Raw genomic sequence first — 72089 nt, 5'->3', positions numbered from 1 at the left:
ACATGCAGTGACAATGTAGGATAGGTTTCTGAAAAACATCGCTGGGTGGTGCGCATTGTATGGGTGTGTAACATTACATTCACTAGTAGGAGTGAGAAAAACCTCACGGGGTGGTGTGAATCGGAGGGTCTGAATTAGGATAGGCAGTGAGTGGCAATGTAGGATGGAGAAAAGCACCGCAGGGTGGTCAGCATGGGGAGGTCAAGGAACATGCAGTGGCAATGTAGAATGGGTTTCTGAAAAACATCGTGGGGTGGTGCGTATTGTATGGGTTTGTAACATTACATTCACCAGTAGGAGTGAGAAAAACATCACGGGGTGGTGTGAATCGGAGGGTCTGAATTAGGATAGGCAGTGAGTGGCAATGTAGGATGGACAAAAGCACCGCGGGGTGGTCACCATGGGGAGGTCATGGAACATGCAGTGGCAATGTAGGATAGGTTTCTGAAAAACATCGCGGGGTGGTGCGCATTGTATGGGTGTGTAAAATTACATTCACTAGTAGGAGTGAGAAAAACATCACGGGGTTGTGTGAATCGGAGGGTCTGAATTAGGATAGGCAGTGAGTGCAACGTAGGAGGGAGAAAAGGACCGCGGGGTGGTCAGCATGGGGAGGTCAGGGAAAAAGCAGTGGCAATGTAGGATAGGGTTCTGAAAAACATCGCTGGGTGATGCGCATTGTATGGGTGTGTAACATTACATTCACTAGTAGGAGTGAGAAAACATCACGGGGTGGTGTGAATCGGAGGGTCTGAATTAGGATAGGCAGTGAGTGGCAATGTAGGATGGACAAAAGCACCGCGGGGTGGTCACCATGGGGAGGTCAGGGAACATGCAGTGGCAATGTAGGATAGATTTCTGAAAAACATCGCTGGGTGATGCGCATTGTATGGGTGTGTAACATTACATTCACTAGTAGGAGTGAGAAAACATCACGGGGTGGTGTGAATCAGAGGGTTTAAATTAGGATAGGCAGTGAGTGGCAATGTAGGATGTAGAAAAGTACCGCGGGGTGGTCAGCATGGGGAGGTCAGGGAACATGCAGTAGCAATGTAGAATGGGTTTCTGAAAAACATCGTGGGGTGGTGCTCATTGTATGGGTGTGTAACATTACATTCACTAGTAGGAGTGAAAAAACATCACGGGGTGGTGTGAATCGGAGGGTCTGAATTAGGATAGGCAGTGAGTGGCAATGTAGGATGGACAAAAGCACCGCGGGGTGGTCACCATGGGGAGGTCAGGGAACATGCAGTGGCAATGTAGGATAGATTTCTGAAAAACATCGCGGGGTGGTGGGCATTGTATGGGTGTGTAAAATTATATTCACTAGTAGGAGTGAGAAAAATATCACGGGGTGGTGCGCATTGTATGGATGTGTAACATTACATTCACTAGTAGGAGTGAGAAAAACATCACGGGGTGGTGTGAATTGGATGGTCTGAATTAGGATAGGCAGTGAGTTGCAATGTAGGACGGGGAAAAGCACTGCGGACTGGTCAGCATGGGGAAGTGGGGAACATGTAGTGGCAATGTAGGATAGGTTTCTGAAAAACATCGCGGGGTGTGGCACATTGTATGGGTGTGTAACATTACATTCACTAGTAGGAGTGAGAAAAACATCACAGGGTGGTGCACATTGTATGGGTGTGTAACATTACATTCACAAGTAGGAGTGAGAAAAACATCACGGAGTGATGCGAATCAGAGGGTCTGAATTAGGATAGGCAGTGAGTGGCAATGTAGGATGGGGAAAAGCACCGCGGGTTGGTCACCATTGGGAGGTCAGGGAACATGCAGTGGCAATGTAGGATAGGTTTCTGAAAAACATCCGGGGGTGGTGCGCATTGCATGGGTGTGTAACATTACATTCACTAGTAGGAGTGAGAAAAACATCACGGGGTGGTGTGAATCGTAGGGTCTGAATTAGGATAGGCAGTGAGTGGCAATGTAGGATGGAGAAAAACACCGTGGGGTGGTCAGCATGTCGAGGTCAGGGAACATGCAGTGACAATGTAGGATAGGTTTCTGAAAAACATCGCGGGGTGGTGCGCATTGTATGGGTGTGTAACATGACATTCACTACAAGGAGTGAGAAAAACATCACGGGGTGGTGTGAATCGGAGGGTCTGAATTAGGATAGGCAGTGAGTGGCAATGTAGGATGGACAAAAGCACCGCGGGGTGGTCACCATGGGGAGGTCATGGAACATGCAGTGGCAATGTAGGATAGGTTTCTGAAAAACATCGCGGGGTGGTGCGCATTGTATGGGTGTGTAAAATTACATTCACTAGTAGGAGTGAGAAAAACATCACGGGGTTGTGTGAATCGGAGGGTCTGAATTAGGATAGGCAGTGAGTGGCAATCTAGGATGGAGAAAAGCACCGCGGGGTGGTCAGCACGGGGAAGTCAGGGAACATGCAGTGGCAATGTAGGATAGTTTTCTGAAAAACATCGCGGGGTGGTGCGCATTGTATGGGTGTGTAACATGACATTCACTACAAGGAGTGAGAAAAACATCACGGGGTGGTGTGAATCGGAGGATCTGAATTAGGATAGACAGTGAGTGGCAATGTAGGATGGAGAAAAGCTCCGCGGGGTGGTCAGCATGGGGAGGTCAGGGAAAAAGCAGTGGCAATGTATGATAGGGTTCTGAAAAACATCGCGGGGTGGTGCGCATTGTATGGGTGTGTAACATTACATTCACTAGTAGGAGTGATAAAAACATCACGGGGTGGTGTGAATCGGAGGATCTGCATTAGGATAGGCAGTGAGTGGCAATGTAGGATGGAGAAAAGCACCGCGGGGTTGTCAGCATGGGGAGGTCAGGGAACCTGCAGTGGCAATGTAGGATAGGTTTCTGAAAAACAGCGCGGGGTGGTGCGCATTGTATGGGTGTGTAACATTTCATTCACCAGTAGGAGTGAGAAAAACATCACGGGGTGGTGTGAATCGAAGGGTCTGTACTTGGATAGGCAGTGAGTGGAAATGTAGGATGGAGAAAAGCACCGCGGGGTGATCAGCATGGGGAGGTCAGGGAACATGCAGGGGCAATGTAGGATAGGTTTCTGAAAAACATCGTGGGGTGGTGCGCATTGTATGGGTGTGTAACGTTACATTCACTAGTAGGAGTGAGAAAAACATCACGGGGTGGTGTGAATCGGAGGGTCTGAAGTAGGATAGGAAGTGAGTGGCAATGTAGGATGGAGAAAAGCACCGCGGGGTGGTCAGTATGGGGAGGTCAGGGAACATGCAGTGGCAATGTAGGATAGATTTCTGAAAAACATCGCGGGGTCGTGCGCATTGTATGGGTGTGTAAAATTATATTCACTAGTAGGAGTGAGAAAAACATCACGGGGTGGTGCGCATTGTATGGATGTGTAACATTACCTTCACTAGTAGGAGTGAGAAAAACATCACTGGGTGGTGTGAATTGGATGGTCTGAATTGGGATAGGCAGTGAGTTGCAATGTAGGATGGGGAAAAGCACTGCGGGCTGGTCAGCATGGGGAAGTCGGGGAACATGTAGTGGCAATGTAGGATAGGTTTCTGAAAAACATCGCGAGGTGTGGCACATTGTATGGGTGTGTAACATTACATTCACTAGTAGGAGTGAGAAAAACATCACAGGGTGGTGCGCATTGTATGGGTGTGTAACATTACATTCACAAGTAGGAGTGAGAAAAACATCACGGAGTGATGCGAATCAGAGGGTCTGAATTAGGATAGGCAGTGAGTGGCAATGTAGGATGGGGAAAAGCACCGCGGGTTGGTCACCATTGGGAGGTCAGGGAACATGCAGTGGCAATGTAGGATAGGTTTCTGAAAAACATCCGGTGGTGGTGCGCATTGCATGGGTGTGTAACATTACATTCACTAGTAGGAGTGAGAAAAACATCACTGGGTGGTGTGAATCGTAGGGTCTGAATTAGGATAGGCAGTGAGTGGCAATGTAGGATGGAGAAAAGCACCGCGGGGTGGTCACCATGGGGAGGTCAGGGAACATGCAGTGGCAATGTAGAATAGGTTTGTGAAATACATCGTGGGGTGGTGCGCATTGTACGGGTGTGTAACATTACATTCACTAGTAGGAGTGAGAAAAGCTTCACGGGGTGGGGTGAATCGGAGGGTCTGAATTAGGATAGGCATTGCGTGGCAATGTAGGATGGAGAAAAGCACCGCGGGGTGGTCAGCATGTCGAGGTCAGGGAACATGCAGTGACAATGTAGGATAGGTTTCTGAAAAACATCGCGGGGTGGTGCGCATTGTATGGGTGTGTAACATTACATTCACTAGAAGGAGTGAGAAATACATAAAGGGGTGGTGTGAATCGGAGGGTCTGAATTAGGAAAGGCAATGAGTGGCAATGTAGGATGGAGAAATGCACCGCGGGGGGGTCAGCATGGGGAGGTCAGGGAACATGCAGTGGCAATGTAGGATAGGTTTCTGAAAAACATCGCGGGGTGTTGCGCATTGTATGGGTGTGTAACATTACATTCACTAGTAGGAGTGAGAAAAACCTCACGGGGTGGTGTGAATCGGAGGGTCTGAATTAGGATAGGCAGTGAGTGGCAATGTAGGATGGAGAAAAGCACCGCAGGGTGGTCAGCATGGGGAGGTCAGGGAACATGCAGTGGCAATGTAGAATGGGTTTCTGAAAAACATCGTGGGGTGGTGCGCATTGTATGGGTGTGTAACATTACATTCACCAGTAGGAGTGAGAAAAACATCACGGGGTGGTGTGAATCGGAGGGTCTGAATTAGGATAGGCAGTGAGTGGCAATCTAGGATGGAGAAAAGCACCGCGGGGTGGTCAGCACGGGGAAGTCAGGGAACATGCAGTGGCAATGTAGGATAGTTTTCTGAAAAACATCGCGGGGTGGTGCGCATTGTATGGGTGTGTAACATTACATTCACTAGTAGGAGTGAGAAAAACATCACGGGGTGGTGCGCATTGTATGGGTGTGTAACATTACATTCACTAGTAGGAGTGAGAAAAACATCACGGGGTGGTGCGCATTGTATGGGTGTGTAACATTACATTCACTAGTAGGAGTGAGAAAAACATCACAGGGTGGTGTGAATCGGAGGGTCTGAATTAGGATAGGCAGTGAGTGGCAATGTAGGATGGGGAAAAGGACTGGGGGTGGTCAGCATGGGGAGGTCAGGGAACATGCAGTGACAATGTAGGATAGGTTTCTGAAAAACATCGCGGGGTGATGCGCATTGTATGGGTGTGTAACATTACATTCACTAGTAGGAGTGAGAAAAACATCACGGGGTGGTGCGCATTGTATGGGTGTGTAACATTACATTCACTAGTAGGAGTGAGAAAAACATCACAGGGTGGTGTGAATCGGAGGGTCTGAATTAGGATAGGCAGTGAGTGGCAATGTAGGATGGGGAAAAGGACTGCGGGGTGGTCAGCATGGGGAGGTCAGGGAATATGCAGTGGCCATGTAGGATAGGTTTCTGAAAAACATCGCAGGCTAGTGCGCATTGTATGGGTGTGTAACATTACATTCACTAGTAGGAGTGAGAAAAACATCACGGCGTGGTGTGAATCGGAGGGTCTGAATTAGGATAGTCAGTGAGTGGCAATGTAGGATGGAGAAAAGCACCGCGGGGTGGTCAGTATGGGGAGGTCAGGGAACATGCAGTGGCAATGTAGGATAGATTTCTGAAAAACATCGCGGGGTCGTGCGCATTGTATGGGTGTGTAAAATTATATTCACTAGTAGGAGTGAGAAAAACATCACGGGGTGGTGCGCATTGTATGGATGTGTAACATTACATTCACTAGTAGGAGTGAGAAAAACATCACTGGGTGGTGTGAATTGGATGGTCTGAATTGGGATAGGCAGTGAGTTGCAATGTAGGATGGGGAAAAGCACTGCGGGCTGGTCAGCATGGGGAAGTCGGGGAACATGTAGTGGCAATGTAGGATAGGTTTCTGAAAAACATCGCGAGGTGTGGCACATTGTATGGGTGTGTAACATTACATTCACTAGTAGGAGTGAGAAAAACATCACAGGGTGGTGCGCATTGTATGGGTGTGTAACATTACATTCACAAGTAGGAGTGAGAAAAACATCACGGAGTGATGCGAATCAGAGGGTCTGAATTAGGATAGGCAGTGAGTGGCAATGTAGGATGGGGAAAAGCACCGCGGGTTGGTCACCATTGGGAGGTCAGGGAACATGCAGTGGCAATGTAGGATAGGTTTCTGAAAAACATCCGGTGGTGGTGCGCATTGCATGGGTGTGTAACATTACATTCACTAGTAGGAGTGAGAAAAACATCACTGGGTGGTGTGAATCGTAGGGTCTGAATTAGGATAGGCAGTGAGTGGCAATGTAGGATGGAGAAAAGCACCGCGGGGTGGTCACCATGGGGAGGTCAGGGAACATGCAGTGGCAATGTAGAATAGGTTTGTGAAATACATCGTGGGGTGGTGCGCATTGTACGGGTGTGTAACATTACATTCACTAGTAGGAGTGAGAAAAGCTTCACGGGGTGGGGTGAATCGGAGGGTCTGAATTAGGATAGGCATTGCGTGGCAATGTAGGATGGAGAAAAGCACCGCGGGGTGGTCAGCATGTCGAGGTCAGGGAACATGCAGTGACAATGTAGGATAGGTTTCTGAAAAACATCGCGGGGTGGTGCGCATTGTATGGGTGTGTAACATTACATTCACTAGAAGGAGTGAGAAATACATAAAGGGGTGGTGTGAATCGGAGGGTCTGAATTAGGAAAGGCAGTGAGTGGCAATGTAGGATGGAGAAATGCACCGCGGGGGGGTCAGCATGGGGAGGTCAGGGAACATGCAGTGGCAATGTAGGATAGGTTTCTGAAAAACATCGCGGGGTGTGGCACATTGTATGGGTGTGTAACATTACATTCACTAGTAGGAGTGAGAAAAACATCACAGGGTGGTGCACATTGTATGGGTGTGTAACATTACATTCACAAGTAGGAGTGAGAAAAACATCACGGAGTGATGCGAATCAGAGGGTCTGAATTAGGATAGGCAGTGAGTGGCAATGCAGGATGGGGAAAAGCACCGCGGGTTGGTCACCATTGGGAGGTCAGGGAACATGCAGTGGCAATGTAGGATAGGTTTCTGAAAAACATCCGGGGGTGGTGCGCATTGCATGGGTGTGTAACATTACATTCACTAGTAGGAGTGAGAAAAACATCACGGGGTGGTGTGAATCGTAGGGTCTGAATTAGGATAGGCAGTGAGTGGCAATGTAGGATGGAGAAAAACACCGCGGGGTGGTCACCATGGGTAGGTCAGGGAACATGCAGTGGCAATGTAGAATAGGTTTGTGAAATACATCGTGGGGTGGTGCGCATTGTACGGGTGTGTAACATTACATTCACTAGTAGGAGTGAGAAAAGCTTCACGGGTGGTGTGAATCGGAGGGTCTGAATTAGGATAGGCATTGAGTGGCAATGTAGGATGGAGAAAAGCACCGTGGGGTGGTCAGCATGTCGAGGTCAGGGAACATGCAGTGACAATGTAGGATAGGTTTCTGAAAAACATCGCGGGGTGGTGCGCATTGTATGGGTGTGTAACATTACATTCACCAGTAGGAGTGAGAAAAACATCACGGGGTGGTGTGAATCGGAGGGTCTGAATTAGGATAGGCAGTGAGTGGCAATGTAGGATGGACAAAAGCACCGCGGGGTGGTCACCATGGGGAGGTCATGGAACATGCAGTGGCAATGTAGGATAGGTTTCTGAAAAACATCGCGGGGTGGTGCGCATTGTATGGGTGTGTAAAATTACATTCACTAGTAGGAGTGAGAAAAACATCACGGGGTTGTGTGAATCGGAGGGTCTGAATTAGGATAGGCAGTGAGTGGCAATCTAGGATGGAGAAAAGCACCGCGGGGTGGTCAGCACGGGGAAGTCAGGGAACATGCAGTGGCAATGTAGGATAGTTTTCTGAAAAACATCGCGGGGTGGTGCGCATTGTATGGGTGTGTAACATGACATTCACTACAAGGAGTGAGAAAAACATCACGGGGTGGTGTGAATCGGAGGATCTGAATTAGGATAGACAGTGAGTGGCAATGTAGGATGGAGAAAAGCTCCGCGGGGTGGTCAGCATGGGGAGGTCAGGGAAAAAGCAGTGGCAATGTATGATAGGGTTCTGAAAAACATCGCGGGGTGGTGCGCATTGTATGGGTGTGTAACATTACATTCACTAGTAGGAGTGATAAAAACATCACGGGGTGGTGTGAATCGGAGGATCTGCATTAGGATAGGCAGTGAGTGGCAATGTAGGATGGAGAAAAGCACCGCGGGGTTGTCAGCATGGGGAGGTCAGGGAACCTGCAGTGGCAATGTAGGATAGGTTTCTGAAAAACAGCGCGGGGTGGTGCGCATTGTATGGGTGTGTAACATTTCATTCACCAGTAGGAGTGAGAAAAACATCACGGGGTGGTGTGAATCGAAGGGTCTGTACTTGGATAGGCAGTGAGTGGAAATGTAGGATGGAGAAAAGCACCGCGGGGTGATCAGCATGGGGAGGTCAGGGAACATGCAGGGGCAATGTAGGATAGGTTTCTGAAAAACATCGTGGGGTGGTGCGCATTGTATGGGTGTGTAACGTTACATTCACTAGTAGGAGTGAGAAAAACATCACGGGGTGGTGTGAATCGGAGGGTCTGAAGTAGGATAGGAAGTGAGTGGCAATGTAGGATGGAGAAAAGCACCGCGGGGTGGTCAGTATGGGGAGGTCAGGGAACATGCTGTGGCAATGTAGGATAGATTTCTGAAAAACATCGCGGGGTCGTGCGCATTGTATGGGTGTGTAAAATTATATTCACTAGTAGGAGTGAGAAAAACATCACGGGGTGGTGCGCATTGTATGGATGTGTAACATTACATTCACTAGTAGGAGTGAGAAAAACATCACTGGGTGGTGTGAATTGGATGGTCTGAATTGGGATAGGCAGTGAGTTGCAATGTAGGATGGGGAAAAGCACTGCGGGCTGGTCAGCATGGGGAAGTCGGGGAACATGTAGTGGCAATGTAGGATAGGTTTCTGAAAAACATCGCGAGGTGTGGCACATTGTATGGGTGTGTAACATTACATTCACTAGTAGGAGTGAGAAAAACATCACAGGGTGGTGCGCATTGTATGGGTGTGTAACATTACATTCACAAGTAGGAGTGAGAAAAACATCACGGAGTGATGCGAATCAGAGGGTCTGAATTAGGATAGGCAGTGAGTGGCAATGTAGGATGGGGAAAAGCACCGCGGGTTGGTCACCATTGGGAGGTCAGGGAACATGCAGTGGCAATGTAGGATAGGTTTCTGAAAAACATCCGGTGGTGGTGCGCATTGCATGGGTGTGTAACATTACATTCACTAGTAGGAGTGAGAAAAACATCACTGGGTGGTGTGAATCGTAGGGTCTGAATTAGGATAGGCAGTGAGTGGCAATGTAGGATGGAGAAAAGCACCGCGGGGTGGTCACCATGGGGAGGTCAGGGAACATGCAGTGGTAATGTAGAATAGGTTTGTGAAATACATCGTGGGGTGGTGCGCATTGTACGGGTGTGTAACATTACATTCACTAGTAGGAGTGAGAAAAGCTTCACGGGGTGGGGTGAATCGGAGGGTCTGAATTAGGATAGGCATTGCGTGGCAATGTAGGATGGAGAAAAGCACCGCGGGGTGGTCAGCATGTCGAGGTCAGGGAACATGCAGTGACAATGTAGGATAGGTTTCTGAAAAACATCGCGGGGTGGTGCGCATTGTATGGGTGTGTAACATTACATTCACTAGAAGGAGTGAGAAATACATAAAGGGGTGGTGTGAATCGGAGGGTCTGAATTAGGAAAGGCAATGAGTGGCAATGTAGGATGGAGAAAAGCACCGCGGGGTGGTCAGTATGGGGAGGTCAGGGAACATGCAGTGGCAATGTAGGATAGATTTCTGAAAAACATCGCGGGGTCGTGCGCATTGTATGGGTGTGTAAAATTATATTCACTAGTAGGAGTGAGAAAAACATCACGGGGTGGTGCGCATTGTATGGATGTGTAACATTACCTTCACTAGTAGGAGTGAGAAAAACATCACTGGGTGGTGTGAATTGGATGGTCTGAATTGGGATAGGCAGTGAGTTGCAATGTAGGATGGGGAAAAGCACTGCGGGCTGGTCAGCATGGGGAAGTCGGGGAACATGTAGTGGCAATGTAGGATAGGTTTCTGCAAAACATCGCGAGGTGTGGCACATTGTATGGGTGTGTAACATTACATTCACTAGTAGGAGTGAGAAAAACATCACAGGGTGGTGCGCATTGTATGGGTGTGTAACATTACATTCACAAGTAGGAGTGAGAAAAACATCACGGAGTGATGCGAATCAGAGGGTCTGAATTAGGATAGGCAGTGAGTGGCAATGTAGGATGGGGAAAAGCACCGCGGGTTGGTCACCATTGGGAGGTCAGGGAACATGCAGTGGCAATGTAGGATAGGTTTCTGAAAAACATCCGGTGGTGGTGCGCATTGCATGGGTGTGTAACATTACATTCACTAGTAGGAGTGAGAAAAACATCACTGGGTGGTGTGAATCGTAGGGTCTGAATTAGGATAGGCAGTGAGTGGCAATGTAGGATGGAGAAAAGCACCGCGGGGTGGTCACCATGGGGAGGTCAGGGAACATGCAGTGGCAATGTAGAATAGGTTTGTGAAATACATCGTGGGGTGGTGCGCATTGTACGGGTGTGTAACATTACATTCACTAGTAGGAGTGAGAAAAGCTTCACGGGGTGGGGTGAATCGGAGGGTCTGAATTAGGATAGGCATTGCGTGGCAATGTAGGATGGAGAAAAGCACCGCGGGGTGGTCAGCATGTCGAGGTCAGGGAACATGCAGTGACAATGTAGGATAGGTTTCTGAAAAACATCGCGGGGTGGTGCGCATTGTATGGGTGTGTAACATTACATTCACTAGAAGGAGTGAGAAATACATAAAGGGGTGGTGTGAATCGGAGGGTCTGAATTAGGAAAGGCAATGAGTGGCAATGTAGGATGGAGAAATGCACCGCGGGGGGGTCAGCATGGGGAGGTCAGGGAACATGCAGTGGCAATGTAGGATAGGTTTCTGAAAAACATCGCGGGGTGTTGCGCATTGTATGGGTGTGTAACATTACATTCACTAGTAGGAGTGAGAAAAACCTCACGGGGTGGTGTGAATCGGAGGGTCTGAATTAGGATAGGCAGTGAGTGGCAATGTAGGATGGAGAAAAGCACCGCAGGGTGGTCAGCATGGGGAGGTCAGGGAACATGCAGTGGCAATGTAGAATGGGTTTCTGAAAAACATCGTGGGGTGGTGCGCATTGTATGGGTGTGTAACATTACATTCACCAGTAGGAGTGAGAAAAACATCACGGGGTGGTGTGAATCGGAGGGTCTGAATTAGGATAGGCAGTGAGTGGCAATCTAGGATGGAGAAAAGCACCGCGGGGTGGTCAGCACGGGGAAGTCAGGGAACATGCAGTGGCAATGTAGGATAGTTTTCTGAAAAACATCGCGGGGTGGTGCGCATTGTATGGGTGTGTAACATTACATTCACTAGTAGGAGTGAGAAAAACATCACGGGGTGGTGCGCATTGTATGGGTGTGTAACATTACATTCACTAGTAGGAGTGAGAAAAACATCACGGGGTGGTGCGCATTGTATGGGTGTGTAACATTACATTCACTAGTAGGAGTGAGAAAAACATCACAGGGTGGTGTGAATCGGAGGGTCTGAATTAGGATAGGCAGTGAGTGGCAATGTAGGATGGGGAAAAGGACTGGGGGTGGTCAGCATGGGGAGGTCAGGGAACATGCAGTGACAATGTAGGATAGGTTTCTGAAAAACATCGCGGGGTGATGCGCATTGTATGGGTGTGTAACATTACATTCACTAGTAGGAGTGAGAAAAACATCACGGGGTGGTGCGCATTGTATGGGTGTGTAACATTACATTCACTAGTAGGAGTGAGAAAAACATCACAGGGTGGTGTGAATCGGAGGGTCTGAATTAGGATAGGCAGTGAGTGGCAATGTAGGATGGGGAAAAGGACTGCGGGGTGGTCAGCATGGGGAGGTCAGGGAATATGCAGTGGCCATGTAGGATAGGTTTCTGAAAAACATCGCAGGCTAGTGCGCATTGTATGGGTGTGTAACATTACATTCACTAGTAGGAGTGAGAAAAACATCACGGCGTGGTGTGAATCGGAGGGTCTGAATTAGGATAGTCAGTGAGTGGCAATGTAGGATGGAGAAAAGCACCGCGGGGTGGTCAGTATGGGGAGGTCAGGGAACATGCAGTGGCAATGTAGGATAGATTTCTGAAAAACATCGCGGGGTCGTGCGCATTGTATGGGTGTGTAAAATTATATTCACTAGTAGGAGTGAGAAAAACATCACGGGGTGGTGCGCATTGTATGGATGTGTAACATTACATTCACTAGTAGGAGTGAGAAAAACATCACTGGGTGGTGTGAATTGGATGGTCTGAATTGGGATAGGCAGTGAGTTGCAATGTAGGATGGGGAAAAGCACTGCGGGCTGGTCAGCATGGGGAAGTCGGGGAACATGTAGTGGCAATGTAGGATAGGTTTCTGAAAAACATCGCGAGGTGTGGCACATTGTATGGGTGTGTAACATTACATTCACTAGTAGGAGTGAGAAAAACATCACAGGGTGGTGCGCATTGTATGGGTGTGTAACATTACATTCAAAAGTAGGAGTGAGAAAAACATCACGGAGTGATGCGAATCAGAGGGTCTGAATTAGGATAGGCAGTGAGTGGCAATGTAGGATGGGGAAAAGCACCGCGGGTTGGTCACCATTGGGAGGTCAGGGAACATGCAGTGGCAATGTAGGATAGGTTTCTGAAAAACATCCGGTGGTGGTGCGCATTGCATGGGTGTGTAACATTACATTCACTAGTAGGAGTGAGAAAAACATCACTGGGTGGTGTGAATCGTAGGGTCTGAATTAGGATAGGCAGTGAGTGGCAATGTAGGATGGAGAAAAGCACCGCGGGGTGGTCACCATGGGGAGGTCAGGGAACATGCAGTGGCAATGTAGAATAGGTTTGTGAAATACATCGTGGGGTGGTGCGCATTGTACGGGTGTGTAACATTACATTCACTAGTAGGAGTGAGAAAAGCTTCACGGGGTGGGGTGAATCGGAGGGTCTGAATTAGGATAGGCATTGCGTGGCAATGTAGGATGGAGAAAAGCACCGCGGGGTGGTCAGCATGTCGAGGTCAGGGAACATGCAGTGACAATGTAGGATAGGTTTCTGAAAAACATCTCGGGGTGGTGCGCATTGTATGGGTGTGTAACATTACATTCACTAGAAGGAGTGAGAAATACATAAAGGGGTGGTGTGAATCGGAGGGTCTGAATTAGGAAAGGCAGTGAGTGGCAATGTAGGATGGAGAAATGCACCGCGGGGGGGTCAGCATGGGGAGGTCAGGGAACATGCAGTGGCAATGTAGGATAGGTTTCTGAAAAACATCGCGGGGTGTGGCACATTGTATGGGTGTGTAACATTACATTCACTAGTAGGAGTGAGAAAAACATCACAGGGTGGTGCACATTGTATGGGTGTGTAACATTACATTCACAAGTAGGAGTGAGAAAAACATCACGGAGTGATGCGAATCAGAGGGTCTGAATTAGGATAGGCAGTGAGTGGCAATGTAGGATGGGGAAAAGCACCGCGGGTTGGTCACCATTGGGAGGTCAGGGAACATGCAGTGGCAATGTAGGATAGGTTTCTGAAAAACATCCGGGGGTGGTGCGCATTGCATGGGTGTGTAACATTACATTCACTAGTAGGAGTGAGAAAAACATCACGGGGTGGTGTGAATCGTAGGGTCTGAATTAGGATAGGCAGTGAGTGGCAATGTAGGATGGAGAAAAACACCGCGGGGTGGTCACCATGGGGAGGTCAGGGAACATGCAGTGGCAATGTAGAATAGGTTTGTGAAATACATCGTGGGGTGGTGCGCATTGTACGGGTGTGTAACATTACATTCACTAGTAGGAGTGAGAAAAGCTTCACGGGTGGTGTGAATCGGAGGGTCTGAATTAGGATAGGCATTGAGTGGCAATGTAGGATGGAGAAAAGCACCGTGGGGTGGTCAGCATGTCGAGGTCAGGGAACATGCAGTGACAATGTAGGATAGGTTTCTGAAAAACATCGCGGGGTGGTGCGCATTGTATGGGTGTGTAACATTACATTCACCAGTAGGAGTGAGAAAAACATCACGGGGTGGTGTGAATCGGAGGGTCTGAATTAGGATAGGCAGTGAGTGGCAATGTAGGATGGACAAAAGCACCGCGGGGTGGTCACCATGGGGAGGTCATGGAACATGCAGTGGCAATGTAGGATAGGTTTCTGAAAAACATCGCGGGGTGGTGCGCATTGTATGGGTGTGTAAAATTACATTCACTAGTAGGAGTGAGAAAAACATCACGGGGTTGTGTGAATCGGAGGGTCTGAATTAGGATAGGCAGTGAGTGGCAATCTAGGATGGAGAAAAGCACCGCGGGGTGGTCAGCACGGGGAAGTCAGGGAACATGCAGTGGCAATGTAGGATAGTTTTCTGAAAAACATCGCGGGGTGGTGCGCATTGTATGGGTGTGTAACATGACATTCACTACAAGGAGTGAGAAAAACATCACGGGGTGGTGTGAATCGGAGGATCTGAATTAGGATAGACAGTGAGTGGCAATGTAGGATGGAGAAAAGCTCCGCGGGGTGGTCAGCATGGGGAGGTCAGGGAAAAAGCAGTGGCAATGTATGATAGGGTTCTGAAAAACATCGCGGGGTGGTGCGCATTGTATGGGTGTGTAACATTACATTCACTAGTAGGAGTGATAAAAACATCACGGGGTGGTGTGAATCGGAGGATCTGCATTAGGATAGGCAGTGAGTGGCAATGTAGGATGGAGAAAAGCACCGCGGGGTTGTCAGCATGGGGAGGTCAGGGAACCTGCAGTGGCAATGTAGGATAGGTTTCTGAAAAACAGCGCGGGGTGGTGCGCATTGTATGGGTGTGTAACATTTCATTCACCAGTAGGAGTGAGAAAAACATCACGGGGTGGTGTGAATCGAAGGGTCTGTACTTGGATAGGCAGTGAGTGGAAATGTAGGATGGAGAAAAGCACCGCGGGGTGATCAGCATGGGGAGGTCAGGGAACATGCAGGGGCAATGTAGGATAGGTTTCTGAAAAACATCGTGGGGTGGTGCGCATTGTATGGGTGTGTAACGTTACATTCACTAGTAGGAGTGAGAAAAACATCACGGGGTGGTGTGAATCGGAGGGTCTGAAGTAGGATAGGAAGTGAGTGGCAATGTAGGATGGAGAAAAGCACCGCGGGGTGGTCAGTATGGGGAGGTCAGGGAACATGCTGTGGCAATGTAGGATAGATTTCTGAAAAACATCGCGGGGTCGTGCGCATTGTATGGGTGTGTAAAATTATATTCACTAGTAGGAGTGAGAAAAACATCACGGGGTGGTGCGCATTGTATGGATGTGTAACATTACATTCACTAGTAGGAGTGAGAAAAACATCACTGGGTGGTGTGAATTGGATGGTCTGAATTGGGATAGGCAGTGAGTTGCAATGTAGGATGGGGAAAAGCACTGCGGGCTGGTCAGCATGGGGAAGTCGGGGAACATGTAGTGGCAATGTAGGATAGGTTTCTGAAAAACATCGCGAGGTGTGGCACATTGTATGGGTGTGTAACATTACATTCACTAGTAGGAGTGAGAAAAACATCACAGGGTGGTGCGCATTGTATGGGTGTGTAACATTACATTCACAAGTAGGAGTGAGAAAAACATCACGGAGTGATGCGAATCAGAGGGTCTGAATTAGGATAGGCAGTGAGTGGCAATGTAGGATGGGGAAAAGCACCGCGGGTTGGTCACCATTGGGAGGTCAGGGAACATGCAGTGGCAATGTAGGATAGGTTTCTGAAAAACATCCGGTGGTGGTGCGCATTGCATGGGTGTGTAACATTACATTCACTAGTAGGAGTGAGAAAAACATCACTGGGTGGTGTGAATCGTAGGGTCTGAATTAGGATAGGCAGTGAGTGGCAATGTAGGATGGAGAAAAGCACCGCGGGGTGGTCACCATGGGGAGGTCAGGGAACATGCAGTGGTAATGTAGAATAGGTTTGTGAAATACATCGTGGGGTGGTGCGCATTGTACGGGTGTGTAACATTACATTCACTAGTAGGAGTGAGAAAAGCTTCACGGGGTGGGGTGAATCGGAGGGTCTGAATTAGGATAGGCATTGCGTGGCAATGTAGGATGGAGAAAAGCACCGCGGGGTGGTCAGCATGTCGAGGTCAGGGAACATGCAGTGACAATGTAGGATAGGTTTCTGAAAAACATCGCGGGGTGGTGTGCATTGTATGGGTGTGTAACATTACATTCACTAGAAGGAGTGAGAAATACATAAAGGGGTGGTGTGAATCGGAGGGTCTGAATTAGGAAAGGCAATGAGTGGCAATGTAGGATGGAGAAATGCACCGCGGGGGGGTCAGCATGGGGAGGTCAGGGAACATGCAGTGGCAATGTAGGATAGGTTTCTGAAAAACATCGCGGGGTGTTGCGCATTGTATGGGTGTGTAACATTACATTCACTAGTAGGAGTGAGAAAAACCTCACGGGGTGGTGTGAATCGGAGGGTCTGAATTAGGATAGGCAGTGAGTGGCAATGTAGGATGGAGAAAAGCACCGCAGGGTGGTCAGCATGGGGAGGTCAGGGAACATGCAGTGGCAATGTAGAATGGGTTTCTGAAAAACATCGTGGGGTGGTGCGCATTGTATGGGTGTGTAACATTACATTCACCAGTAGGAGTGAGAAAAACATCACGGGGTGGTGTGAATCGGAGGGTCTGAATTAGGATAGGCAGTGAGTGGCAATCTAGGATGGAGAAAAGCACCGCGGGGTGGTCAGCACGGGGAAGTCAGGGAACATGCAGTGGCAATGTAGGATAGTTTTCTGAAAAACATCGCGGGGTGGTGCGCATTGTATGGGTGTGTAACATTACATTCACTAGTAGGAGTGAGAAAAACATCACGGGGTGGTGCGCATTGTATGGGTGTGTAACATTACATTCACTAGTAGGAGTGAGAAAAACATCACGGGGTGGTGCGCATTGTATGGGTGTGTAACATTACATTCACTAGTAGGAGTGAGAAAAACATCACAGGGTGGTGTGAATCGGAGGGTCTGAATTAGGATAGGCAGTGAGTGGCAATGTAGGATGGGGAAAAGGACTGCGGGGTGGTCAGCATGGGGAGGTCAGGGAACATGCAGTGACAATGTAGGATAGGTTTCTGAAAAACATCGCGGGGTGATGCGCATTGTATGGGTGAGTAACATTACATTCACTAGTAGGAGTGAGAAAAACATCACGGGGTGGTGCGCATTGTATGGGTGTGTAACATTACATTCACTAGTAGGAGTGAGAAAAACATCACAGGGTGGTGTGAATCGGAGGGTCTGAATTAGGATAGGCAGTGAGTGGCAATGTAGGATGGGGAAAAGGACTGCGGGGTGGTCAGCATGGGGAGGTCAGGGAATATGCAGTGGCCATGTAGGATAGGTTTCTGAAAAACATCGCAGGCTAGTGCGCATTGTATGGGTGTGTAACATTACATTCACTAGTAAGAGTGAGAAAAACATCACGGCGTGGTGTGAATCGGAGGGTCTGAATTAGGATAGTCAGTGAGTGGCAATGTAGGATGGAGAAAAGCACCGCGGGGTGGTCAGTATGGGGAGGTCAGGGAACATGCAGTGGCAATGTAGGATAGATTTCTGAAAAACATCGCGGGGTCGTGCGCATTGTATGGGTGTGTAAAATTATATTCACTAGTAGGAGTGAGAAAAACATCACGGGGTGGTGCGCATTGTATGGATGTGTAACATTACATTCACTAGTAGGAGTGAGAAAAACATCACTGGGTGGTGTGAATTGGATGGTCTGAATTGGGATAGGCAGTGAGTTGCAATGTAGGATGGGGAAAAGCACTGCGGGCTGGTCAGCATGGGGAAGTCGGGGAACATGTAGTGGCAATGTAGGATAGGTTTCTGAAAAACATCGCGAGGTGTGGCACATTGTATGGGTGTGTAACATTACATTCACTAGTAGGAGTGAGAAAAACATCACAGGGTGGTGCGCATTGTATGGGTGTGTAACATTACATTCACAAGTAGGAGTGAGAAAAACATCACGGAGTGATGCGAATCAGAGGGTCTGAATTAGGATAGGCAGTGAGTGGCAATGTAGGATGGGGAAAAGCACCGCGGGTTGGTCACCATTGGGAGGTCAGGGAACATGCAGTGGCAATGTAGGATAGGTTTCTGAAAAACATCCGGTGGTGGTGCGCATTGCATGGGTGTGTAACAGTACATTCACTAGTAGGAGTGAGAAAAACATCACTGGGTGGTGTGAATCGTAGGGTCTGAATTAGGATAGGCAGTGAGTGGCAATGTAGGATGGAGAAAAGCACCGCGGGGTGGTCACCATGGGGAGGTCAGGGAACATGCAGTGGCAATGTAGAATAGGTTTGTGAAATACATCGTGGGGTGGTGCGCATTGTACGGGTGTGTAACATTACATTCACTAGTAGGAGTGAGAAAAGCTTCACGGGGTGGGGTGAATCGGAGGGTCTGAATTAGGATAGGCATTGCGTGGCAATGTAGGATGGAGAAAAGCACCACGGGGTGGTCAGCATGTCGAGGTCAGGGAACATGCAGTGACAATGTAGGATAGGTTTCTGAAAAACATCGCGGGGTGGTGCGCATTGTATGGGTGTGTAACATTACATTCACTAGAAGGAGTGAGAAATACATAAAGGGGTGGTGTGAATCGGAGGGTCTGAATTAGGAAAGGCAGTGAGTGGCAATGTAGGATGGAGAAATGCACCGCGGGGGGGTCAGCATGGGGAGGTCAGGGAACATGCAGTGGCAATGTAGGATAGGTTTCTGAAAAACATCGCGGGGTGTTGCGCATTGTATGGGTGTGTAACATTACATTCACTAGTAGGAGTGAGAAAAACCTCACGGGGTGGTGTGAATCGGAGGGTCTGAATTAGGATAGGCAGTGAGTGGCAATGTAGGATGGAGAAAAGCACCGCAGGGTGGTCAGCATGGGGAGGTCAGGGAACATGCAGTGGCAATGTAGAATGGGTTTCTGAAAAACATCGTGGGGTGGTGCGCATTGTATGGGTGTGTAATATTACATTCACCAGTAGGAGTGAGAAAAACATCACGGGGTGGTGTGAATCGGAGGGTCTGAATTAGGATAGGCAGTGAGTGGCAATGTAGGATGGACAAAAGCACCGCGGGGTGGTCACCATGGGGAGGTCATGGAACATGCAGTGGCAATATAGGATAGGTTTCTGAAAAACATCGCGGGGTGGTGCGCATTGTATGGGTGTGTAAAATTACATTCACTAGTAGGAGTAAGAAAAACATCACGGGGTGGTGTGAATCGGAGGGTCTGAATTAGGATAGGCAGTGTGTGGCAATCTAGGATGGAGAAAAGCACCGCGGGGTGGTCAGCACGGGGAGGTCAGGGAACATGCAGTGGCAATGTAGGATAGTTTTATGAAAAACATCGCGGGGTGGTGCGCATTGTATGGGTGTGTAACATGACATTCACTACAAGGAGTGAGAAAAACATCACGGGGTGGTGTGAATCGGAGGATCTGAATTAGGATAGACAGTGAGTGGCAATGTAGGATGGAGAAAAGCACCGCGGGGTGGTCAGCATGGGGAGGTCAGGGAACAAGCAGTGGCAATGTAGGATAGGTTTCTGAAATACATCGCGGGGTGATGCGCATTGTATGGGTGTGTAACATTACATTCACTAGTAGGAGTGAGAAAAACATCACGGGGTGGTGCGCATTGTATGGGTGTGTAACATTACATTCACTAGTAGGAGTGAGAAAAACATCACAGGGTGGTGTGAATCGGAGGGTCTGAATTAGGATAGGCAGTGAGTGGCAATGTAGGATGGGGAAAAGGACTGCGGGGTGGTCAGCATGGGGAGGTCAGGGAATATGCAGTGGCCATGTAGGATAGGTTTCTGAAAAACATCGCAGGCTAGTGCGCATTATATGGGTGAGTAACATTACATTCACTAGTAGGAGTGAGAAAAACATCACGGCGTGGTGTGAATCGGAGGGTCTGAATTAGGATAGGCAGTGAGTGGTAATGTAGGATGGACAAAAGCACCGCGGGGTGGGCAGTATGGGGAGGTCAGGGAACATGCAGTGGCAATGTAGGATAGATTTCTGAAAAACATCGCGGGGTGGTGGGCATTGTATGGGTGTGTAAAATTATATTCACTAGTAGGAGTGAAAAAAATATCATGGGGTGGTGCGCATTGTATGGATGTGTAACATTACATTCACTAGTAGGAGTGAGAAAAACATCACGGGGTGGTGTGAATTGGATGGTCTGAATTAGGATAGGCAGTGAGTTGCAATGTAGGACGGGGAAAAGCACTGCGGACTGGTCAGCATGGGGAAGTCGGGGAACATGTAGTGGCAATGTAGGATAGGTTTCTGAAAAACATCGCGGGGTGTTGCACATTGTATGGGTGTGTAACATTACATTCACTAGTAGGAGTGAGAAAAACATCACAGGGTGGTGCACATTGTATGGGTGTGTAACATTACATTCACAAGTAGGAGTGAGAAAAACATCACGGAGTGATGCGAATCAGAGGGTCTGAATTAGGATAGGCAGTGAGTGGCAATGTAGGATGGGGAAAAGCACCGCGGGTTGGTCACCATTGGGAGGTCAGGGAACATGCAGTGGCAATGTAGGATAGGTTTCTGAAAAACATCCGGGGGTGGTGCGCATTGCATGGGTGTGTAACATTACATTCACTAGTAGGAGTGAGAAAAACATCACGGGGTGGTGTGAATCGTAGGGTCTGAATTAGGATAGGCAGTGAGTGGCAATGTAGGATGGAGAAAAACACCGCGGGGTGGTCACCATGGGTAGGTCAGGGAACATGCAGTGGCAATGTAGAATAGGTTTGTGAAATACATCGTGGGGTGGTGCGCATTGTACGGGTGTGTAACATTACATTCACTAGTAGGAGTGAGAAAAGCTTCACGGGGTGGTGTGAATCGGAGGGTCTAAATTAGGATAGGCATTGAGTGGCAAAGTAGGATGGAGAAAAGCACCGCGGGGTGATCAGCATGTCGAGGTCAGGGAACATGCAGTGACAATGTAGGATAGGTTTCTGAAAAACATCGCTGGGTGGTGCGCATTGTATGGGTGTGTAACATTACATTCACTAGTAGGAGTGAGAAAAACCTCACGGGGTGGTGTGAATCGGAGGGTCTGAATTAGGATAGGCAGTGAGTGGCAATGTAGGATGGAGAAAAGCACCGCAGGGTGGTCAGCATGGGGAGGTCAAGGAACATGCAGTGGCAATGTAGAATGGGTTTCTGAAAAACATCGTGGGGTGGTGCGTATTGTATGGGTTTGTAACATTACATTCACCAGTAGGAGTGAGAAAAACATCACGGGGTGGTGTGAATCGGAGGGTCTGAATTAGGATAGGCAGTGAGTGGCAATGTAGGATGGACAAAAGCACCGCGGGGTGGTCACCATGGGGAGGTCATGGAACATGCAGTGGCAATGTAGGATAGGTTTCTGAAAAACATCGCGGGGTGGTGCGCATTGTATGGGTGTGTAAAATTACATTCACTAGTAGGAGTGAGAAAAACATCACGGGGTTGTGTGAATCGGAGGGTCTGAATTAGGATAGGCAGTGAGTGCAACGTAGGAGGGAGAAAAGGACCGCGGGGTGGTCAGCATGGGGAGGTCAGGGAAAAAGCAGTGGCAATGTAGGATAGGGTTCTGAAAAACATCGCTGGGTGATGCGCATTGTATGGGTGTGTAACATTACATTCACTAGTAGGAGTGAGAAAACATCACGGGGTGGTGTGAATCAGAGGGTTTAAATTAGGATAGGCAGTGAGTGGCAATGTAGGATGTAGAAAAATACCGCGGGGTGGTCAGCATGGGGAGGTCAGGGAACATGCAGTAGCAATGTAGAATGGGTTTCTGAAAAACATCGTGGGGTGGTGCTCATTGTATGGGTGTGTAACATTACATTCACTAGTAGGAGTGAAAAAACATCACGGGGTGGTGTGAATCGGAGGGTCTGAATTAGGATAGGCAGTGAGTGGCAATGTAGGATGGACAAAAGCACCGCGGGGTGGTCACCATGGGGAGGTCAGGGAACATGCAGTGGCAATGTAGGATAGATTTCTGAAAAACATCGCGGGGTGGTGGGCATTGTATGGGTGTGTAAAATTATATTCACTAGTAGGAGTGAGAAAAATATCACGGGGTGGTGCGCATTGTATGGATGTGTAACATTACATTCACTAGTAGGAGTGAGAAAAACATCACGGGGTGGTGTGAATTGGATGGTCTGAATTAGGATAGGCAGTGAGTTGCAATGTAGGACGGGGAAAAGCACTGCGGACTGGTCAGCATGGGGAAGTCGGGGAACATGTAGTGGCAATGTAGGATAGGTTTCTGAAAAACATCGCGGGGTGTGGCACATTGTATGGGTGTGTAACATTACATTCACTAGTAGGAGTGAGAAAAACATCACAGGGTGGTGCACATTGTATGGGTGTGTAACATTACATTCACAAGTAGGAGTGAGAAAAACATCACGGAGTGATGCGAATCAGAGGGTCTGAATTAGGATAGGCAGTGAGTGGCAATGTAGGATGGGGAAAAGCACCGCGGGTTGGTCACCATTGGGAGGTCAGGGAACATGCAGTGGCAATGTAGGATAGGTTTCTGAAAAACATCCGGGGGTGGTGCGCATTGCATGGGTGTGTAACATTACATTCACTAGTAGGAGTGAGAAAAACATCACGGGGTGGTGTGAATCGTAGGGTCTGAATTAGGATAGGCAGTGAGTGGCAATGTAGGATGGAGAAAAACACCGCGGGGTGGTCACCATGGGTAGGTCAGGGAACATGCAGTGGCAATGTAGAATAGGTTTGTGAAATACATCGTGGGGTGGTGCGCATTGTACGGGTGTGTAACATTACATTCACTAGTAGGAGTGAGAAAAGCTTCACGGGTGGTGTGAATCGGAGGGTCTGAATTAGGATAGGCATTGAGTGGCAATGTAGGATGGAGAAAAGCACCGTGGGGTGGTCAGCATGTCGAGGTCAGGGAACATGCAGTGACAATGTAGGATAGGTTTCTGAAAAATATCGCGGGGTGGTGCGCATTGTATGGGTGTGTAACATTACATTCACCAGTAGGAGTGAGAAAAACATCACGGGGTGGTGTGAATCGGAGGGTCTGAATTAGGATAGGCAGTGAGTGGCAATGTAGGATGGACAAAAGCACCGCGGGGTGGTCACCATGGGGAGGTCATGGAACATGCAGTGGCAATGTAGGATAGGTTTCTGAAAAACATCGCAGGGTGGTGCGCATTGTATGGGTGTGTAAAATTACATTCACTAGTAGGAGTGAGAAAAACATCACGGGGTTGTGTGAATCGGAGGGTCTGAATTAGGATAGGCAGTGAGTGGCAATCTAGGATGGAGAAAAGCACCGCGGGGTGGTCAGCACGGGGAAGTCAGGGAACATGCAGTGGCAATGTAGGATAGTTTTCTGAAAAACATCGCGGGGTGGTGCGCATTGTATGGGTGTGTAACATGACATTCACTACAAGGAGTGAGAAAAACATCACGGGGTGGTGTGAATCGGAGGATCTGAATTAGGATAGACAGTGAGTGGCAATGTAGGATGGAGAAAAGCTCCGCGGGGTGGTCAGCATGGGGAGGTCAGGGAAAAAGCAGTGGCAATGTATGATAGGGTTCTGAAAAACATCGCGGGGTGGTGCGCATTGTATGGGTGTGTAACATTACATTCACTAGTAGGAGTGATAAAAACATCACGGGGTGGTGTGAATCGGAGGATCTGCATTAGGATAGGCAGTGAGTGGCAATGTAGGATGGAGAAAAGCACCGCGGGGTTGTCAGCATGGGGAGGTCAGGGAACCTGCAGTGGCAATGTAGGATAGGTTTCTGAAAAACAGCGCGGGGTGGTGCGCATTGTATGGGTGTGTAACATTTCATTCACCAGTAGGAGTGAGAAAAACATCACGGGGTGGTGTGAATCGAAGGGTCTGTACTTGGATAGGCAGTGAGTGGAAATGTAGGATGGAGAAAAGCACCGCGGGGTGATCAGCATGGGGAGGTCAGGGAACATGCAGGGGCAATGTAGGATAGGTTTCTGAAAAACATCGTGGGGTGGTGCGCATTGTATGGGTGTGTAACGTTACATTCACTAGTAGGAGTGAGAAAAACATCACGGGGTGGTGTGAATCGGAGGGTCTGAAGTAGGATAGGAAGTGAGTGGCAATGTAGGATGGAGAAAAGCACCGCGGTGGGGTCAGCATGGGGAGGTCAGGGAACATGCAGTGGCAATGTAGGATACGTTTCTGAAAAACATCGCGGGGTGGTGGGAATTGTATGGGTGTGTAACATTACATTCACTAGTAGGAGTGAGAAAAACATCACAGGGTGGTGCGCATTGTATGGGTGTGTAACATTACATTCACAAGTAGGAGTGAGAAAAACATCACGGGGTGGTGTGAATCGGAGGGTCTGAATTAGGATAGGCAGTGAGTGGCAATGTAGGATGGAGAAAAGCACCGCAGGGTGGTCAGCATGGGGAGGTCAGGGAACATGCAGTGGCAATGTAGAATGGGTTTCTGAAAAACATCGTGAGGTGGTGCGCATTGTATGGGTGTGTAACATTACATTCACCAGTAGGAGTGAGAAAAACATCACGGGGTGGTGTGAATCGGAGGGTCTGAATTAGGATAGGCAGTGAGTGGCAATGTAGGATGGACAAAAGCACCGCGGGGTGGTCACCATGGGGAGGTCATGGAACATGCAGTGGCAATATAGGATAGGTTTCTGAAAAACATCGCGGGGTGGTGCGCATTGTATGGGTGTGTAAAATTACATTCACTAGTAGGAGTAAGAAAAACATCACGGGGTGGTGTGAATCGGAGGGTCTGAATTAGGATAGGCAGTGTGTGGCAATCTAGGATGGAGAAAAGCACCGCGGGGTGGTCAGCACGGGGAGGTCAGGGAACATGCAGTGGCAATGTAGGATAGTTTTCTGAAAAACATCGCGGGGTGGTGCGCATTGTATGGGTGTGTAACATGACATTCACTACAAGGAGTGAGAAAAACATCACGGGGTGGTGTGAATCGGAGGGTCTGAATTAGGATAGGCATTGCGTGGCAATGTAGGATGGAGAAAAGCACCGCGGGGTGGTCAGCATGTCGAGGTCAGGGAACATGCAGTGACAATGTAGGATAGGTTTCTGAAAAACATCGCGGGGTGGTGCGCATTGTATGGGTGTGTAACATTACATTCACTAGAAGGAGTGAGAAATACATAAAGGGGTGGTGTGAATCGGAGGGTCTGAATTAGGAAAGGCAATGAGTGGCAATGTAGGATGGAGAAAAGCACCGCGGGGTGGTCAGTATGGGGAGGTCAGGGAACATGCAGTGGCAATGTAGGATAGATTTCTGAAAAACATCGCGGGGTCGTGCGCATTGTATGGGTGTGTAAAATTATATTCACTAGTAGGAGTGAGAAAAACATCACGGGGTGGTGCGCATTGTATGGATGTGTAACATTACCTTCACTAGTAGGAGTGAGAAAAACATCACTGGGTGGTGTGAATTGGATGGTCTGAATTGGGATAGGCAGTGAGTTGCAATGTAGGATGGGGAAAAGCACTGCGGGCTGGTCAGCATGGGGAAGTCGGGGAACATGTAGTGGCAATTTAGGATAGGTTTCTGAAAAACATCGCGAGGTGTGGCACATTGTATGGGTGTGTAACATTACATTCACTAGTAGGAGTGAGAAAAACATCACAGGGTGGTGCGCATTGTATGGGTGTGTAACATTACATTCACAAGTAGGAGTGAGAAAAACATCACGGAGTGATGCGAATCAGAGGGTCTGAATTAGGATAGGCAGTGAGTGGCAATGTAGGATGGGGAAAAGCACCGCGGGTTGGTCACCATTGGGAGGTCAGGGAACATGCAGTGGCAATGTAGGATAGGTTTCTGAAAAACATCCGGTGGTGGTGCGCATTGCATGGGTGTGTAACATTACATTCACTAGTAGGAGTGAGAAAAACATCACTGGGTGGTGTGAATCGTAGGGTCTGAATTAGGATAGGCAGTGAGTGGCAATGTAGGATGGAGAAAAGCACCGCGGGGTGGTCACCATGGGGAGGTCAGGGAACATGCAGTGGCAATGTAGAATAGGTTTGTGAAATACATCGTGGGGTGGTGCGCATTGTACGGGTGTGTAACATTACATTCACTAGTAGGAGTGAGAAAAGCTTCACGGGGTGGGGTGAATCGGAGGGTCTGAATTAGGATAGGCATTGCGTGGCAATGTAGGATGGAGAAAAGCACCGCGGGGTGGTCAGCATGTCGAGGTCAGGGAACATGCAGTGACAATGTAGGATAGGTTTCTGAAAAACATCGCGGGGTGGTGCGCATTGTATGGGTGTGTAACATTACATTCACTAGAAGGAGTGAGAAATACATAAAGGGGTGGTGTGAATCGGAGGGTCTGAATTAGGAAAGGCAATGAGTGGCAATGTAGGATGGAGAAATGCACCGCGGGGGGGTCAGCATGGGGAGGTCAGGGAACATGCAGTGGCAATGTAGGATAGGTTTCTGAAAAACATCGCGGGGTGTTGCGCATTGTATGGGTGTGTAACATTACATTCACTAGTAGGAGTGAGAAAAACCTCACGGGGTGGTGTGAATCGGAGGGTCTGAATTAGGATAGGCAGTGAGTGGCAATGTAGGATGGAGAAAAGCACCGCAGGGTGGTCAGCATGGGGAGGTCAGGGAACATGCAGTGGCAATGTAGAATGGGTTTCTGAAAAACATCGTGGGGTGGTGCGCATTGTATGGGTGTGTAACATTACATTCACCAGTAGGAGTGAGAAAAACATCACGGGGTGGTGTGAATCGGAGGGTCTGAATTAGGATAGGCAGTGAGTGGCAATCTAGGATGGAGAAAAGCACCGCGGGGTGGTCAGCACGGGGAAGTCAGGGAACATGCAGTGGCAATGTAGGATAGTTTTCTGAAAAACATCGCGGGGTGGTGCGCATTGTATGGGTGTGTAACATTACATTCACTAGTAGGAGTGAGAAAAACATCACGGGGTGGTGCGCATTGTATGGGTGTGTAACATTACATTCACTAGTAGGAGTGAGAAAAACATCACGGGGTGGTGCGCATTGTATGGGTGTGTAACATTACATTCACTAGTAGGAGTGAGAAAAACATCACAGGGTGGTGTGAATCGGAGGGTCTGAATTAGGATAGGCAGTGAGTGGCAATGTAGGATGGGGAAAAGGACTGGGGGTGGTCAGCATGGGGAGGTCAGGGAACATGCAGTGACAATGTAGGATAGGTTTCTGAAAAACATCGCGGGGTGATGCGCATTGTATGGGTGTGTAACATTACATTCACTAGTAGGAGTGAGAAAAACATCACGGGGTGGTGCGCATTGTATGGGTGTGTAACATTACATTCACTAGTAGGAGTGAGAAAAACATCACAGGGTGGTGTGAATCGGAGGGTCTGAATTAGGATAGGCAGTGAGTGGCAATGTAGGATGGGGAAAAGGACTGCGGGGTGGTCAGCATGGGGAGGTCAGGGAATATGCAGTGGCCATGTAGGATAGGTTTCTGAAAAACATCGCAGGCTAGTGCGCATTGTATGGGTGTGTAACATTACATTCACTAGTAGGAGTGAGAAAAACATCACGGCGTGGTGTGAATCGGAGGGTCTGAATTAGGATAGTCAGTGAGTGGCAATGTAGGATGGAGAAAAGCACCGCGGGGTGGTCAGTATGGGGAGGTCAGGGAACATGCAGTGGCAATGTAGGATAGATTTCTGAAAAACATCGCGGGGTCGTGCGCATTGTATGGGTGTGTAAAATTATATTCACTAGTAGGAGTGAGAAAAACATCACGGGGTGGTGCGCATTGTATGGATGTGTAACATTACATTCACTAGTAGGAGTGAGAAAAACATCACTGGGTGGTGTGAATTGGATGGTCTGAATTGGGATAGGCAGTGAGTTGCAATGTAGGATGGGGAAAAGCACTGCGGGCTGGTCAGCATGGGGAAGTCGGGGAACATGTAGTGGCAATGTAGGATAGGTTTCTGAAAAACATCGCGAGGTGTGGCACATTGTATGGGTGTGTAACATTACATTCACTAGTAGGAGTGAGAAAAACATCACAGGGTGGTGCGCATTGTATGGGTGTGTAACATTACATTCACAAGTAGGAGTGAGAAAAACATCACGGAGTGATGCGAATCAGAGGGTCTGAATTAGGATAGGCAGTGAGTGGCAATGTAGGATGGGGAAAAGCACCGCGGGTTGGTCACCATTGGGAGGTCAGGGAACATGCAGTGGCAATGTAGGATAGGTTTCTGAAAAACATCCGGTGGTGGTGCGCATTGCATGGGTGTGTAACATTACATTCACTAGTAGGAGTGAGAAAAACATCACTGGGTGGTGTGAATCGTAGGGTCTGAATTAGGATAGGCAGTGAGTGGCAATGTAGGATGGAGAAAAGCACCGCGGGGTGGTCACCATGGGGAGGTCAGGGAACATGCAGTGGCAATGTAGAATAGGTTTGTGAAATACATCGTGGGGTGGTGCGCATTGTACGGGTGTGTAACATTACATTCACTAGTAGGAGTGAGAAAAGCTTCACGGGGTGGGGTGAATCGGAGGGTCTGAATTAGGATAGGCATTGCGTGGCAATGTAGGATGGAGAAAAGCACCGCGGGGTGGTCAGCATGTCGAGGTCAGGGAACATGCAGTGACAATGTAGGATAGGTTTCTGAAAAACATCGCGGGGTGGTGCGCATTGTATGGGTGTGTAACATTACATTCACTAGAAGGAGTGAGAAATACATAAAGGGGTGGTGTGAATCGGAGGGTCTGAATTAGGAAAGGCAGTGAGTGGCAATGTAGGATGGAGAAATGCACCGCGGGGGGGTCAGCATGGGGAGGTCAGGGAACATGCAGTGGCAATGTAGGATAGGTTTCTGAAAAACATCGCGGGGTGTGGCACATTGTATGGGTGTGTAACATTACATTCACTAGTAGGAGTGAGAAAAACATCACAGGGTGGTGCACATTGTATGGGTGTGTAACATTACATTCACAAGTAGGAGTGAGAAAAACATCACGGAGTGATGCGAATCAGAGGGTCTGAATTAGGATAGGCAGTGAGTGGCAATGTAGGATGGGGAAAAGCACCGCGGGTTGGTCACCATTGGGAGGTCAGGGAACATGCAGTGGCAATGTAGGATAGGTTTCTGAAAAACATCCGGGGGTGGTGCGCATTGCATGGGTGTGTAACATTACATTCACTAGTAGGAGTGAGAAAAACATCACGGGGTGGTGTGAATCGTAGGGTCTGAATTAGGATAGGCAGTGAGTGGCAATGTAGGATGGAGAAAAACACCGCGGGGTGGTCACCATGGGTAGGTCAGGGAACATGCAGTGGCAATGTAGAATAGGTTTGTGAAATACATCGTGGGGTGGTGCGCATTGTACGGGTGTGTAACATTACATTCACTAGTAGGAGTGAGAAAAGCTTCACGGGTGGTGTGAATCGGAGGGTCTGAATTAGGATAGGCATTGAGTGGCAATGTAGGATGGAGAAAAGCACCGTGGGGTGGTCAGCATGTCGAGGTCAGGGAACATGCAGTGACAATGTAGGATAGGTTTCTGAAAAACATCGCGGGGTGGTGCGCATTGTATGGGTGTGTAACATTACATTCACCAGTAGCAGTGAGAAAAACATCACGGGGTGGTGTGAATCGGAGGGTCTGAATTAGGATAGGCAGTGAGTGGCAATGTAGGATGGACAAAAGCACCGCGGGGTGGTCACCATGGGGAGGTCATGGAACATGCAGTGGCAATGTAGGATAGGTTTCTGAAAAACATCGCGGGGTGGTGCGCATTGTATGGGTGTGTAAAATTACATTCACTAGTAGGAGTGAGAAAAACATCACGGGGTTGTGTGAATCGGAGGGTCTGAATTAGGATAGGCAGTGAGTGGCAATCTAGGATGGAGAAAAGCACCGCGGGGTGGTCAGCACGGGGAAGTCAGGGAACATGCAGTGGCAATGTAGGATAGTTTTCTGAAAAACATCGCGGGGTGGTGCGCATTGTATGGGTGTGTAACATGACATTCACTACAAGGAGTGAGAAAAACATCACGGGGTGGTGTGAATCGGAGGATCTGAATTAGGATAGACAGTGAGTGGCAATGTAGGATGGAGAAAAGCTCCGCGGGGTGGTCAGCATGGGGAGGTCAGGGAAAAAGCAGTGGCAATGTATGATAGGGTTCTGAAAAACATCGCGGGGTGGTGCGCATTGTATGGGTGTGTAACATTACATTCACTAGTAGGAGTGATAAAAACATCACGGGGTGGTGTGAATCGGAGGATCTGCATTAGGATAGGCAGTGAGTGGCAATGTAGGATGGAGAAAAGCACCGCGGGGTTGTCAGCATGGGGAGGTCAGGGAACCTGCAGTGGCAATGTAGGATAGGTTTCTGAAAAACAGCGCGGGGTGGTGCGCATTGTATGGGTGTGTAACATTTCATTCACCAGTAGGAGTGAGAAAAACATCACGGGGTGGTGTGAATCGAAGGGTCTGTACTTGGATAGGCAGTGAGTGGAAATGTAGGATGGAGAAAAGCACCGCGGGGTGATCAGCATGGGGAGGTCAGGGAACATGCAGGGGCAATGTAGGATAGGTTTCTGAAAAACATCGTGGGGTGGTGCGCATTGTATGGGTGTGTAACGTTACATTCACTAGTAGGAGTGAGAAAAACATCACGGGGTGGTGTGAATCGGAGGGTCTGAAGTAGGATAGGAAGTGAGTGGCAATGTAGGATGGAGAAAAGCACCGCGGGGTGGTCAGTATGGGGAGGTCAGGGAACATGCTGTGGCAATGTAGGATAGATTTCTGAAAAACATCGCGGGGTCGTGCGCATTGTATGGGTGTGTAAAATTATATTCACTAGTAGGAGTGAGAAAAACATCACGGGGTGGTGCGCATTGTATGGATGTGTAACATTACATTCACTAGTAGGAGTGAGAAAAACATCACTGGGTGGTGTGAATTGGATGGTCTGAATTGGGATAGGCAGTGAGTTGCAATGTAGGATGGGGAAAAGCACTGCGGGCTGGTCAGCATGGGGAAGTCGGGGAACATGTAGTGGCAATGTAGGATAGGTTTCTGAAAAACATCGCGAGGTGTGGCACATTGTATGGGTGTGTAACATTACATTCACAAGTAGGAGTGAGAAAAACATCACGGAGTGATGCGAATCAGAGGGTCTGAATTAGGATAGGCAGTGAGTGGCAATGTAGGATGGGGAAAAGCACCGCGGGTTGGTCACCATTGGGAGGTCAGGGAACATGCAGTGGCAATGTAGGATAGGTTTCTGAAAAACATCCGGTGGTGGTGCGCATTGCATGGGTGTGTAACATTACATTCACTAGTAGGAGTGAGAAAAACATCACTGGGTGGTGTGAATCGTAGGGTCTGAATTAGGATAGGCAGTGAGTGGCAATGTAGGATGGAGAAAAGCACCGCGGGGTGGTCACCATGGGGAGGTCAGGGAACATGCAGTGGTAATGTAGAATAGGTTTGTGAAATACATCGTGGGGTGGTGCGCATTGTACGGGTGTGTAACATTACATTCACTAGTAGGAGTGAGAAAAGCTTCACGGGGTGGGGTGAATCGGAGGGTCTGAATTAGGATAGGCATTGCGTGGCAATGTAGGATGGAGAAAAGCACCGCGGGGTGGTCAGCTTGTCGAGGTCAGGGAACATGCAGTGACAATGTAGGATAGGTTTCTGAAAAACATCGCGGGGTGGTGCGCATTGTATGGGTGTGTAACATTACATTCACTAGAAGGAGTGAGAAATACATAAAGGGGTGGTGTGAATCGGAGGGTCTGAATTAGGAAAGGCAATGAGTGGCAATGTAGGATGGAGAAATGCACCGCGGGGGGGTCAGCATGGGGAGGTCAGGGAACATGCAGTGGCAATGTAGGATAGGTTTCTGAAAAACATCGCGGGGTGTTGCGCATTGTATGGGTGTGTAACATTACATTCACTAGTAGGAGTGAGAAAAACCTCACGGGGTGGTGTGAATCGGAGGGTCTGAATTAGGATAGGCAGTGAGTGGCAATGTAGGATGGAGAAAAGCACCGCAGGGTGGTCAGCATGGGGAGGTCAGGGAACATGCAGTGGCAATGTAGAATGGGTTTCTGAAAAACATCGTGGGGTGGTGCGCATTGTATGGGTGTGTAACATTACATTCACCAGTAGGAGTGAGAAAAACATCACGGGGTGGTGTGAATCGGAGGGTCTGAATTAGGATAGGCAGTGAGTGGCAATCTAGGATGGAGAAAAGCACCGCGGGGTGGTCAGCACGGGGAAGTCAGGGAACATGCAGTGGCAATGTAGGATAGTTTTCTGAAAAACATCGCGGGGTGGTGCGCATTGTATGGGTGTGTAACATTACATTCACTAGTAGGAGTGAGAAAAACATCACGGGGTGGTGCGCATTGTATGGGTGTGTAACATTACATTCACTAGTAGGAGTGAGAAAAACATCACGGGGTGGTGCGCATTGTATGGGTGTGTAACATTACATTCACTAGTAGGAGTGAGAAAAACATCACAGGGTGGTGTGAATCGGAGGGTCTGAATTAGGATAGGCAGTGAGTGGCAATGTAGGATGGGGAAAAGGACTGCGGGGTGGTCAGCATGGGGAGGTCAGGGAACATGCAGTGACAATGTAGGATAGGTTTCTGAAAAACATCGCGGGGTGATGCGCATTGTATGGGTGAGTAACATTACATTCACTAGTAGGAGTGAGAAAAACATCACGGGGTGGTGCGCATTGTATGGGTGTGTAACATTACATTCACTAGTAGGAGTGAGAAAAACATCACAGGGTGGTGTGAATCGGAGGGTCTGAATTAGGATAGGCAGTGAGTGGCAATGTAGGATGGGGAAAAGGACTGCGGGGTGGTCAGCATGGGGAGGTCAGGGAATATGCAGTGGCCATGTAGGATAGGTTTCTGAAAAACATCGCAGGCTAGTGCGCATTGTATGGGTGTGTAACATTACATTCACTAGTAAGAGTGAGAAAAACATCACGGCGTGGTGTGAATCGGAGGGTCTGAATTAGGATAGTCAGTGAGTGGCAATGTAGGATGGAGAAAAGCACCGCGGGGTGGTCAGTATGGGGAGGTCAGGGAACATGCAGTGGCAATGTAGGATAGATTTCTGAAAAACATCGCGGGGTCGTGCGCATTGTATGGGTGTGTAAAATTATATTCACTAGTAGGAGTGAGAAAAACATCACGGGGTGGTGCGCATTGTATGGATGTGTAACATTACATTCACTAGTAGGAGTGAGAAAAACATCACTGGGTGGTGTGAATTGGATGGTCTGAATTGGGATAGGCAGTGAGTTGCAATGTAGGATGGGGAAAAGCACTGCGGGCTGGTCAGCATGGGGAAGTCGGGGAACATGTAGTGGCAATGTAGGATAGGTTTCTGAAAAACATCGCGAGGTGTGGCACATTGTATGGGTGTGTAACATTACATTCACTAGTAGGAGTGAGAAAAACATCACAGGGTGGTGCGCATTGTATGGGTGTGTAACATTACATTCACAAGTAGGAGTGAGAAAAACATCACGGAGTGATGCGAATCAGAGGGTCTGAATTAGGATAGGCAGTGAGTGGCAATGTAGGATGGGGAAAAGCACCGCGGGTTGGTCACCATTGGGAGGTCAGGGAACATGCAGTGGCAATGTAGGATAGGTTTCTGAAAAACATCCGGTGGTGGTGCGCATTGCATGGGTGTGTAACAGTACATTCACTAGTAGGAGTGAGAAAAACATCACTGGGTGGTGTGAATCGTAGGGTCTGAATTAGGATAGGCAGTGAGTGGCAATGTAGGATGGAGAAAAGCACCGCGGGGTGGTCACCATGGGGAGGTCAGGGAACATGCAGTGGCAATGTAGAATAGGTTTGTGAAATACATCGTGGGGTGGTGCGCATTGTACGGGTGTGTAACATTACATTCACTAGTAGGAGTGAGAAAAGCTTCACGGGGTGGGGTGAATCGGAGGGTCTGAATTAGGATAGGCATTGCGTGGCAATGTAGGATGGAGAAAAGCACCGCGGGGTGGTCAGCATGTCGAGGTCAGGGAACATGCAGTGACAATGTAGGATAGGTTTCTGAAAAACATCGCTGGGTGGTGCGCATTGTATGGGTGTGTAACATTACATTCACTAGAAGGAGTGAGAAATACATAAAGGGGTGGTGTGAATCGGAGGGTCTGAATTAGGAAAGGCAGTGAGTGGCAATGTAGGATGGAGAAATGCACCGCGGGGGGGTCAGCATGGGGAGGTCAGGGAACATGCAGTGGCAATGTAGGATAGGTTTCTGAAAAACATCGCGGGGTGTTGCGCATTGTATGGGTGTGTAACATTACATTCACTAGTAGGAGTGAGAAAAACCTCACGGGGTGGTGTGAATCGGAGGGTCTGAATTAGGATAGGCAGTGAGTGGCAATGTAGGATGGAGAAAAGCACCGCAGGGTGGTCAGCATGGGGAGGTCAGGGAACATGCAGTGGCAATGTAGAATGGGTTTCTGAAAAACATCGTGGGGTGGTGCGCATTGTATGGGTGTGTAACATTACATTCACCAGTAGGAGTGAGAAAAACATCACGGGGTGGTGTGAATCGGAGGGTCTGAATTAGGATAGGCAGTGAGTGGCAATGTAGGATGGACAAAAGCACCGCGGGGTGGTCACCATGGGGAGGTCATGGAACATGCAGTGGCAATATAGGATAGGTTTCTGAAAAACATCGCGGGGTGGTGCGCATTGTATGGGTGTGTAAAATTACATTCACTAGTAGGAGTAAGAAAAACATCACGGGGTGGTGTGAATCGGAGGGTCTGAATTAGGATAGGCAGTGTGTGGCAATCTAGGATGGAGAAAAGCACCGCGGGGTGGTCAGCACGGGGAGGTCAGGGAACATGCAGTGGCAATGTAGGATAGTTTTCTGAAAAACATCGCGGGGTGGTGCGCATTGTATGGGTGTGTAACATGACATTCACTACAAGGAGTGAGAAAAACATCACGGGGTGGTGTGAATCGGAGGATCTGAATTAGGATAGACAGTGAGTGGCAATGTAGGATGGAGAAAAGCACCGCGGGGTGGTCAGCATGGGGAGGTCAGGGAACAAGCAGTGGCAATGTAGGATAGGTTTCTGAAATACATCGCGGGGTGATGCGCATTGTATGGGTGTGTAACATTACATTCACTAGTAGGAGTGAGAAAAACATCACGGGGTGGTGCGCATTGTATGGGTGTGTAACATTACATTCACTAGTAGGAGTGAGAAAAACATCACAGGGTGGTGTGAATCGGAGGGTCTGAATTAGGATAGGCAGTGAGTGGCAATGTAGGATGGGGAAAAGGACTGCGGGGTGGTCAGCATGGGGAGGTCAGGGAATATGCAGTGGCCATGTAGGATAGGTTTCTGAAAAACATCGCAGGCTAGTGCGCATTATATGGGTGAGTAACATTACATTCACTAGTAGGAGTGAGAAAAACATCACGGCGTGGTGTGAATCGGAGGGTCTGAATTAGGATAGGCAGTGAGTGGTAATGTAGGATGGACAAAAGCACCGCGGGGTGGGCAGTATGGGGAGGTCAGGGAACATGCAGTGGCAATGTAGGATAGATTTCTGAAAAACATCGCGGGGTGGTGGGCATTGTATGGGTGTGTAAAATTATATTCACTAGTAGGAGTGAAAAAAATATCATGGGGTGGTGCGCATTGTATGGATGTGTAACATTACATTCACTAGTAGGAGTGAGAAAAACATCACGGGGTGGTGTGAATTGGATGGTCTGAATTAGGATAGGCAGTGAGTTGCAATGTAGGACGGGGAAAAGCACTGCGGACTGGTCAGCATGGGGAAGTCGGGGAACATGTAGTGGCAATGTAGGATAGGTTTCTGAAAAACATCGCGGGGTGTTGCACATTGTATGGGTGTGTAACATTACATTCACTAGTAGGAGTGAGAAAAACATCACAGGGTGGTGCACATTGTATGGGTGTGTAACATTACATTCACAAGTAGGAGTGAGAAAAACATCACGGAGTGATGCGAATCAGAGGGTCTGAATTAGGATAGGCAGTGAGTGGCAATGTAGGATGGGGAAAAGCACCGCGGGTTGGTCACCATTGGGAGGTCAGGGAACATGCAGTGGCAATGTAGGATAGGTTTCTGAAAAACATCCGGGGGTGGTGCGCATTGCATGGGTGTGTAACATTACATTCACTAGTAGGAGTGAGAAAAACATCACGGGGTGGTGTGAATCGTAGGGTCTGAATTAGGATAGGCAGTGAGTGGCAATGTAGGATGGAGAAAAACACCGCGGGGTGGTCACCATGGGTAGGTCAGGGAACATGCAGTGGCAATGTAGAATAGGTTTGTGAAATACATCGTGGGGTGGTGCGCATTGTACGGGTGTGTAACATTACATTCACTAGTAGGAGTGAGAAAAGCTTCACGGGGTGGTGTGAATCGGAGGGTCTAAATTAGGATAGGCATTGAGTGGCAAAGTAGGATGGAGAAAAGCACCGCGGGGTGGTCAGCATGTCGAGGTCAGGGAACATGCAGTGACAATGTAGGATAGGTTTCTGAAAAACATCGCTGGGTGGTGCGCATTGTATGGGTGTGTAACATTACATTCACTAGTAGGAGTGAGAAAAACCTCACGGGGTGGTGTGAATCGGAGGGTCTGAATTAGGATAGGCAGTGAGTGGCAATGTAGGATGGAGAAAAGCACCGCAGGGTGGTCAGCATGGGGAGGTCAAGGAACATGCAGTGGCAATGTAGAATGGGTTTCTGAAAAACATCGTGGGGTGGTGCGTATTGTATGGGTTTGTAACATTACATTCACCAGTAGGAGTGAGAAAAACATCACGGGGTGGTGTGAATCGGAGGGTCTGAATTAGGATAGGCAGTGAGTGGCAATGTAGGATGGACAAAAGCACCGCGGGGTGGTCACCATGGGGAGGTCATGGAACATGCAGTGGCAATGTAGGATAGGTTTCTGAAAAACATCGCGGGGTGGTGCGCATTGTATGGGTGTGTAAAATTACATTCACTAGTAGGAGTGAGAAAAACATCACGGGGTTGTGTGAATCGGAGGGTCTGAATTAGGATAGGCAGTGAGTGCAACGTAGGAGGGAGAAAAGGACCGCGGGGTGGTCAGCATGGGGAGGTCAGGGAAAAAGCAGTGGCAATGTAGGATAGGGTTCTGAAAAACATCGCTGGGTGATGCGCATTGTATGGGTGTGTAACATTACATTCACTAGTAGGAGTGAGAAAACATCACGGGGTGGTGTGAATCAGAGGGTTTAAATTAGGATAGGCAGTGAGTGGCAATGTAGGATGTAGAAAAATACCGCGGGGTGGTCAGCATGGGGAGGTCAGGGAACATGCAGTAGCAATGTAGAATGGGTTTCTGAAAAACATCGTGGGGTGGTGCTCATTGTATGGGTGTGTAACATTACATTCACTAGTAGGAGTGAAAAAACATCACGGGGTGGTGTGAATCGGAGGGTCTGAATTAGGATAGGCAGTGAGTGGCAATGTAGGATGGACAAAAGCACCGCGGGGTGGTCACCATGGGGAGGTCAGGGAACATGCAGTGGCAATGTAGGATAGATTTCTGAAAAACATCGCGGGGTGGTGGGCATTGTATGGGTGTGTAAAATTATATTCACTAGTAGGAGTGAGAAAAATATCACGGGGTGGTGCGCATTGTATGGATGTGTAACATTACATTCACTAGTAGGAGTGAGAAAAACATCACGGGGTGGTGTGAATTGGATGGTCTGAATTAGGATAGGCAGTGAGTTGCAATGTAGGACGGGGAAAAGCACTGCGGACTGGTCAGCATGGGGAAGTCGGGGAACATGTAGTGGCAATGTAGGATAGGTTTCTGAAAAACATCGCGGGGTGTGGCACATTGTATGGGTGTGTAACATTACATTCACTAGTAGGAGTGAGAAAAACATCACAGGGTGGTGCACATTGTATGGGTGTGTAACATTACATTCACAAGTAGGAGTGAGAAAAACATCACGGAGTGATGCGAATCAGAGGGTCTGAATTAGGATAGGCAGTGAGTGGCAATGTAGGATGGGGAAAAGCACCGCGGGTTGGTCACCATTGGGAGGTCAGGGAACATGCAGTGGCAATGTAGGATAGGTTTCTGAAAAACATCCGGGGGTGGTGCGCATTGCATGGGTGTGTAACATTACATTCACTAGTAGGAGTGAGAAAAACATCACGGGGTGGTGTGAATCGTAGGGTCTGAATTAGGATAGGCAGTGAGTGGCAATGTAGGATGGAGAAAAACACCGCGGGGTGGTCACCATGGGTAGGTCAGGGAACATGCAGTGGCAATGTAGAATAGGTTTGTGAAATACATCGTGGGGTGGTGCGCATTGTACGGGTGTGTAACATTACATTCACTAGTAGGAGTGAGAAAAGCTTCACGGGTGGTGTGAATCGGAGGGTCTGAATTAGGATAGGCATTGAGTGGCAATGTAGGATGGAGAAAAGCACCGTGGGGTGGTCAGCATGTCGAGGTCAGGGAACATGCAGTGACAATGTAGGATAGGTTTCTGAAAAACATCGCGGGGTGGTGCGCATTGTATGGGTGTGTAACATTACATTCACCAGTAGGAGTGAGAAAAACATCACGGGGTGGTGTGAATCGGAGGGTCTGAATTAGGATAGGCAGTGAGTGGCAATGTAGGATGGACAAAAGCACCGCGGGGTGGTCACCATGGGGAGGTCATGGAACATGCAGTGGCAATGTAGGATAGGTTTCTGAAAAACATCGCGGGGTGGTGCGCATTGTATGGGTGTGTAAAATTACATTCACTAGTAGGAGTGAGAAAAACATCACGGGGTTGTGTGAATCGGAGGGTCTGAATTAGGATAGGCAGTGAGTGGCAATCTAGGATGGAGAAAAGCACCGCGGGGTGGTCAGCACGGGGAAGTCAGGGAACATGCAGTGGCAATGTAGGATAGTTTTCTGAAAAACATCGCGGGGTGGTGCGCATTGTATGGGTGTGTAACATGACATTCACTACAAGGAGTGAGAAAAACATCACGGGGTGGTGTGAATCGGAGGATCTGAATTAGGATAGACAGTGAGTGGCAATGTAGGATGGAGAAAAGCTCCGCGGGGTGGTCAGCATGGGGAGGTCAGGGAAAAAGCAGTGGCAATGTATGATAGGGTTCTGAAAAACATCGCGGGGTGGTGCGCATTGTATGGGTGTGTAACATTACATTCACTAGTAGGAGTGATAAAAACATTACGGGGTGGTGTGAATCGGAGGATCTGCATTAGGATAGGCAGTGAGTGGCAATGTAGGATGGAGAAAAGCACCGCGGGGTTGTCAGCATGGGGAGGTCAGGGAACCTGCAGTGGCAATGTAGGATAGGTTTCTGAAAAACAGCGCGGGGTGGTGCGCATTGTATGGGTGTGTAACATTTCATTCACCAGTAGGAGTGAGAAAAACATCACGGGGTGGTGTGAATCGAAGGGTCTGTACTTGGATAGGCAGTGAGTGGAAATGTAGGATGGAGAAAAGCACCGCGGGGTGATCAGCATGGGGAGGTCAGGGAACATGCAGGGGCAATGTAGGATAGGTTTCTGAAAAACATCGTGGGGTGGTGCGCATTGTATGGGTGTGTAACGTTACATTCACTAGTAGGAGTGAGAAAAACATCACGGGGTGGTGTGAATCGGAGGGTCTGAAGTAGGATAGGAAGTGAGTGGCAATGTAGGATGGAGAAAAGCACCGCAGTGGGGTCAGCATGGGGAGGTCAGGGAACATGCAGTGGCAATGTAGGATACGTTTCTGAAAAACATCGCGGGGTGGTGGGAATTGTATGGGTGTGTAACATTACATTCACTAGTAGGAGTGAGAAAAACATCACAGGGTGGTGCGCATTGTATGGGTGTGTAACATTACATTCACAAGTAGGAGTGAGAAAAACATCACGGGGTGGTGTGAATCGGAGGGTCTGAATTAGGATAGGCAGTGAGTGGCAATGTAGGATGGAGAAAAGCACCGCAGGGTGGTCAGCATGGGGAGGTCAGGGAACATGCAGTGGCAATGTAGAATGGGTTTCTGAAAAACATCGTGAGGTGGTGCGCATTGTATGGGTGTGTAACATTACATTCACCAGTAGGAGTGAGAAAAACATCACGGGGTGGTGTGAATCGGAGGGTCTGAATTAGGATAGGCAGTGAGTGGCAATGTAGGATGGACAAAAGCACCGCGGGGTGGTCACCATGGGGAGGTCATGGAACATGCAGTGGCAATATAGGATAGGTTTCTGAAAAACATCGCGGGGTGGTGCGCATTGTATGGGTGTGTAAAATTACATTCACTAGTAGGAGTAAGAAAAACATCACGGGGTGGTGTGAATCGGAGGGTCTGAATTAGGATAGGCAGTGTGTGGCAATCTAGGATGGAGAAAAGCACCGCGGGGTGGTCAGCACGGGGAGGTCAGGGAACATGCAGTGGCAATGTAGGATAGTTTTCTGAAAAACATCGCGGGGTGGTGCGCATTGTATGGGTGTGTAACATGACATTCACTACAAGGAGTGAGAAAAACATCACGGGGTGGTGTGAATCGGAGGATCTGAATTAGGATAGACAGTGAGTGGCAATGTAGGATGGAGAAAAGCACCGCGGGGTGGTCAGCATGGGGAGGTCAGGGAACAAGCAGTGGCAATGTAGGATAGGTTTCTGAAATACATCGCGGGGTGATGCGCATTGTATGGGTGTGTAACATTACATTCACTAGTAGGAGTGAGAAAAACATCACGGGGTGGTGCGCATTGTATGGGTGTGTAACATTACATTCACTAGTAGGAGTGAGAAAAACATCACAGGGTGGTGTGAATCGGAGGGTCTGAATTAGGATAGGCAGTGAGTGGCAATGTAGGATGGGGAAAAGGACTGCGGGGTGGTCAGCATGGGGAGGTCAGGGAATATGCAGTGGCCATGTAGGATAGGTTTCTGAAAAACATCGCAGGCTAGTGCGCATTATATGGGTGTGTAACATTACATTCACTAGTAGGAGTGAGAAAAACATCACGGCGTGGTGTGAATCGGAGGGTCTGAATTAGGATAGGCAGTGAGTGGTAATGTAGGATGGAGAAAAGCACCACGGGGTGGGCAGTATGGGGAGGTCAGGGAACATGCAGTGGCAATGTAGGATAGATTTCTGAAAAACATCGCGGGGTGGTGGGCATTGTATGGGTGTGTAAAATTATATTCACTAGTAGGAGTGAGAAAAATATCATGGGGTGGTGCGCATTGTATGGATGTGTAACATTACATTCACTAGTAGGAGTGAGAAAAACATCACGGGGTGGTGTGAATTGGATGGTCTGAATTAGGATAGGCAGTGAGTTGCAATGTAGGACGGGGAAAAGCACTGCGGACTGGTCAGCATGGGGAAGTCGGGGAACATGTAGTGGCAATGTAGGATAGGTTTCTGAAAAACATCGCGGGGTGTTGCACATTGTATGGGTGTGTAACATTACATTCACTAGTAGGAGTGAGAAAAACATCACAGGGTGGTGCACATTGTATGGGTGTGTAACATTACATTCACAAGTAGGAGTGAGAAAAACATCACGGAGTAATGCGAATCAGAGGGTCTGAATTAGGATAGGCAGTGAGTGGCAATGTAGGATGGGGAAAAGCACCGCGGGTTGGTCACCATTGGGAGGTCAGGGAACATGCAGTGGCAATGTAGGATAGGTTTCTGAAAAACATCCGGGGGTGGTGCGCATTGCATGGGTGTGTAACATTACATTCACTAGTAGGAGTGAGAAAAACATCACGGGGTGGTGTGAATCGTAGGGTCTGAATTAGGATAGGCAGTGAGTGGCAATGTAGGATGGAGAAAAACACCACGGGGTGGTCACCATGGGTAGGTCAGGGAACATGCAGTGGCAATGTAGAATAGGTTTGTGAAATACATCGTGGGGTGGTGCGCATTGTACGGGTGTGTAACATTACATTCACTAGTAGGAGTGAGAAAAGCTTCACGGGGTGGTGTGAATCGGATTGTCTAAATTAGGATAGGCATTGAGTGGCAAAGTAGGATGGAGAAAAGCACCGCGGGGTGGTCAGCATGTCGAGGTCAGGGAACATGCAGTGACAATGTAGGATAGGTTTCTGAAAAACATCGCTGGGTGGTGCGCATTGTATGGGTGTGTAACATTACATTCACTAGTAGGAGTGAGAAAAACCTCACGGGGTGGTGTGAATCGGAGGGTCTGAATTAGGATAGGCAGTGAGTGGCAATGTAGGATGGAGAAAAGCACCGCAGGGTGGTCAGCATGGGGAGGTCAAGGAACATGCAGTGGCAATGTAGAATGGGTTTCTGAAAAACATCGTGGGGTGGTGCGTATTGTATGGGTTTGTAACATTACATTCACCAGTAGGAGTGAGAAAAACATCACGGGGTGGTGTGAATCGGAGGGTCTGAATTAGGATAGGCAGTGAGTGCAACGTAGGAGGGAGAAAAGGACCGCGGGGTGGTCAGCATGGGGAGGTCAGGGAAAAAGCAGTGGCAATGTAGGATAGGGTTCTGAAAAACATCGCTGGGTGATGCGCATTGTATGGGTGTGTAACATTACATTCACTAGTAGGAGTGAGAAAACATCACGGGGTGGTGTGAATCAGAGGGTTTAAATTAGGATAGGCAGTGAGTGGCAATGTAGGATGTAGAAAAATACCGCGGGGTGGTCAGCATGGGGAGGTCAGGGAACATGCAGTAGCAATGTAGAATGGGTTTCTGAAAAACATCGTGGGGTGGTGCTCATTTTATGGGTGTGTAACATTACATTCACTAGTAGGAGTGAAAAAACATCACGGGGTGGTGTGAATCGGAGGGTCTGAATTAGGATAGGCAGTGAGTGGCAATGTAGGATGGACAAAAGCACCGCGGGGTGGTCACCATGGGGAGGTCAGGGAACATGCAGTGGCAATGTAGTATAGATTTCTGAAAAACATCGCGGGGTGGTGGGCATTGTATGGGTGTGTAAAATTATATTCACTAGTAGGAGTGAGAAAAATATCACGGGGTGGTGCGCATTGTATGGATGTGTAACATTACATTCACTAGTAGGAGTGAGAAAAACATCACGGGGTGGTGTGAATTGGATGGTCTGAATTAGGATAGGCAGTGAGTTGCAATGTAGGACGGGGAAAAGCACTGCGGACTGGTCAGCATGGGGAAGTCGGGGAACATGTAGTGGCAATGTAGGATAGGTTTCTGAAAAACATCGCGGGGTGTGGCACATTGTATGGGTGTGTAACATTACATTCACTAGTAGGAGTGAGAAAAACATCACAGGGTGGTGCACATTGTATGGGTGTGTAACATTACATTCACAAGTAGGAGTGAGAAAAACATCACGGAGTGATGCGAATCAGAGGGTCTGAATTAGGATAGGCAGTGAGTGGCAATGTAGGATGGGGAAAAGCACCGCGGGTTGGTCACCATTGGGAGGTCAGGGAACATGCAGTGGCAATGTAGGATAGGTTTCTGAAAAACATCCGGGGGTGGTGCGCATTGCATGGGTGTGTAACATTACATTCACTAGTAGGAGTGAGAAAAACATCACGGGGTGGTGTGAATCGTAGGGTCTGAATTAGGATAGGCAGTGAGTGGCAATGTAGGATGGAGAAAAACACCGCGGGGTGGTCACCATGGGTAGGTCAGGGAACATGCAGTGGCAATGTAGAATAGGTTTGTGAAATACATCGTGGGGTGGTGCGCATTGTACGGGTGTGTAACATTACATTCACTAGTAGGAGTGAGAAAAGCTTCACGGGTGGTGTGAATCGGAGGGTCTGAATTAGGATAGGCATTGAGTGGCAATGTAGGATGGAGAAAAGCACCGTGGGGTGGTCAGCATGTCGAGGTCAGGGAACATGCAGTGACAATGTAGGATAGGTTTCTGAAAAACATCGCGGGGTGGTGCGCATTGTATGGGTGTGTAACATTACATTCACCAGTAGGAGTGAGAAAAACATCACGGGGTGGTGTGAATCGGAGGGTCTGAATTAGGATAGGCAGTGAGTGGCAATGTAGGATGGACAAAAGCACCGCGGGGTGGTCACCATGGGGAGGTCATGGAACATGCAGTGGCAATGTAGGATAGGTTTCTGAAAAACATCGCGGGGTGGTGCGCATTGTATGGGTGTGTAAAATTACATTCACTAGTAGGAGTGAGAAAAACATCACGGGGTTGTGTGAATCGGAGGGTCTGAATTAGGATAGGCAGTGAGTGGCAATCTAGGATGGAGAAAAGCACCGCTTGGTGGTCAGCACGGGGAAGTCAGGGAACATGCAGTGGCAATGTAGGATAGTTTTCTGAAAAACATCGCGGGGTGGTGCGCATTGTATGGGTGTGTAACATGACATTCACTACAAGGAGTGAGAAAAACATCACGGGGTGGTGTGAATCGGAGGATCTGATTTAGGATAGACAGTGAGTGGCAATGTAGGATGGAGAAAAGCTCCGCGGGGTGGTCAGCATGGGGAGGTCAGGGAAAAAGCAGTGGCAATGTATGATAGGGTTCTGAAAAACATCGCGGGGTGGTGCGCATTGTATGGGTGTGTAACATTACATTCACTAGTAGGAGTGATAAAAACATCACGGGGTGGTGTGAATCGGAGGATCTGCATTAGGATAGGCAGTGAGTGGCAATGTAGGATGGAGAAAAGCACCGCGGGGTTGTCAGCATGGGGAGGTCAGGGAACCTGCAGTGGCAATGTAGGATAGGTTTCTGAAAAACAGCGCGGGGTGGTGCGCATTGTATGGGTGTGTAACATTTCATTCACCAGTAGGAGTGAGAAAAACATCACGGGGTGGTGTGAATCGAAGGGTCTGTACTTGGATAGGCAGTGAGTGGAAATGTAGGATGGAGAAAAGCACCGCGGGGTGATCATCATGGGGAGGTCAGGGAACATGCAGGGGCAATGTAGGATAGGTTTCTGAAAAACATCGTGGGGTGGTGCGCATTGTATGGGTGTGTAACGTTACATTCACTAGTAGGAGTGAGAAAAACATCACGGGGTGGTGTGAATCGGAGGGTCTGAAGTAGGATAGGAAGTGAGTGGCAATGTAGGATGGAGAAAAGCACCGCGGTGGGGTCAGCATGGGGAGGTCAGGGAACATGCAGTGGCAATGTAGGATACGTTTCTGAAAAACATCGCGGGGTGGTGGGAATTGTATGGGTGTGTAACATTACATTCACTAGTAGGAGTGAGAAAAACATCACAGGGTGGTGCGCATTGTATGGGTGTGTAACATTACATTCACAAGTAGGAGTGAGAAAAACATCACGGGGTGGTGCGCATTGTATGGGTGTGTAACATTACATTCACTAGCAAGAGTGAGAAAAACATCACGGGGTGGTGTGAATCGGAGGGTCTGAATTAGGATAGGAAGTGAGTGGCAATGTAGGATGGAGAAAAGCACCTCGGGGTTGTCAGCTCGGGGAAGTCAGTGAACATGCAGTGGCAATGTAGGATAGGTTTCTGAAAAACATCGCGGGGTGTGGCACATTGTATGGGTGTGTAACATTACATTCACTAGTAGGAGTGAGAAAAACATCACAGGGTGGTGCGCATTGTATGGGTGTGTAACATTACATTCACTAGTAGGAGTGAGAAAAACATCAAGGAGTGATGCGAATCGGATGGTCTGAATTAGGATAGGCAGTGAGTGGTAATGTAGGATGGGGAAAAGCACCGCGGGTTGGTCACCATTGGGAGGTCAGGGAACATGCAGTGGCAATGTAGGATAGGTTTCTGAAAAACAGCCGGGGTGGTGCGCATTTAATGGGGGTGTAACATTACATTCACTCGTAGGAGTGAGAAAAACATCACGGGGTGGTGTGAATCGTAGGGTCTGAATTAGGATAGGCAGTGAGTGGCAATGTAGGATGGAGAAAAGCACCGCGGGGTGGTCACCATGGGGAGGTCAGGGAACATGCAGTAGCAATGTAGAATAGGTTTGTGAAATACATTGTGGGGTGGTGCGCATTGTTCGGGTGTGTAACATTACATTCACTATTAGGAGTGAGAAAAGCTTCACGGGGTGGTGTGAATCGGAGGGTCTGAATTAGGATAGGCATTGAGTGGCAATGTAGGATGGAGAAAAGCACCGCGGGGTGGTCAGCATGTCGAGGTCAGGGAACATGCAGTGACAATGTAGGATAGGTTTCTGAAAAACATCGCGGGGTGGTGCGCATTGTATGGGTGTGTAACATTACATTCACTAGTAGGAGTGAGAAAACATAACGGGGTGGTGTTAATCGGAGGGTCTGAATTAGGAAAGGCAGTGAGTGGCAATGTAGGATGGAGAAATACACCGCGGGGGGGTCAGCATGGGGAGGTCAGGGAACATGCAGTGGCAATGTAGGATAGGTTTCCGAAAAACATCGCGGGGTGGTGCGCATTGTATGGGTGTGTAACATTACATTCACTAGTAGGAGTGAGAAAAACATAACGGGGTGGTGTTAATCGGAGGGTCTGAGTTAGGAAACGCAGTGAGTGGCAATGTAGGATGGAGAAATGCACCGCAGGGTGGTCAGCATGGGGAGGTCAGGGAACATGCAGTGGGAATGTAGGATAGGTTTCCGAAAAACATCGCGGGGTGGTGCGCATTGTATGGGTGTGTAACATTACATTCACCAGTAGGAGTGAGAAAAACATCACGGGGTGGTGTGAATCGGAGGGTCTGAATTAGGATAGGCAGTGAGTGGCAATGTAGGATGGATAAAAGCACCACGGGGTGGTCACCATGGGGAGGTCATGGAACATGCAGTGGCAATGTAGGATAGGTTTCTGAAATACATCGCGGGGTGGTGGGAATTGTATGGGTGTGTAACATTACATTCACTAGTAGGAGTGAGAAAAACATCACAGGGTGGTGCGCATTGTATGGGTGTGTAACATTACATTCACTAGTAGGAGTGAGAAAAACATCACGGGGTGGTGTGAATCGGAGGTTCTGAATTAGGATAGGCATTGAGTGGCAATGTAGGATGGAGAAAAGCACCGCGGGGTGGTCACCATGGGGAGGTCAGGGAATATGCCGTGACAATGTAGGATAGGTTTCTGAAAAACATCGTGGGGTGGTGCGCATTGTATGGGTGTATAACATTACGTTCTCTAGTAGGAGTGAGAAAAACATAAAGGGGTGGTGTGAATTGGAGGGTCTGAATTAGGATAGGCAGTGAGTGGCAATATAGGATGGAGAAAAGCACCGCGGGTGGTCAGCATGGGGAGGTCAGTGAACATGCTGTGGCAATGTAGAATGGGTTTCTGAAAAACATCGTGGGGTGGTGCGCATTGTATGGGTGTGTAACATTACATTCACCAGTAGGAGTGAGAAAAACATCACGGGGTGGTGTGAATCGGAGGGTCTGAATTAGGATAGGCAGTGAGTGGCAATGTAGGATGGAGAAAAGCACCACGAGGTGGTCAGCATGGGGAGGTCGGGGAACATGTAGTGGCAATGTAGGATAGGTTTCTGAAAAACATTGCCTGATGGTGCGCATTGTATGGGTGTGTAACATTACATTCACTAGTAGGAGTGAGAAATACATCACAGGTTTGTGTGATTCGGAGGGTCTGAATTAGGATAGGCAGTGAGTGGCAATGTATGATGGAGAAAAGCACCGTGGGGTGGTCAGCATGGGGAGGTCAGGATCATGCAGTGTCAATGTAGGATAGGTTTCTGAAAAACATCGCGGGGTAGTGTGCATTGTATGGGTGTGTAACATTACATTCACTAGTACGAGTGAGAAAAACATCACAGGGTGGTGTGAAACGGAGGATCTGAAATAGGATAGGCAGTGAGTGGCAATGTAGGATGGAGAAAAGCACCGCGAGGTGGTCAGCATGGAGAGGTCAGGGAACATGCAGTGGCAATGTAGGATAGGTTTCTAAAAAACAGCGTGGGGTGGTGCACATTGTATGGGTGTGTAACATTACATTCACTAGTAGCAGTGAGAAAAATATCATGGGGTGGTGTGAATCGGAGGGTCTGAATTAGGATAGACAGTGAGTGGCAATGTAGGATGGAGAAAAGCACCGCGGGGTGGTCAGCATGGGGAGGTCAGGGCACATGCAGTGGCAATGTAAGATAGGTTTCTGAAAAACATTGCGGGGTGGTGCGTATTGTATGGTTGTTTAACATTACATTCACCAGTAGGACTGAGAAAAACATCACGGGGTGGTGTGAATCGGAGGGTCTGAATTAGGATAGGCAGTGAGTGGCAATGTAGGATGGAGAAAAGCACTGCGGAGCGATCAGCATGGGGAGGTCAGGGAATATGCAGTGGCAATGTAGTATAGGTTTCTGAAAAACGTCGCGGGGTGGTACGCATTGAATGGGTGTGTCACATTACATTCAATAGTAGGAGTGAGAAAAACATCGCGGTGTGTTGCGTATTTTATGGGTGTGTAACATTACATTCACTAGTAGGAGTGAGAAAAACTTCACGGGGTGGTGTGAATCGGAGCGTCTGAATTAGGATAGGCTGTGAGTGGCAATGTAGGATGGAGAAAAGCACCGCGAGGAGCTCAGCATGTGGAGGTCAGGGAACATGCAGTGACTATGTAGGATAGGTTTCTGAAATACATCGCGGGGTGGTGCGCATTATATCAGTGTGTAACATTACATTCACTAGTAGGAGTGAGAAAACCTTCACGGGGTGATGCACATTGTATGGGTGTGTAATATTACATGCACTAGTAGGAGTGAGAAAAACATCACGGTGTGGTGTGAATTGGAGGGTGTGAATTAGGATAGGCACTGAGTGGCAATGTAGGATGGAGAAAAGCTCCGCGGGGTGTTCAGCATGGGGAGGTCATGGAACATGCAGTGGCAATGTAGGATAGGGTTCTGAAAAACATCGCGGGGTAGTGCGCATTGTATGGGTGTGTAACATTACATTCACTAGTAGGAGTGAGAAAAACATAACGGGGTGGTGCGCATTGTATGCGTGTGTTACATTACATTCACTAGTAGGAGTGATAAAAACATCACGGGGTGGTGTGTATCTTAGAGTCTGAATTAGGATAGGAAGTGAGTGGCAATGTAGGATGGTGAAAAGCACCGCGGGGTGGTCAGCATGGGGAGGTCAAGGAACATGCAGTGGCAATGCAGGATAGGTTTCTGAAAAAAATCCGGGGGGGGGTGCGCATTGTATGGGTGTGTAACATTACATTCACAAGTAGAAGTGAGAAAAACATCACGGGGTGGTGTGAATCGTAGGGTCTGAATTAGGATAGGCAGTGAGTGGCAATGTAGGATGGAGAAAAGCACCGCGGGGTGGTTAGCATGGGGAGGTCAGGGAACATGCAGTGGCAATATAGGATAGCTTTCTGAAAAACATCGCGGGGTGGTGCGCATTGTATGGGTGTGTTACATTACATTCAATAGTAGGAGTGAGAAAAACATCACAGGGTGGTGTGAATCGGAGGGTCTGATTTAGGATAGGCATTGAGTGGCAATGTAGGATGGAGAAAAGCCCAGCGGGGTGGTGAGCATGTCGAGGTCAGGGAACATGCAGTGACAATGTAGGATAGGTTTCTGAAAAACATCGCGGGTTGGTGCGCATTGTATGGGTTGTAAAATTACATTCACTAGTAGCAGTGAGAAAAACATAACGGGGTGGTGTGAATCAGAGGGTCTGAATAGGATAGGCAGTTAGTGGCAATGTAGGATGGAGAAAAGCAACGCGGGCTAGTCAGCATGGGGAGGTCAGGGAACATGCAGTGGCAATGTAAGATAGGTTTCTGAAAAACATCGCGGGGTGGTGCGCATTGTATGGGTGTGTAACAATTCATTCACTAGTAGGAGTGAGAAAAACATCACGGGGTGGTGCGCTTTGTATGGGTGTGTAACATTACATTCACTAATATGAGTGAGAAAAACATCACGGGTTTGGTGTGAAAAGGAGGGTCTGAATTAGGATAGGAAGTGAGTGGCAATGTAGGATGGAGAAAAGCACCGCGGGGTGGTCAGAATGGGGAGGTCCGGGAACATGCAGTGGCAATGTAGGATAGCTTTCTGAAAAACATCGCTGGGTGGTGCGCATTGTATGGGTGTGTAACATTACATTCAATAGTAGGAGTGAGAAAAACATCACAGGGTGGTGTGAATCGGAGGGTCTGATTTAGGATAGGCATTGAGTGGCAATGTAGGATGGAGAAAAGCACAGCGGGGTGATGAGCATGTCGAGGTCAGGGAACATGCAGTGACAATGTAGGATAGGTTTCTGAAAAACATCGCGGGTTGGTGCGCATTGTATGGGTGTGTAAAATTACATTCACTAGTAGGAGTGAGAAAAACATAACGGGGTGGTGTGAATCGGAGGGTCTGAATAGGATAGGCAGTTAGTGGCAATGTAGGATGGAGAAAAGCACCAAGGGCTGGTCAGCATGGGGAGGTCAGGGAACATGCAGTGGCAATGTAGGATAGGTTTCTGAAAAACATCACGGGGTGGTGCGCATTGTATGGGTGTGTAACAATTCATTCACTAGTAGGAGTGAGAAAAACATCACGGGGTGGTGCACTTTGCATGGGTGTGTAACATTACATTCACTAATATGAGTGAGAAAAACATCACTGGTTTGGTGTGAAAAGGAGGGTCTGAATTAGGATAGGCAGTGAGTGGCAATGTAGGATTTATAAAAGAACAGCGGGGTTGTCAGCATGGGGAGGTCAGGGAACATGCAGTGGCAATGTAGTATAGGTTTCTGAAAAACATCGTGGGGTGGTGCGCATAGTATGGGTTTGTAACATTACATTCACAAGTAGAAGTGAGAAAAACGTCACGGGGTGGTGTGAATCGGAGGGCCTGAATTAGGATAGGCAGTTAGTGGCAATGAAGTATGGAGAAAAACACCGTGGGGTGTTCAGCATGTGGAGGTCAGGAAACATGCAGGGGCAATGTAGGATACGTTTCTGAAAAACATCTCGGGGTGGTGGCATTGTATGGGTGTGTAACATTACATTCACTAGTAGGAATGAGAAACACATCATGGGGTGGTGGGCATTGTATGGGTGTGTAACATTACATTCACCAGTAGGAGTGAGAAAAATATCATGGGGTCTTGTGATTCGGGGGGTCTGAATTAGGATAGGCAGTGAGTGGTAATGTAGGATGGAGAAAAGCACCGCGGGGTGGTCAGCATGGGGAGGTCGGGGAACAGGCAGTGACAATTTAGGATAGGTTTCTGAAACACATCGCGGGGTGTGCGCATTGTATTGGTGTGTAACATTACATTCACCAGTAGGAGTGAGAAAAACATCACGGGGTGGTGTGAATTGGAGGATCTGAATTAGGATAAGCAGCGAGTGGCAATGTAGGATGGAGAAAAGCACCGCGGGGTGGTCAGCATGTGGAGGTCAGGGAACATGCAGTGGCAATGTAGGATAGGTTTCTGAAAAACATCGCGGGGTTGTGCGCATTGTATTGGTGTGTAACATTACATTCACTAGTAGGAGTGAGAAACACATCATGGGGTGGTGCGCATTGTATGGGTGTGTAACATTACATTCACAAGTAGGAGTGAGAAAAACATCACGGGTTGGTTTGAATCGGAGGGTCTGAATTAGTATAGGCAGAGAGTGGCAATGTAGGATGGAGAAAAACAATGCGGGGTTGTCAGCATGGGGAGGTCATGGAAAATGCAGTGGTAATGTAGGATAGGTTTCTGAAAACATCGCGGGGTGGTTCGCATTGTATGTGTGTGTAACATTACATTCACTAGTAGGAGTGAGAAACACATCATGGGGTGGTGCGCATTGTATGGGTGTGTAACATTACATTCACAAGTAGGAGTGAGAAAAACATCATGGGGTGGTTTGAATCGGAGGGTCTGAATTAGGATAGGCAGTGAGTGGCAATGTAGGATGGAGAAAAACACCGCGGGGTGGTCAGCATGGGGAGGTCATGGAACATGCAGTGGTAATGTAGGATAGGTTTCTGAAAAACTTCGCTGGGTGGTGCGCATTGTATGGGTGTGTAACATTACATTCACTAGTAGGAGTGACAAAAACATCCCGGGGTGGTGTGCATTGTATGGGTGTGTAACATTACATTCACTAGTAGGAGTGATAAAAACATCACGGGGTGGTGTGAATCTGAGGGTCTGAATTACGATAGGAAGTGAGTGGCAATGTAGGATGGAGAAAAGCACCGCGGGGTGGTCAGCATGGGGAGGTCAGGGAACATGCAATGGCAATGTAGGATAGGTTTGTGAAAAAAATCCGGGGGGGTGCGCATTGTATCGGTGTGTAACATTATTTTCACTAGTAGGAGTGTGAAAACCATCACGGGGTGGTGTGAATCGGAGGGTCTAATTTACTATAGGCATTGAGTGGCAATGTAGGATGGATAAAAGCACCGCGGGGTGGTCAGCATGTCGAGGTCAGAGAACATGCAGTGACAATGTAGGATAGGTTTCTGAATAACATCGCGGGGTGGTGGCATTGTATGGGTGTGTAACATTACATTCACTAGTAGCAGTGAAAAAAACCTAACGGGGTGTTGTGAATCGGAGGGTCTGAATAGGATAGGCAGTGAGTGGCAATGTAGGATGGAGAAAAGCACCTGGGGGTAGTCAGCATGGGGAGGTCAGGGAACATGCAGTGGCAATGTAGGATAGGTTTCTGAAAAACATCGCGGTGTGGTGCGGATTGTATGGGTGTGTAACATTACATTCACTAGTAGGAGTGAGAAAAACATCACGGGGTGTTGTGAAATGGAGGGTCTTAATTAGGATAGGCAGTGAGTGGCAACGTCGGATGGAGAGAAGCACCGCGGGGTGGTCAGCATGTGGAGGTCAGAGAACATGCAGTGGCATTATAGGATAGGTTTCTGAAAAACATCGCGGGCTGGTGCGCATTATATGGGTGTGTAACATTACATTCACTAGTAGGAGTGAGAAAAACATCACGGGGTGGTGTGAATCGGAGGGTCTGAAGTAGGATAGGCAATGAGTGGCAATGTAGGGTGGAGAAAAGCACCGCGGGGTGATCAGCATGTCGAGGTCAGGGAACATGCAGTGACAATGTAGGATAGGTTTCTGAAAAACATCGCGGGGTGGTGCGCATTGTATGGGTGTGTAACATTACATTCACTAGTACGAGTGATAAAAACATAACGGGGTGGTGTGATTCGGAGGGTCTGAATAGAATAGGCAGTGAGTGGCAATGTAGGATGGAGAAAAGCACCGCGGGGTGGTCAGCACGGGGAGGTCAGGGAACATGCAGTGGCAATGTAGGATAGGTTTTTGAAAAACATAGCGATGTGGTGCGCATTGTATGGGTGTGTAACATTACAATCACTAGTAGGAGAGAGAAAAACATCACCGGGTGGTGTGAATCGGTGGGTCTGTATTACGATAGGCAGTGAGTTGCAATGTCGGATGGAGAAAAGCACTGCAGGGTGGTCAACATGGGGAGGTCAGGGAACATGCAGGGGCAATGTAGAATAGGGTTCTGAAAAACATGTTGGGTGGTGCGCATTGTATGGGTGTGTAATATTACATTCACCAGTAGGAGTGAGAAAAACATCACGGGGTGGTGTGAATTGGAGGATCTGAATTAGGATAGGCAGTGAGTGGCAACATAGGATGGAGAAAAGCACCGCGGGGTGGTCAGCATGTGGAGGTCAGGGAACATGCAGTGGCAATGTAGGATAGGTTTCTGAAAAACATCGCTGTGTTGTGCGAATTGTATGGGTGTGTAACATTACATTCACTATTAGGAGTGAGAAACACATCATGGGGTGGTGCGCATTGTATGGGTGTGTAACATTACATTCACAAGTAGGAGTGAGAAAAACATCACGGGGTGGTTTGAATCGGAGGGTCTGAATTAGGATAGGCAGTGAGTGGCAATGTAGGATGGAGAAAAACACCGCGGGGTGGTCAGCGTGGGTAGGTCATGGAACATGCAGTGGTAATGTAGGATAGGTTTCTGAAAACATCGCGGGGTGGTTCGCATTGTATGGGTGTGTAACATTACATTCACTAGTAGGAGTGAGAAACACATCATGGGGTGGTGCGCATTGTATGGGTGTGTAACATTACATTCACTAGTAGTAGTGAGAAAAACATCACGGGGTGGTGTGAATCGGAGGGTCTGAATTAGGATAGGCAGTGAGTGGCAATGTAGGATAGGGAAAAGCACCGCGGGGTGGTCAGCACGGGGAGGTCAGGGAATATGCAGTGGCAATGTATGATATGTTTGTGAAAAACATCGTGTGGTGGTGCGCATTGTATGGGTGTGTAACATTACATTCACTAGTAGGGTGAGAAAAACATCACGGGGAGGTGTGAATCGGAGGGTATGAATTAGGATAGGCAGTGAGTGGCAACGTCGGTTGGAGAGAAGCACCGCGGGGTGGTCAGCATGGGGAGGTCAGAGAACATGCAGTGGCAATATAGGATAGGTTTCTGAAAAACATCGCGGGGTGGTGCGCATTGTATGGTTGTGTAACATTACATTCACTAGTAGGAGTGAGAAAAACATCACGGAGTGGTGTGAATCGGAGGGTCGGAATTAGGATAGGCAGTGAGTGGCAATGTAGGATGGAGAAAAGCACTGCGGTGTGGTCAGCATGGGGAGCTCAGGGAATATGCAGTGGCAATGTAGGATAGTTTTCTGAAAAACATCACGGGGTGGTGCGCATTGTATGGGTGTGTAACATGACATTCAATAGTAGAAGTGAGAAAAACATCACGGGGTCTTGTGAATTGGAGGTTCTGAATTAGGATAGGCAGGGAGTGGCAATGTAGGATGGAGAAAAGCACCGCGGGGTGGTCAGCATGGGGAAGTCAGGGAACATGCAGTGGCAATGTAGGATAGGTTTCTGAAAAACTTCGCGGGGTGGTGTGCTTTGTATGGGTGTGTAACATTACATTCACTAATAGGAGTGAGAAAAACATCGCGGGGTGTTGCGCATTGTATGGGTGTGTAACTTTACATTCACTACTAGGAGTGAGAAAAACATCATAGGGTTGTGTGATTTGGAGGGTCTGAATTAGGATAGGCAGTGAGTGGCAATGTAGGATGGAGAAAAGCACCGCTGGTTGGTCAGCTTGTGGAAGTCAGGGAACATGCAGTGGCAATGTAGGATAGGTTTCTGAAAAACATCGCGGGGTGGTGCGCATTGTATGGGTGTGTAACATTACATTCACTAGTAGGAGTGAGAAAAACATCACGGGGTGGTGCGCATTATATGGGTGTGTAACATTACATTAACAAGTAGGAGTGAGAAAAACATCACAGGGTGGTGTGAATCGGAGGGTCTGAATTAGGATAGGCAGTGAGTGGCAATGTAGGATGGGGAAAAGGACTGCGGGGTGGTCAGCATGGGTAGGTCAGGGAATATGCAGTGGCCATGTAGGATAGGTTTCTGAAAAACATCGCGGGCTGGTGCGCATTATATGGGTGTGTAACATTACATTCACTAGTAGGAGTGAGAAAAACATCACGGGGTGGTGTGAATCGGAGGGTCTGAATTAGGATAGGCAGTGAGTGGCAATGTAGGGTGGAGAAAAGCACCGCGGGGTGATCAGCATGTCGAGGTCAGGGAACATGCAGTGACAATGTAGGATAGGTTTCTGAAAAACATCGCGGGGTGGTGCGCATTGTATGGGTGTGTAACATTACATTCACTAGTAGGAGTGATAAAAACATAACGGGGTGGTGTGATTCGGAGGGTCTGAATAGAATAGGCAGTGAGTGGCAATGTAGGATGGAGAAAAGCACCGCGGGGTGGTCAGCACGGGGAGGTCAGGGAACATGCAGTGGCAATGTAGGATAGGTTTCTGAAAAACATCGCGGTGTGGTGTGCATTGTATGGGTGTGTAACATTACGTTCACTAATAGGAGTGAGAAAAACATCACGGGGTGGTGTGAATCGGAGGGTTTGAATTAGGATAGCCAGTGAGTGGCAATGTAGGATGGAGAAAAGCACCGCGGGGTGGTCAGCATGGGGAGGTCAGGGAACATGCAGGGGCAATGTAGAATAGGGTTCTGAAAAACATGTTGGGTGGTGCGCATTGTATGGGTGTGTAACATTACATTCACCAGTAGGAGTGAGAAAAACATCACGGGGTGGTGTGAATTGGAGGATCTGAATTAGGATAGGCAGTGAGTGGCAACATAGGATGGAGAAAAGCACCGCAGGGTGGTCAGCATGGGGAGGTCAGGGAACATGCAGGGGCAATTTAGAATAGGGTTCTGAAAAACATGTTGGGTGGTGCGCATTGTATGGGTGTGTAACATTACATTCACCAGTAGGAGTGAGAAAAACATCACGGGGTGGTGTGAATTGGAGGATCTGAATTACGATAGGCAGTGAGTGGCAACATAGGATGGAGAAAAACACCGCGGGGTGGTCAGCATGTGGAGGTCAGGGAACATGCAGTGGCAATGTAGGATAGGTTTCTGAAAAACATCGCTGTGTTGTGCGAATTGTATTGGTGTGTAATATTACATTCACTAGTAGGAGTGAGAAACACATCATGGGGTGGTGTGCATTGTATGGGTGTGTAACATTACATTCACAAGTAGGAGTGAGAAAAACATCACGGGGTGGTTTGAATCGGAGGGTCTGAATTAGGATAGGCAGTGAGTGGCAATGTAGGATGGAGAAAAACACCGCGGGGTGGTCAGCGTGGGTAGGTCATGGAACATGCAGTGGTAATGTAGGATTGGTTTCTGAAAACATCGCGGGGTGGTTCGCATTGTATGGGTGTGTAACATTACATTCACTAGTAGGAGTGAGAAACACATCATGGGGTGGTGCGCATTGTATGGGTGTGTAACATTACATTCACTAGTAGGAGTGAGAAAAACATCACGGGGTGGTGTGAATCGGAGGGTCTGAATTAGGATAGGCAGTGAGTGGCAATGTAGGATAGGGAAAAGCACCGCGGGGTGGTCAGCACGGGGAGGTCAGGGAATATGCAGTGGCAATGTATGATATGTTTGTGAAAAACATCGTGTGGTGGTGCCCATTGTATGGGTGTGTAACATTACATTCACCAGTAGGGTGAGAAAAACATCACGGGGAGGTGTGAATCGGAGGGTATGAATTAGGATAGGCAGTGAGTGGCAACGTAGGATGGAGAAAAGCACCGTGGGGTGGTCAACATGGGGAGGTCAGGGAACATGCAGTGGCAATGTAGGATAGGTTTCTGAAAAACATCGCGGGTGGCGTGCATTGGATGAGTGTGTAACATTACATTCACCAGTAGGAGTGAGAAAAACATCACGGGGTGGTGTGAATCGGAGGGTCTGAAATAGGGTAGGCAGTGAGTGGCAATGTACGATGGAGAAAAGCACCGCGAAGTGGTCAGCTGGGGAGGTCAGGGAACATGCAGTGACAATGTAGGATAGGTTCCTGAAAAACATCGCGGGGTGGTGCGCATTGTATTGGTTTGTAACATTACATTCACCAGTAGGAGGAGAAAAACATAACTGGGTGGTGTGAATCGGAGGGTCTAAATAGGATAGGCAGTGAGTGGCAATGTAGGATGGAGAAAAGCACCGCGGGGTGGTCAGCATGGGGAGGTCAGGGAACTAGCAGTGGAAATGTAGGATAGGTTTCTGAAAAAAAACGCGGGGTGGTGTGCATTGTATGGGTGTGTAACATTACATTCACTAGTAGGAGTGAGAAAAACATCACGGGGTGGTGCGCATTGTATGGATGTGTAACATTACATTCACTAGTAGAAGTGAGAAAAACATCACGGGGTGGTGTGAATCGGAGGGTCTGAATTAGAATAGGAAGTGAGTGGCAATGTAGGATGGAGAAAAGCACCTCGGTGTGGTCAGCATGGGGAAGTCAGGGAACATGCAGTGGCAATGTAGGATACGTTTCTGAAAAACATCCGGGGGTGGTGCGCATTGTATGGGTGTGTAACATTACATTCACTAGTAGGAGTGAGAAAAATATCATGGCTTGGTGTAAATCAGAGGGTCTGAATTAGGATAGGCAGTGAGTGCAATGTAGGATGGAGAAAAGCACCGCGGGGTGGTCACCATGGGGAGGTCAGGGAACATGCAGTGGCAATGTAGGATAGGATTCTGAAAAACATTGCGGGGTGGTGCGCATTGTATGGGTGTGTAACATTACATTCACTAGTAGGAGTGAGAAACACATCATGGGGTGGTGCGCATTGTATGGGTGTGTAACATTACATTTACTAGTAGGAGTGAGAAAAACATCATGGGGTGGTGTGAATCGGAGGGTCTGAATAAGGATAGGCAGTGAGTGGCAATGTAGGATGGAGAAAAGCACCGCGGGGTGGTCAGCATGGGGAGGTCGGGGAACAGGCAGTGACAATTTAGGATAGGTTTCTGAAACACATCGCGGGGTGTACGCATTGTATGGGTGTGTAACATTACATTCACCAGTAGGAGTGAGAAAAACATCACGGGGTGGTGTGATTTGGAGGATCTGAATTAGGATAGGCAGCGAGTGGCAATGTAGGATGGAGAAAAGCACCGCGGGGTGTTCAGCATGTGGAGGTCAGGGAACATGCAGTGGCAATGTAGGATAGGTTTCTGAAAAACATCGTGTGGTGGTGCGCATTGTATGGGTGTGTAACATTACATTCACTAGTAGGAGTGAGAAAAACATCATGGGGTGGTGTGAATCGGATGGTCTGAATTAGGATAGGCAGTGAGTGGCAACGTAGGATGGAGAAAATCACTGCGGGGTGGTCAACATGGGGTGGTCAGGGAACATGCAGTAGCAATGAAGGATAGGTTTCTGAGAAACATCGCGGGGTGGTGTGCATTGGATGGGTGTGTAACATTACATTCACTAGTAGGAGTGAGATAAACATCCGGGGGTGGTGCGCATTTTATGAGTGTGTAACATTACATTCACCAGTAGGAGTGAGAAAAACATCACGGGGTGGTGTGAATTGGAGGGTCTGCATTACGATAGGCAGTGAGTGGCAATGTAGGATGGAGAAAAGCACCGCGGGTGATCAGCATGGTGAGGTCAGGGAACATGCTGTGGCAATGTAGGATAGGATTCTGAAAAACATCGCGGGGTGGTGCGCATTGTATGGGTGTGTAACATTACATTCACTAGTAGGAGTGAGAAAAACATCACGGGGTGGTGTGAATATTAGGGTCTGAATTAGGATAGGCAGTGAGTGGCAATGAAGGATGGAGAAAAGCACCGCGGGGAGGTCAGCATGGGGAAGTCAGGGAACATGCAGTGGCAATGTAGGACAGGTTTTTGAAAAACATCGCGGTGTGGTGCGCATTGTATGGGAGTGTAACATTACATTCACTAGTAGGAGTGAAAAAAACATCACGGGGTGGTGTGAATCGGAGGGTCTGAATTAGGATAGGCAGTGAGTGGCAATGTAGGATGGAGAAAAGCACCGCGGGGTGGTCAGCATGGGGATGTCAGGGAACATGCAGTGGCAATGTAGGATAGCTTTCTGAAAACCATCGCGGGGTTGTGCGCATTGTATGGGTGTGTAACATTACATTCACTAGTAGGAGTGAGAAAAACCTCACGGGGTGTTGTGAATCAGAGAGTCTGAATTAGGATAGGCAGTGAGTGGCAATGTAGGATGGATAAAAGCACAGCGGGGTTGTCAGCATGGGGAGGTCGGGGAACATGCAGTGGCAATGTAGTATAGGTTTCTGAAAAACATCGCGGGGTGGTGCGCATTGTATGGGTGTGTAACATTACATTCACCAGTAGGAGTGAGAAAAACATCACGGGGTGGTGTGAATTGGAGGATCTGAATTAGGATAAGCAGCGAGTGGCAATGTAGGATGGAGAAAAGCACCGCGGGGTGGTCAGCATGTGGAGGTCAGGGAACATGCAGTGGCAATGTAGGATAGGTTTCTGAAAAACATCGCGGGGTTGTGCGCATTGTATTGGTGTGTAACATTACATTCACTAGTAGGAGTGAGAAACACATCATGGGGTGGTGCGCATTGTATGGGTGTGTAACATTACATTCACAAGTAGGAGTGAGAAAAACATCACGGGTTGGTTTGAATCGGAGGGTCTGAATTAGTATAGGCAGAGAGTGGCAATGTAGGATGGAGAAAAACAATGCGGGGTTGTCAGCATGGGGAGGTCATGGAAAATGCAGTGGTAATGTAGGATAGGTTTCTGAAAACATCGCGGGGTGGTTCGCATTGTATGTGTGTGTAACATTACATTCACTAGTAGGAGTGAGAAACACATCATGGGGTGGTGCGCATTGTATGGGTGTGTAACATTACATTCACAAGTAGGAGTGAGAAAAACATCATGGGGTGGTTTGAATCGGAGGGTCTGAATTAGGATAGGCAGTGAGTGGCAATGTAGGATGGAGAAAAACACCGCGGGGTGGTCAGCATGGGGAGGTCATGGAACATGCAGTGGTAATGTAGGATAGGTTTCTGAAAAACTTCGCTGGGTGGTGCGCATTGTATGGGTGTGTAACATTACATTCACTAGTAGGAGTGACAAAAACATCCCGGGGTGGTGTGCATTGTATGGGTGTGTAACATTACATTCACTAGTAGGAGTGATAAAAACATCACGGGGTGGTGTGAATCTGAGGGTCTGAATTACGATAGGAAGTGAGTGGCAATGTAGGATGGAGAAAAGCACCGCGGGGTGGTCAGCATGGGGAGGTCAGGGAACATGCAATGGCAATGTAGGATAGGTTTGTGAAAAAAATCCGGGGGGGTGCGCATTGTATCGGTGTGTAACATTATTTTCACTAGTAGGAGTGTGAAAACCATCACGGGGTGGTGTGAATCGGAGGGTCTAATTTACTATAGGCATTGAGTGGCAATGTAGGATGGATAAAAGCACCGCGGGGTGGTCAGCATGTCGAGGTCAGAGAACATGCAGTGACAATGTAGGATAGGTTTCTGAATAACATCGCGGGGTGGTGGCATTGTATGGGTGTGTAACATTACATTCACTAGTAGCAGTGAAAAAAACCTAACGGGGTGTTGTGAATCGGAGGGTCTGAATAGGATAGGCAGTGAGTGGCAATGTAGGATGGAGAAAAGCACCTGGGGGTAGTCAGCATGGGGAGGTCAGGGAACATGCAGTGGCAATGTAGGATAGGTTTCTGAAAAACATCGCGGTGTGGTGCGGATTGTATGGGTGTGTAACATTACATTCACTAGTAGGAGTGAGAAAAACATCACGGGGTGTTGTGAAATGGAGGGTCTTAATTAGGATAGGCAGTGAGTGGCAACGTCGGATGGAGAGAAGCACCGCGGGGTGGTCAGCATGTGGAGGTCAGAGAACATGCAGTGGCATTATAGGATAGGTTTCTGAAAAACATCGCGGGCTGGTGCGCATTATATGGGTGTGTAACATTACATTCACTAGTAGGAGTGAGAAAAACATCACGGGGTGGTGTGAATCGGAGGGTCTGAAGTAGGATAGGCAATGAGTGGCAATGTAGGGTGGAGAAAAGCACCGCGGGGTGATCAGCATGTCGAGGTCAGGGAACATGCAGTGACAATGTAGGATAGGTTTCTGAAAAACATCGCGGGGTGGTGCGCATTGTATGGGTGTGTAACATTACATTCACTAGTACGAGTGATAAAAACATAACGGGGTGGTGTGATTCGGAGGGTCTGAATAGAATAGGCAGTGAGTGGCAATGTAGGATGGAGAAAAGCACCGCGGGGTGGTCAGCACGGGGAGGTCAGGGAACATGCAGTGGCAATGTAGGATAGGTTTTTGAAAAACATAGCGATGTGGTGCGCATTGTATGGGTGTGTAACATTACAATCACTAGTAGGAGAGAGAAAAACATCACCGGGTGGTGTGAATCGGTGGGTCTGTATTACGATAGGCAGTGAGTTGCAATGTCGGATGGAGAAAAGCACTGCAGGGTGGTCAACATGGGGAGGTCAGGGAACATGCAGGGGCAATGTAGAATAGGGTTCTGAAAAACATGTTGGGTGGTGCGCATTGTATGGGTGTGTAATATTACATTCACCAGTAGGAGTGAGAAAAACATCACGGGGTGGTGTGAATTGGAGGATCTGAATTAGGATAGGCAGTGAGTGGCAACATAGGATGGAGAAAAGCACCGCGGGGTGGTCAGCATGTGGAGGTCAGGGAACATGCAGTGGCAATGTAGGATAGGTTTCTGAAAAACATCGCTGTGTTGTGCGAATTGTATGGGTGTGTAACATTACATTCACTATTAGGAGTGAGAAACACATCATGGGGTGGTGCGCATTGTATGGGTGTGTAACATTACATTCACAAGTAGGAGTGAGAAAAACATCACGGGGTGGTTTGAATCGGAGGGTCTGAATTAGGATAGGCAGTGAGTGGCAATGTAGGATGGAGAAAAACACCGCGGGGTGGTCAGCGTGGGTAGGTCATGGAACATGCAGTGGTAATGTAGGATAGGTTTCTGAAAACATCGCGGGGTGGTTCGCATTGTATGGGTGTGTAACATTACATTCACTAGTAGGAGTGAGAAACACATCATGGGGTGGTGCGCATTGTATGGGTGTGTAACATTACATTCACTAGTAGGAGTGAGAAAAACATCACGGGGTGGTGTGAATCGGAGGGTCTGAATTAGGATAGGCAGTGAGTGGCAATGTAGGATAGGGAAAAGCACCGCGGGGTGGTCAGCACGGGGAGGTCAGGGAATATGCAGTGGCAATGTATGATATGTTTGTGAAAAACATCGTGTGGTGGTGCGCATTGTATGGGTGTGTAACATTACATTCACTAGTAGGGTGAGAAAAACATCACGGGGAGGTGTGAATCGGAGGGTATGAATTAGGATAGGCAGTGAGTGGCAACGTCGGTTGGAGAGAAGCACCGCGGGGTGGTCAGCATGGGGAGGTCAGAGAACATGCAGTGGCAATATAGGATAGGTTTCTGAAAAACATCGCGGGGTGGTGCGCATTGTATGGTTGTGTAACATTACATTCACTAGTAGGAGTGAGAAAAACATCACGGAGTGGTGTGAATCGGAGGGTCGGAATTAGGATAGGCAGTGAGTGGCAATGTAGGATGGAGAAAAGCACTGCGGTGTGGTCAGCATGGGGAGCTCAGGGAATATGCAGTGGCAATGTAGGATAGTTTTCTGAAAAACATCACGGGGTGGTGCGCATTGTATGGGTGTGTAACATGACATTCAATAGTAGAAGTGAGAAAAACATCACGGGGTCTTGTGAATTGGAGGTTCTGAATTAGGATAGGCAGGGAGTGGCAATGTAGGATGGAGAAAAGCACCGCGGGGTGGTCAGCATGGGGAAGTCAGGGAACATGCAGTGGCAATGTAGGATAGGTTTCTGAAAAACTTCGCGGGGTGGTGTGCTTTGTATGGGTGTGTAACATTACATTCACTAATAGGAGTGAGAAAAACATCGCGGGGTGTTGCGCATTGTATGGGTGTGTAACTTTACATTCACTACTAGGAGTGAGAAAAACATCATAGGGTTGTGTGATTTGGAGGGTCTGAATTAGGATAGGCAGTGAGTGGCAATGTAGGATGGAGAAAAGCACCGCTGGTTGGTCAGCTTGTGGAAGTCAGGGAACATGCAGTGGCAATGTAGGATAGGTTTCTGAAAAACATCGCGGGGTGGTGCGCATTGTATGGGTGTGTAACATTACATTCACTAGTAGGAGTGAGAAAAACATCACGGGGTGGTGCGCATTATATGGGTGTGTAACATTACATTAACAAGTAGGAGTGAGAAAAACATCACAGGGTGGTGTGAATCGGAGGGTCTGAATTAGGATAGGCAGTGAGTGGCAATGTAGGATGGGGAAAAGGACTGCGGGGTGGTCAGCATGGGTAGGTCAGGGAATATGCAGTGGCCATGTAGGATAGGTTTCTGAAAAACATCGCGGGCTGGTGCGCATTATATGGGTGTGTAACATTACATTCACTAGTAGGAGTGAGAAAAACATCACGGGGTGGTGTGAATCGGAGGGTCTGAATTAGGATAGGCAGTGAGTGGCAATGTAGGGTGGAGAAAAGCACCGCGGGGTGATCAGCATGTCGAGGTCAGGGAACATGCAGTGACAATGTAGGATAGGTTTCTGAAAAACATCGCGGGGTGGTGCGCATTGTATGGGTGTGTAACATTACATTCACTAGTAGGAGTGATAAAAACATAACGGGGTGGTGTGATTCGGAGGGTCTGAATAGAATAGGCAGTGAGTGGCAATGTAGGATGGAGAAAAGCACCGCGGGGTGGTCAGCACGGGGAGGTCAGGGAACATGCAGTGGCAATGTAGGATAGGTTTCTGAAAAACATCGCGGTGTGGTGTGCATTGTATGGGTGTGTAACATTACGTTCACTAATAGGAGTGAGAAAAACATCACGGGGTGGTGTGAATCGGAGGGTTTGAATTAGGATAGCCAGTGAGTGGCAATGTAGGATGGAGAAAAGCACCGAGGGGTGGTCAGCATGGGGAGGTCAGGGAACATGCAGGGGCAATGTAGAATAGGGTTCTGAAAAACATGTTGGGTGGTGCGCATTGTATGGGTGTGTAACATTACATTCACCAGTAGGAGTGAGAAAAACATCACGGGGTGGTGTGAATTGGAGGATCTGAATTAGGATAGGCAGTGAGTGGCAACATAGGATGGAGAAAAGCACCGCAGGGTGGTCAGCATGGGGAGGTCAGGGAACATGCAGGGGCAATTTAGAATAGGGTTCTGAAAAACATGTTGGGTGGTGCGCATTGTATGGGTGTGTAACATTACATTCACCAGTAGGAGTGAGAAAAACATCACGGGGTGGTGTGAATTGGAGGATCTGAATTACGATAGGCAGTGAGTGGCAACATAGGATGGAGAAAAACACCGCGGGGTGGTCAGCATGTGGAGGTCAGGGAACATGCAGTGGCAATTTAGGATAGGTTTCTGAAAAACATCGCTGTGTTGTGCGAATTGTATTGGTGTGTAATATTACATTCACTAGTAGGAGTGAGAAACACATCATGGGGTGGTGTGCATTGTATGGGTGTGTAACATTACATTCACAAGTAGGAGTGAGAAAAACATCACGGGGTGGTTTGAATCGGAGGGTCTGAATTAGGATAGGCAGTGAGTGGCAATGTAGGATGGAGAAAAACACCGCGGGGTGGTCAGCGTGGGTAGGTCATGGAACATGCAGTGGTAATGTAGGATTGGTTTCTGAAAACATCGCGGGGTGGTTCGCATTGTATGGGTGTGTAACATTACATTCACTAGTAGGAGTGAGAAACACATCATGGGGTGGTGCGCATTGTATGGGTGTGTAACATTACATTCACTAGTAGGAGTGAGAAAAACATCACGGGGTGGTGTGAATCGGAGGGTCTGAATTAGGATAGGCAGTGAGTGGCAATGTAGGATAGGGAAAAGCACCGCGGGGTGGTCAGCACGGGGAGGTCAGGGAATATGCAGTGGCAATGTATGATATATTTGTGAAAAACATCGTGTGGTGGTGCCCATTGTATGGGTGTGTAACATTACATTCACCAGTAGGGTGAGAAAAACATCACGGGGAGGTGTGAATCGGAGGGTATGAATTAGGATAGGCAGTGAGTGGCAACGTAGGATGGAGAAAAGCACCGCGGGGTGGTCAACATGGGGAGGTCAGGGAACATGCAGTGGCAATGTAGGATAGGTTTCTGAAAAACATCGCGGGTGGCGTGCATTGGATGAGTGTGTAACATTAAATTCACCAGTAGGAGTGAGAAAAACATCACGGGGTGGTGTGAATCGGAGGGTCTGAAATAGGGTAGGCAGTGAGTGGCAATGTACGATGGAGAAAAGCACCGCGAAGTGGTCAGCTGGGGAGGTCAGGGAACATGCAGTGACAATGTAGGATAGGTTCCTGAAAAACATCGCGGGGTGGTGCGCATTGTATTGGTTTGTAACATTACATTCACCAGTAGGAGGAGAAAAACATAACTGGGTGGTGTGAATCGGAGGGTCTAAATAGGATAGGCAGTGAGTGGCAATGTAGGATGGAGAAAAGCACCGCGGGGTGGTCAGCATGGGGAGGTCAGGGAACTAGCAGTGGAAATGTAGGATAGGTTTCTGAAAAAAAACGCGGGGTGGTGTGCATTGTATGGGTGTGTAACATTACATTCACTAGTAGGAGTGAGAAAAACATCACGGGGTGGTGCGCATTGTATGGATGTGTAACATTACATTCACTAGTAGAAGTGAGAAAAACATCATGGGGTGGTGTGAATCGGAGGGTCTGAATTAGAATAGGAAGTGAGTGGCAATGTAGGATGGAGAAAAGCACCTCGGTGTGGTCAGCATGGGGAAGTCAGGGAACATGCAGTGGCAATGTAGGATACGTTTCTGAAAAACATCGCGGGGTGGTGCGCATTGTATGGGTGTGTAACATTACATTCACCAGTAGGAGTGAGAAAAACATCACGGGGTGGTGTGAATTGGAGGATCTGAATTAGGATAAGCAGCGAGTGGCAATGTAGGATGGAGAAAAGCACCGCGGGGTGGTCAGCATGTGGAGGTCAGGGAACATGCAGTGGCAATGTAGGATAGGTTTCTGAAAAACATCGCGGGGTTGTGCGCATTGTATTGGTGTGTAACATTACATTCACTAGTAGGAGTGAGAAACACATCATGGGGTGGTGCGCATTGTATGGGTGTGTAACATTACATTCACAAGTAGGAGTGAGAAAAACATCACGGGTTGGTTTGAATCGGAGGGTCTGAATTAGTATAGGCAGAGAGTGGCAATGTAGGATGGAGAAAAACAATGCGGGGTTGTCAGCATGGGGAGGTCATGGAAAATGCAGTGGTAATGTAGGATAGGTTTCTGAAAACATCGCGGGGTGGTTCGCATTGTATGTGTGTGTAACATTACATTCACTAGTAGGAGTGAGAAACACATCATGGGGTGGTGCGCATTGTATGGGTGTGTAACATTACATTCACAAGTAGGAGTGAGAAAAACATCATGGGGTGGTTTGAATCGGAGGGTCTGAATTAGGATAGGCAGTGAGTGGCAATGTAGGATGGAGAAAAACACCGCGGGGTGGTCAGCATGGGGAGGTCATGGAACATGCAGTGGTAATGTAGGATAGGTTTCTGAAAAACTTCGCTGGGTGGTGCGCATTGTATGGGTGTGTAACATTACATTCACTAGTAGGAGTGACAAAAACATCCCGGGGTGGTGTGCATTGTATGGGTGTGTAACATTACATTCACTAGTAGGAGTGATAAAAACATCACGGGGTGGTGTGAATCTAGGGTCTGAATTACGATAGGAAGTGAGTGGCAATGTAGGATGGAGAAAAGCACCGCGGGGTGGTCAGCATGGGGAGGTCAGGGAACATGCAATGGCAATGTAGGATAGGTTTGTGAAAAAAATCCGGGGGGGTGCGCATTGTATCGGTGTGTAACATTATTTTCACTAGTAGGAGTGTGAAAACCATCACGGGGTGGTGTGAATCGGAGGGTCTAATTTACTATAGGCATTGAGTGGCAATGTAGGATGGATAAAAGCACCGCGGGGTGGTCAGCATGTCGAGGTCAGAGAACATGCAGTGACAATGTAGGATAGGTTTCTGAATAACATCGCGGGGTGGTGGCATTGTATGGGTGTGTAACATTACATTCACTAGTAGCAGTGAAAAAAACCTAACGGGGTGTTGTGAATCGGAGGGTCTGAATAGGATAGGCAGTGAGTGGCAATGTAGGATGGAGAAAAGCACCTGGGGGTAGTCAGCATGGGGAGGTCAGGGAACATGCAGTGGCAATGTAGGATAGGTTTCTGAAAAACATCGCGGTGTGGTGCGGATTGTATGGGTGTGTAACATTACATTCACTAGTAGGAGTGAGAAAAACATCACGGGGTGTTGTGAAATGGAGGGTCTTAATTAGGATAGGCAGTGAGTGGCAACGTCGGATGGAGAGAAGCACCGCGGGGTGGTCAGCATGTGGAGGTCAGAGAACATGCAGTGGCATTATAGGATAGGTTTCTGAAAAACATCGCGGGCTGGTGCGCATTATATGGGTGTGTAACATTACATTCACTAGTAGGAGTGAGAAAAACATCACGGGGTGGTGTGAATCGGAGGGTCTGAAGTAGGATAGGCAATGAGTGGCAATGTAGGGTGGAGAAAAGCACCGCGGGGTGATCAGCATGTCGAGGTCAGGGAACATGCAGTGACAATGTAGGATAGGTTTCTGAAAAACATCGCGGGGTGGTGCGCATTGTATGGGTGTGTAACATTACATTCACTAGTACGAGTGATAAAAACATAACGGGGTGGTGTGATTCGGAGGGTCTGAATAGAATAGGCAGTGAGTGGCAATGTAGGATGGAGAAAAGCACCGCGGGGTGGTCAGCACGGGGAGGTCAGGGAACATGCAGTGGCAATGTAGGATAGGTTTTTGAAAAACATAGCGATGTGGTGCGCATTGTATGGGTGTGTAACATTACAATCACTAGTAGGAGAGAGAAAAACATCACCGGGTGGTGTGAATCGGTGGGTCTGTATTACGATAGGCAGTGAGTTGCAATGTCGGATGGAGAAAAGCACTGCAGGGTGGTCAACATGGGGAGGTCAGGGAACATGCAGGGGCAATGTAGAATAGGGTTCTGAAAAACATGTTGGGTGGTGCGCATTGTATGGGTGTGTAATATTACATTCACCAGTAGGAGTGAGAAAAACATCACGGGGTGGTGTGAATTGGAGGATCTGAATTAGGATAGGCAGTGAGTGGCAACATAGGATGGAGAAAAGCACCGCGGGGTGGTCAGCATGTGGAGGTCAGGGAACATGCAGTGGCAATGTAGGATAGGTTTCTGAAAAACATCGCTGTGTTGTGCGAATTGTATGGGTGTGTAACATTACATTCACTATTAGGAGTGAGAAACACATCATGGGGTGGTGCGCATTGTATGGGTGTGTAACATTACATTCACAAGTAGGAGTGAGAAAAACATCACGGGGTGGTTTGAATCGGAGGGTCTGAATTAGGATAGGCAGTGAGTGGCAATGTAGGATGGAGAAAAACACCGCGGGGTGGTCAGCGTGGGTAGGTCATGGAACATGCAGTGGTAATGTAGGATAGGTTTCTGAAAACATCGCGGGGTGGTTCGCATTGTATGGGTGTGTAACATTACATTCACTAGTAGGAGTGAGAAACACATCATGGGGTGGTGCGCATTGTATGGGTGTGTAACATTACATTCACTAGTAGGAGTGAGAAAAACATCACGGGGTGGTGTGAATCGGAGGGTCTGAATTAGGATAGGCAGTGAGTGGCAATGTAGGATAGGGAAAAGCACCGCGGGGTGGTCAGCACGGGGAGGTCAGGGAATATGCAGTGGCAATGTATGATATGTTTGTGAAAAACATCGTGTGGTGGTGCGCATTGTATGGGTGTGTAACATTACATTCACTAGTAGGGTGAGAAAAACATCACGGGGAGGTGTGAATCGGAGGGTATGAATTAGGATAGGCAGTGAGTGGCAACGTCGGTTGGAGAGAAGCACCGCGGGGTGGTCAGCATGGGGAGGTCAGAGAACATGCAGTGGCAATATAGGATAGGTTTCTGAAAAACATCGCGGGGTGGTGCGCATTGTATGGTTGTGTAACATTACATTCACTAGTAGGAGTGAGAAAAACATCACGGAGTGGTGTGAATCGGAGGGTCGGAATTAGGATAGGCAGTGAGTGGCAATGTAGGATGGAGAAAAGCACTGCGGTGTGGTCAGCATGGGGAGCTCAGGGAATATGCAGTGGCAATGTAGGATAGTTTTCTGAAAAACATCACGGGGTGGTGCGCATTGTATGGGTGTGTAACATGACATTCAATAGTAGAAGTGAGAAAAACATCACGGGGTCTTGTGAATTGGAGGTTCTGAATTAGGATAGGCAGGGAGTGGCAATGTAGGATGGAGAAAAGCACCGCGGGGTGGTCAGCATGGGGAAGTCAGGGAACATGCAGTGGCAATGTAGGATAGGTTTCTGAAAAACTTCGCGGGGTGGTGTGCTTTGTATGGGTGTGTAACATTACATTCACTAATAGGAGTGAGAAAAACATCGCGGGGTGTTGCGCATTGTATGGGTGTGTAACTTTACATTCACTACTAGGAGTGAGAAAAACATCATAGGGTTGTGTGATTTGGAGGGTCTGAATTAGGATAGGCAGTGAGTGGCAATGTAGGATGGAGAAAAGCACCGCTGGTTGGTCAGCTTGTGGAAGTCAGGGAACATGCAGTGGCAATGTAGGATAGGTTTCTGAAAAACATCGCGGGGTGGTGCGCATTGTATGGGTGTGTAACATTACATTCACTAGTAGGAGTGAGAAAAACATCACGGGGTGGTGCGCATTATATGGGTGTGTAACATTACATTAACAAGTAGGAGTGAGAAAAACATCACAGGGTGGTGTGAATCGGAGGGTCTGAATTAGGATAGGCAGTGAGTGGCAATGTAGGATGGGGAAAAGGACTGCGGGGTGGTCAGCATGGGTAGGTCAGGGAATATGCAGTGGCCATGTAGGATAGGTTTCTGAAAAACATCGCGGGCTGGTGCGCATTATATGGGTGTGTAACATTACATTCACTAGTAGGAGTGAGAAAAACATCACGGGGTGGTGTGAATCGGAGGGTCTGAATTAGGATAGGCAGTGAGTGGCAATGTAGGGTGGAGAAAAGCACCGCGGGGTGATCAGCATGTCGAGGTCAGGGAACATGCAGTGACAATGTAGGATAGGTTTCTGAAAAACATCGCGGGGTGGTGCGCATTGTATGGGTGTGTAACATTACATTCACTAGTAGGAGTGATAAAAACATAACGGGGTGGTGTGATTCGGAGGGTCTGAATAGAATAGGCAGTGAGTGGCAATGTAGGATGGAGAAAAGCACCGCGGGGTGGTCAGCACGGGGAGGTCAGGGAACATGCAGTGGCAATGTAGGATAGGTTTCTGAAAAACATCGCGGTGTGGTGTGCATTGTATGGGTGTGTAACATTACGTTCACTAATAGGAGTGAGAAAAACATCACGGGGTGGTGTGAATCGGAGGGTTTGAATTAGGATAGCCAGTGAGTGGCAATGTAGGATGGAGAAAAGCACCGAGGGGTGGTCAGCATGGGGAGGTCAGGGAACATGCAGGGGCAATGTAGAATAGGGTTCTGAAAAACATGTTGGGTGGTGCGCATTGTATGGGTGTGTAACATTACATTCACCAGTAGGAGTGAGAAAAACATCACGGGGTGGTGTGAATTGGAGGATCTGAATTAGGATAGGCAGTGAGTGGCAACATAGGATGGAGAAAAGCACCGCAGGGTGGTCAGCATGGGGAGGTCAGGGAACATGCAGGGGCAATTTAGAATAGGGTTCTGAAAAACATGTTGGGTGGTGCGCATTGTATGGGTGTGTAACATTACATTCACCAGTAGGAGTGAGAAAAACATCACGGGGTGGTGTGAATTGGAGGATCTGAATTACGATAGGCAGTGAGTGGCAACATAGGATGGAGAAAAACACCGCGGGGTGGTCAGCATGTGGAGGTCAGGGAACATGCAGTGGCAATGTAGGATAGGTTTCTGAAAAACATCGCTGTGTTGTGCGAATTGTATTGGTGTGTAATATTACATTCACTAGTAGGAGTGAGAAACACATCATGGGGTGGTGTGCATTGTATGGGTGTGT

The sequence above is a fragment of the Cavia porcellus genome, unplaced genomic scaffold (assembly GCF_034190915.1).
Source record: "Cavia porcellus strain 051 isolate PalLab524CR breed Dunkin Hartley unplaced genomic scaffold, mCavPor4.1 scaffold_19, whole genome shotgun sequence".
NCBI lineage: Eukaryota > Metazoa > Chordata > Mammalia > Rodentia > Caviidae > Cavia > Cavia porcellus.
This window is presented reverse-complemented; position numbering follows the sequence as displayed.